The 72089-nt window shown below is 47.4% G+C and overlaps 1 protein-coding gene across 1 annotated transcript; it reads right to left on the bottom strand.

Annotated features, from left to right (window-relative positions):
- Nucleotides 1-16856: 16856 nt before the first annotated feature.
- On the bottom strand, nucleotides 16857-57039 carry LOC139230377 (allograft inflammatory factor 1-like). Its single transcript, XM_070862206.1, has 6 exons — nucleotides 56991-57039; nucleotides 51588-51649; nucleotides 40877-40943; nucleotides 35817-35858; nucleotides 21185-21347; nucleotides 16857-18623 (listed from the first exon to the last, which is right to left on the bottom strand). The coding sequence occupies exons 1-6, from the start codon at nucleotides 57004-57006 to the stop codon at nucleotides 18539-18541; spliced, it is 435 nt and encodes a 144-aa protein (XP_070718307.1). The 5' UTR covers nucleotides 57007-57039; the 3' UTR covers nucleotides 16857-18538.
- Nucleotides 57040-72089: the final 15050 nt, after the last annotated feature.

Genomic DNA, 72089 nt, shown 5'->3' with positions numbered 1-72089 from the left:
TCGTAAGACAACCCCTTCATCTCAGGAATCAACCTAGTGAACCTTCTCTCAACCGCCTCCGATGCAAATATGTTCCTCCTTAAATACGAAGAACAAAACTATATGCAGTACTCCAGGTGTGGCCTCACCAATACCCTGTACAGTTGTAGCAGGACTTCCCTGCTTTTATACTGTATCCCCCTTGCAATAAAGGCCAACATTCCATTTGCCTTCCTGATTACTTGCTGGACCTGCACACTCACTGTTTGTGTTTCATGTACAAGGATCCTCCAGGTCCCTCTGTACTGCAGCATTTTGTAATCTCTCCTCATTTAAAGAATGATTAGCTTTTTTATTTTTCTCACCAAAGTGGATAACCTCACATTTTCCCACATTATACTCCATCTGCCAAATTTTTGCCCACTCACTTAGCCTGTCTATATCCCTTTGCAGATTCTTTGCTCCTCACAACTTGCTTTCCCACCCATCTTTGTGTCCTTCCTCCTCTGTATGGCTCCATACTACACAATATGGTGCATTCATCCACTGAGCCATTTGGGCAGCTTTACAATAGCTTCACCAAAAAAAAATCTATTTTAATAATCCCATCTCTCTTGAGAATTGCCCTAGGGAGCTAGGAAAAAAGATTAAAAAGCAGGACCTCAAAGGTCGGAATCTCCGGATTACTCCCGGTGCCATGTGCTAGTGAGTATAGAAATAGGAGGATAGAGCAGATGAATACGTGGCTGGAGAGATGGAGCAGGAGGGAGGGCTTCAGATTCCTGATGCATTGGGACCGTTTCTGGGGGAGGTGGGACCTGTACAAGCCAGAAGGGTTGTACCTCAACAGAGCCGGGACTGTATCCTCGCAGGGTGGGGTTTGCTAGTGCTGTTGGGGAGGCTTTAAACTAGCTTGGCTAGGTAATGGGAACTTGAAAATAGATTCAGAGGGGAGAGAAGCAAAGCTGGAAATGGAAGGCAGAAAATTAGTAAGCACGTTTGGAAGGCAGAGGAAACAAAAGTGAGAAAATAAACAAGAGAGTTTGGCTGTGCTAAATGCAAAGAGTGTCATCATCATCATAGGCAGTCCCTCGGAATCGAGGAAGACTTGCTTCCACTCCTGAAGTGAGTTCTTTGGTGGCTGAACAGTCCAATATGAGAGCCACAGACTCTGTCACAGGTGGGACAGACAGATGTTGAGGGAAGGGGTGGGTGGGACTGGTTTGCCGCTCGCTCCTTCCGCTGTCTGCACTTGACCTCTTCATGCTCTCGGCGTTGAGACTCGCAGAGCTCAACGCCCTCCCGGATGCACTTTCTCCACTTAGGGCCGTCTTTGGCCAGAGACTCCCAGGTGTCAGTGGTGATGTCGCGTTTTATCAGGGAGGCTTTGAGGGCGTCCTTGTAACGTTTCCGCTGCCCATCTTTGGCTCGTTTGCCGTGAAGAGTGTAGGGAATAAGGCACCGATAGACATGTAGGAGAATTATATTTTAGCTATGACTGAGACATGGCTGAAAGAAGGGCAGGAATTACAGCTCAACATTCCTGGTTACAGGGGTTTCAGACGAGATAGAGAGGGGGTAAAAAGGGAGGGGAGTGGCAATTTTGATTAAGGAAACAATTACAGCTGTGAGGAGGGATGATATGTTGGAAGGATCATCAAATGAGGCCATATAGGTTAAACTGAAGAACAAAAAAGGAGCGATCACACAGCTGGGAATGTACTATAGACCCCCAAACAGTCAGAGGCAGATAGAAAAGCAAATATGTAAACACATTTCTGAGAAGTGCAAAAACAATAGGGCAGTAATAGGGGAATTAAACTACCTTAAAATGAACTGGGATAGAATTAGTGTGAAAGGTATAGAGGGAGCAGAATTCTTATAATGCATTCAGGAGAACTTTTTTATCCAGTATGTAGCAAACTCAGCTAGAGAGTAGGGCAGTTCTGGACTTAGTTTTAGGGAATGAAGCTGGACAGGTGGAAGGGGTATCAGTGGGAGAGCATTTTGGTGTTCGTGATTGTAATTCAGTTAGATTTAGGGTAGATATGGAAAAGGACAAACATAGACCAGGAATAAAAGTTCTCAATTGGGGAAAAGCTAATTTTACTAAGCTGAAATGTGGTTTAGCCAAAGTGGACTGGAAACAGTTACTTGAAGGTAAATCAGTGTCGAGAGCAGTGGGAGGCATTCAAGGAGGAGATTGTGAGGGTTCAGAGCAAGTATGTTCAAGTGGCAAAGTGGCAAATTGGATCCAAAATTGGCTCAGAGGCAGGAAGCAAAGGGTAATGGTCGATGGGTGTTTTTGTGACTGGAAGGTTGTTTCCAGTGGGGTTCCGCAGAGCTCAATGCTAGGTCACTTGCTTTTTGTGGTACGTATCAATGATTTAGACTTGAACGTAGAGGCATGATTAACAAGTTTGCAGATGACAAAAATTGGCCGTATGGTTGATAATGAAGAAGAAAGCTGTAGACTGCAGGAAGATATCAATGGACTCGTCAGATGGGCAGAACAGTGGCAAATGGAATACAATCCGGAGAAGTGTGAGGTAATGTATTTGGGGAGGGTTAACAAGGCATGGGAATAAATGGGTAGGACACTGAGAAGTGTAGAGGAACAGAGTGCATGTCCACAGGTCCCTGAAGGTAGCAGGACAGGTAGATAAGGTGGTTAAGAAAGCATACAGGATACTTGCCTTTATTAGCCGAGGCATAGAATATAAGAGCAGGGAGGTTAAGCTTGAACTGTATAAAACACTGGTTAGGCCATAGCTGGAGTACTGCATGCAGTTCTGGTCATCACATCACAGGAAAGATGTGATTGCACTCGCGAGGGTACAGAGGAGATTTATGAAGAAGTTGCCTGGACTGGAGAATTTTAGCGATGAAGAAAGATTGGATAGGCTGGTGTTGTTTTCTTTGGAACAGAGGAGACTGAGGGGAGACCTAATTGAGGTGTATAAAATTATAAGGAGCCGAGATAGAGTGGATAGGAAGGACATCTTCCCCTCAGTAGTCAATAACCAGGGGGCATAAATTTAAAATAAGCGGCAGAAAGTTTAGAGGGGATTCGAGGAGAAATGTTTTCACCCAGTGGGTGGTGTGTCTCTGGAACGCACTGCCTGAAAGGCTGGTAGAGGCAGAAGCTCTCACCACATTTAAAAATTACTTGGATGTGCACTTGAAGAACCGTAACCTGCAGGGCTACGGAGCAAGAGCTGGAAAGTGGGATTAGGCTGGATAGCTATTTGTCAGCCGGCATGGACATGATGGGCTGAATGGCCTCTTTCAGTGCTGTAAATTTCTATGATTCTATGAGTTCTTAGAATCGCATTATGCGACTAACACAGAAAGCACTGCAGAGGGAGCTTTACTCTGTATCTAACTCGTGCTGTACATGCCCTGGGAGCGTTTGATGGGACAGTGTAGATAGAGCTTTACTCTGTATCTAATCCATGCTGTACTTGCCCGAGGAGTGTTTGATGGGACAGTGTAGAGGGTGCTTTACTTTGTATCTAACCTGTGCTGTACCTGCCCTGGGAGTGTTTGATGGGACAGTGTAGAGGGAGCTTTACTCTATATCTAACCCATTTGATTTTATGCTTGATTGACAGCAATGGGGCATAAACATAGGCGGGGTGTAAAATTGACCTCTGACCTAACCCCAACCAGTATGCACCAGGTGTGTTATGTTAAGTTTGGTGTTTAAGTGCCTGAAATGGAAAGCATCTCTTTCCCCAGAAGTTACAATGCTCACTATGGTGGCCACAAAAATGTATGAGAGAAATAAATTTATGTCACTAATCTATCATCTATTGTGTGTTGCTTTACAGCGAGGCCCCATGTAAGTTAATTTTATTTATGATTTCAGTCTCCTGAATCTTTTGAAAACTGCCCCGGGGTAAAACGTGATCATTCATTTGTGAAATTCACCAATTGCAAGTTCCAACTACAAAAACCCATTTAACGGGGCTCTCATTTTCTCTTTGACAATGTTATGAAAACATGCAGCACAGAAGGAGGCCTTTGGGCCCATTTCGCCTGTGCCGGCTCTGTGAAATTGCTGTCCAATTAGGTCCACTTCTGCTGCTCTTTCCACATAGAATCAGCAACATTTTTCCTTGTCACATATGTGTATAATTCCCTGTAGCTCAGTGGGTAGTACCTTTGCCTCTGAGTCAGCAGGTTGTGGGTTCAAGTCCCACTCCAAAGACTTGAGCACAAAAATCTAGGTTGACACTCCCAGTGCAGGAGGGAGGGAGTGTTGCACTGTTGGTGTTAAGTTCAGAATAACTCCACGAAACTGTGTCGTAAGCTCAAACCATTGTGACCTTGGTCTCTTTAATATAACTCCAAAGTGAGGCTGCCTTTTATACCTGCTTGCTCCAGGGTACACAAGTGACCCATCGGTCTCCCACAGGTGTGCCCCGTAGTGGCAAGTCTTACACATAGGTGAGGTTCACATACACAACATCACCTCCCCCCAGAGTACAAGTTATTTACAGGTTGAGGCGATCTGGCGGTCTGCGTTCCCTGGTCGATCGCCTGAGTTGAAATCTGGACATGGGTGAGTTGGTCAGATCATTGCTGCATGGCAGCTGGGCTGGTCTGATCGGATTATCGGGCAAAGTGGGTTCATACTCGTGGTTGACAGCGAGGTCAATTGCTGGTTGGTGTGTGTTGGTCTGATCATAGATGGTCGGGTCTTCTTCAAACTGTTCTTGGTTGTCTGTGAATCGCAGTTTGGTCTGATCCAGGTGCCTTCTGCACGATTGCCCATTCAACAATTTCACAACAAACACTCTATTCCTCTCCTTGGCTAAGACAGTGCCAGCAATCCACTTGGGACCATGACCATAATTTAGAACAAACACAGAGACTCAAGGTAGACAAGTCCCCTGGTCCTGATGAAATGCATCCCAGGATATTAAAAAAGATGGCGGAAGTTATAGCAGATGCATTCGTTATAATCTACCAAAATTCTCTGGACTCTGGTTAGGTACCAGTGGATTGGAGAGCAGCTAATGTAATGCCTCTGTTTAAAAAAGGGGGCAGACAGAAGGCTGGTAACTATAGGCCGGTTAGTTTAACATCCGTAGTGGGAAAAATGCTTGAAACTATCATTAAGGAAGAAATAGCGGGACATCTAGATAGGAATAGTGCAATCAAGCAGACGCAGCATGGATTCATGAAGGGGAAATCATGTTTAACTAATTTACTGGAATTCTTTGAGGATATAACGAGCATGGTGGATAGAGGTGTACCGATGGATGTGGTGTATTTAGATTTCCAAAAGGCATTCGATAAGGTGCCACACAAAAGGTTACTGCAGAAGATAGAGGTACGCGGAGTCAGTGGAAATGTATTAGATGGATAGAGAATTGGCTGGCGAACAGAAAGCAGAGAGTCGGGATAAATGGGTCCTTTTCGGGTTGGAAATTGGTGGTTAGTGGTATGCCACAGGGATCGGTGCTGGGACCACAACTGTTTACAATATACATAGATGACCTGGAAGAGGGGACAGAGTGTAGTGCAACAAAATTTGCAGATGACACAAAGATTAGTGGGAAAGCGGGTTGTGTAGAGGACACAGAGAGGCTGCAAAGAGATTTGGATAGGTTAAGCGAATAGGCTAAGGTTTGGCAGATGGAATACAATGTCGGAAAGTGTGAGGTCATCCACCTTGGGAAAAAAAACAGTAAAAGGGAATATTATTTGAATGGGGAGAAATTATAACATGCTGAGGTGCAGAGGGACCTGGGGGTCATTGTGCATGAATCCCAAAAAGTTAGTTTGCAGGCGCAGCAGATAATCAGGAAGGCAAATGGAATGTTGGCCTTCATTGCGAGAGGGATGGAGTACAAAAGCAGGGAGGTCCTGCTGCAACTGTACAGGGTATTGGTGAGGCCGCACCTGGAGTACTGTGTGCAGTTTTGGTCACCTTACTTAAGGAAGGATATACTGGCTTTGGAGGGGGTACAGAGACGATTCCCTAGGCTGATTCCGGAGATGAGAGGGTTACCTTATGATGATAGATTGAGTAGACTGGGTCTTTACTCGTTGGAGTTCAGAAGGATGAGGGGTGATCTTATAGAAACATTTAAAATAATGAAAAGGATAGACAAGATAGAGGCAGAGAGGTTGTTTCCACTGGTAGGGGAGACTAGAACTAGGGGGCACAGCCTCAAAATATGGGGGAGCCAATTTAAAACCGAGTTGAGAAGGAATTTCTTCTCCCAGAGGGTTGTGAATCTGTGGAATTCTCTGCCCAAGGAAGCAGTTGAGGCTAGCTCATTGAATGTTTTCAAGTCACAGATAGATAGATAGATAGATTTTTAACCAATAAGGGAATTAAGGGTTACGGGGAGCTGGCGGGTAAGTGGAGCTGAGTCCATGGCCAGATCAGCCATGATCTTGTTGAATGGCGAGCAGGCTCGAGGGGCTAAATGGCCTACTCCTGTTCCTAATTCTTATGTTGTTATGTTCTTATGAATGTTGGAAAATGACCACCAATGCATCTACTATTTCTAGGGCCACTTCCTTAAGTACTCTGGGATGCAGACTATCAGGCCTTGGGGATTTATCGGCCTTCAGTCCCTTCAATTTCCCTAACACCATTTCCTGACTAATAAGGATATCCCTCAGTTTCCCCTTCTCGCTGGACCCTCGGTCCCCTAGTATTTTCAGGAGGTTATTCGTGTCTTCCTTAGTGAAGACAGAACCAAAGTATTTGTTCAATTGGTCTGCCATTTCCTTGTTCCCCATTATGAATTCCCCTGATTCTGACTGCAAGGGACCTACATTAGACTTCACTAATCTTTTTCTCTTCACATATCTGTACAAGTTTTTGCAGTCAGTTTTTATGTTTCCTGCAAGCTTCCTCTCATACTCTATTTCCCCCCTCCCAATTAAACCCTTAATCCTCCTCTGCTGAATTCTAAATTTCTCCCAGTCCTCAGGTTTGCTGCTTTTTCTGGCCAATTTATATGCCTCTTCCTTGGATTTAACACTTTCTCTAATTTCCCTTGTTAGCCACGATTGAGCCACCTTCCTTTTTTTATTCTTACGCCGCACAGGGATGTACAATTGTTGTCGTTCATCCATGTGATCTTTAAATGTCTGCCATTGCCTATCCATCGTCAACCCTTTAAGTATCATTCGCCAGGCTCTGTGACTGCCCCCGCAGCGCTGGCATGGTGTTAATGGATTCACATTAGCACTCCCCAGCGGCGTCTGAGTCACCCTAGGCCAGGCCTCTCCGGTCGTGTGGGCCCTACCTTGTACAGTTCTGCCTGCTGAGTGCATTATTTTATGCACAGCAATTGCCAGTGAGCTTCGATTCTGTGAAGGTATCTGTTTCGTGTTGTCACTCGTGGATATGAAGGCCTGGGCTATTGTAATGGTCTTGCTAAGGATTCGGTAGACAGTAGTTTGTGGAGGATGGCCTCGTAGCCAATCCGAGCATGAAAATGTCCTGCAACATTTCCCCCAAAGATCCTGCAAATTTGCACAGTCCCGCAAGGCGTCTTAGGTCGGCGACAAAGTTCGCCATGTTCTGGCCCTCGGAGCGATGGTGCGTGCAAAAGCGATACCTGGCTATTAAGATGTTCTCCTTTGGCTGAAGGTGTTCCCTAGCCAGCGCACAGATCTCCTTGTAAGTCTTGTCCATTGGTTTGTCTGGGACCAGTAGATCTTTGAGGAGGCCATATACCGACGACCCACATGCGGTGAGGAAAATCGCCCTGTGCTTGGTCTCCGTCTCAGCCATGACCAGCTCGTTTGCCATGGAGTACTGGAAGAGAAGGCTTCCCAATCATCAATCTCTCAAGAATACCAACGGCAGCCATTTCCGCGTGAAAGTTCATGATCTGTAACTCGTCGCCAGTTGTTAGGTCCAGAATAACTCCACGAGACTGTGTTGTAAGCTCAAACCTTTGTGACCTTGGTCTCTTTAATATAACTCCAAAGTGAGGCAGCCTTTTATACCTGCTTGCTCCAGGGTACACAGGTGACCCATAGGTCTCCCACAGGTGTGCCCCCTAGCGGCAAGTCTTACACATAGATGAGATTTACATACATAACAGTCGGAGGTGTGGCCTTTTGGATGAGAGGTTAAACCGAGGCCCCGTCTGCTCTCTCAGTTGGACGTAAAATGTCCGATGGCACTATTTCAAAGAAGAGCTGGGGAGTTATCCCTGGTGTCCTGGGCTAATATTTATCTCTCAATCAATATCACTGAAACAGATTATTTGGTCATTATCACATTGCTGTTTGTGGGAGCTTGCTGTGCGCAAATTGGCTGCCACGTTTCGACATTACAACAGTGACTACGCTCCAAAAAAAACTTAATTGGCTGTAAAGCGCTACGGGACCTCCAGTGGTTGTAAAAGGTGCTATATAAATGCAAGTTCTTTCTTTTCAAAGTTACTATTGGGTCTGCTTCCTCCGTCCTTTCAGGCAGTGCATTCCAGGTGACGACAGTGTCTCATCTTTGCACTTGCGTTATTTGAATGGTCCAGATAGGAGATTCAGGAAAATGCTTAGTCCAGCACAGGATAAGTTAAATGTGTTGGTAGAAAAGAGGGGGGCAGAAATTCGGCCGATTTGCACCTCTCGTTAGCACCTGGGGATGAGGCGCTAATGAGGAGCTAAGGGGTTCGCGACTGGGAGTGGCCAATTCAGCGACACTCACGGATGTCACTGTCGGTTTAGTGCTTGCGCTAACTTCTTCTTCTAAGGTAGTCGCTCAGATTCGAGGATGACTTGCTTCCACACTAACATGAGTTCTAAGGTGACTGATGAGCCCAATGTGGGACCTACGGTCTCTGTCACAGGTAGAGCAGACGGTGGTTGGAGGGACGGGTGGCTGGGGTGCTTGGGTTGTCGTGAGCTCCTTCCGCTGTTTGCGCTTGGCTTCTGCGCGCTCCCGGCGAAGAGACTCGAGATGTTCAGCACCTTCCCGGGTGCCTTTTCTCCACTTTGAGCGATCTTGGGCCAGGGATTCCCAAATGTCGGTGGGCAAGTTACATTTCTTCAAGGAGGCTTTGAGGGTGTCCTTGAAGCATTTTCTCTGCCCTCCTGGGGCTGGCTTGCCGTGTCGGAGCTCGGAGTAGAGCGCTTGCTTTGGGAGTCTTGTATCAGGCTTGCGGACAACGTGGCCCGTCCATCGGAGCTGATCGAGTGTGGTCAGTGCTCCGACGCTGGGGGATGGTGGCCTGAGAAAGAACACTGATTGTTGGTACGGCCAGGGGACTTGCAGAATTTGTGGAGGCAGCGTTGGTTGTACTTCTCCAGCCTGGGCCTCTAACGCCTCGCAGATTGTGACATCATACAGTGCGCAGTGTCCCGTTACCGCCCGTGATATGAAATGACCTCCCGCCCCCCCCTCCTCCCCTCCCTGCTGTATCGCCAGGGGGTCAACAACGGCAAGAAGTGGAGGCGTTGTCAACTCGGCTGGCCATTTGGGGAGCGTTAATTGAAGGGAATGGTTTTCGGGTAGGCCAACTGTTAATATTTGCAGCGGTCAGTTGCCCGCTGAAAGTTTTTCCTGTTTCATTGCTGGGTGATGTCCAAGCCTCCACTTTGTGGGAGTGATTGTGGCTATAAAGGCGGCCGTGCAGGTTGCCTTGCAAAACAGAAATGCCGAGAAGTAGGTTGTGCATCATCATTGGCCCTTTCCCTTTATGCGAGGGAAGCAGCCTCTGATGCCGGCAGCGCTGCACTGCTCATTGTTCAGCACTGCACTGCTCACTGCTCAGCGCTGCACTGCTCATTGCTCAGCGCTGCACTGCTCACTGCTCAGCGCTGCACTGCTCATTGTTCAGCACTGCACTGCTCATTGTTCAGCGCTGCACTGCTCATTGTTCAGCGCTGCACTGCTCACTGCTCAGCGCTGCACTGCTCATTGTTCAGCGCTGCACTGCTCATTGCTCAGCGCTGCACTGCTCATTGCTCAGCGCTGCACTGCTCATTGTTCAGCGCTGCACTGCTCATTGTTCAGCGCTGCACTGCTCATTGTTCAGCGCTGCACTGCTCATTGTTCAGCGCTGCACTGCTCATTGCTCAGCGCTGCACTGCTCATTGCTCAGCGCTGCACTGCTCATTGCTCAGCGCTGCACTGCTCATTGTTCAGCGCTGCACTGCTCATTGTTCAGCGCTGCACTGCTCATTGTTCAGCGCTGCACTGCTCATTGCTCAGCGCTGCACTGCTCATTGCTCAGCGCTGCACTGCTCATTGCTCAGCGCTGCACTGCTCATTGTTCAGCGCTGCACTGCTCATTGCTCAGCGCTGCACTGCTCATTGTTCAGCGCTGCACTGCTCATTGTTCAGCGCTGCACTGCTCACTGTTCAGCGCTGCACTGCTCATTGCTCAGCGCTGCACTGCTCATTGCTCAGCGCTGCACTGCTCATTGCTCAGCGCTGCACTGCTCATTGCTCAGCGCTGCACTGCTCATTGCTCAGCGCTGCACTGCTCATTGCTCAGCGCTGCACTGCTCATTGCTCAGCGCTGCACTGCTCATTGCTCAGCGCTGCACTGCTCATTGTTCAGCGCTGCACTGCTCATTGTTCAGCGCTGCACTGCTCACTGTTCAGCGCTGCACTGCTCACTGTTCAGCGCTGCACTGCTCATTGCTCAGCGCTGCACTGCTCATTGCTCAGCGCTGCACTGCTCACTGCTCAGCGCTGCACTGCTCACTGTTCAGCGCTGCACTGCTCATTGTTCAGCGCTGCACTGCTCATTGCTCAGCGCTGCACTGCTCATTGTTCAGCGCTGCACTGCTCATTGTTCAGCGCTGCACTGCTCATTGTTCAGCGCTGCACTGCTCATTGTTCAGCGCTGCACTGCTCATTGTTCAGCGCTGCACTGCTCACTGTTCAGCGCTGCACTGCTCATTGTTCAGCGCTGCACTGCTCATTGTTCAGCGCTGCACTGCTCATTGCTCAGCGCTGCACTGCTCATTGTTCAGCGCTGCACTGCTCATTGCTCAGCGCTGCACTGCTCACTGTTCAGCGCTGCACTGCTCATTGTTCAGCGCTGCACTGCTCATTGCTCAGCGCTGCACTGCTCATTGTTCAGCGCTGCACTGCTCACTGTTCAGCGCTGCACTGCTCATTGTTCAGCGCTGCACTGCTCATTGTTCAGCGCTGCACTGCTCACTGTTCAGCGCTGCACTGCTCATTGCTCAGCGCTGCACTGCTCATTGTTCAGCGCTGCACTGCTCATTGTTCAGCGCTGCACTGCTCATTGTTCAGCGCTGCACTGCTCATTGTTCAGCGCTGCACTGCTCATTGTTCAGCGCTGCACTGCTCATTGTTCAGCGCTGCACTGCTCATTGCTCAGCGCTGCACTGCTCATTGCTCAGCGCTGCACTGCTCACTGTTCAGCGCTGCACTGCTCACTGCTCAGCGCTGCACTGCTCACTGTTCAGCGCTGCACTGCTCACTGCTCAGCGCTGCACTGCTCATTGCTCAGCGCTGCACTGCTCATTGCTCAGCGCTGCACTGCTCATTGCTCAGCGCTGCACTGCTCATTGCTCAGCGCTGCACTGCTCATTGCTCAGCGCTGCACTGCTCATTGTTCAGCGCTGCACTGCTCATTGTTCAGCGCTGCACTGCTCATTGCTCAGCGCTGCACTGCTCATTGCTCAGCGCTGCACTGCTCATTGTTCAGCGCTGCACTGCTCATTGTTCAGCGCTGCACTGCTCATTGCTCAGCGCTGCACTGCTCATTGCTCAGCGCTGCACTGCTCATTGTTCAGCGCTGCACTGCTCATTGCTCAGCGCTGCACTGCTCATTGCTCAGCGCTGCACTGCTCATTGCTCAGCGCTGCACTGCTCATTGTTCAGCGCTGCACTGCTCATTGTTCAGCGCTGCACTGCTCAATGTTCAGCGCTGCACTGCTCATTGTTCAGCGCTGCACTGCTCATTGCTCAGCGCTGCACTGCTCACTGCTCAGCGCTGCACTGCTCACTGTTCAGCGCTGCACTGCTCACTGCTCAGCGCTGCACTGCTCACTGTTCAGCGCTGCACTGCTCACTGCTCAGCGCTGCACTGCTCATTGCTCAGCGCTGCACTGCTCATTGCTCAGCGCTGCACTGCTCATTGCTCAGCGCTGCACTGCTCATTGTTCAGCGCTGCACTGCTCATTGCTCAGCGCTGCACTGCTCATTGCTCAGCGCTGCACTGCTCATTGCTCAGCGCTGCACTGCTCATTGTTCAGCGCTGCACTGCTCATTGTTCAGCGCTGCACTGCTCATTGCTCAGCGCTGCACTGCTCATTGCTCAGCACTGCACTGCTCATTGTTCAGCGCTGCACTGCTCATTGTTCAGCGCTGCACTGCTCATTGCTCAGCGCTGCACTGCTCATTGCTCAGCGCTGCACTGCTCATTGTTCAGCGCTGCACTGCTCATTGCTCAGCGCTGCACTGCTCATTGCTCAGCGCTGCACTGCTCATTGCTCAGCGCTGCACTGCTCATTGTTCAGCGCTGCACTGCTCATTGCTCAGCGCTGCACTGCTCATTGCTCAGCGCTGCACTGCTCATTGTTCAGCGCTGCACTGCTCATTGCTCAGCGCTGCACTGCTCATTGTTCAGCGCTGCACTGCTCATTGTTCAGCGCTGCACTGCTCATTGTTCAGCGCTGCACTGCTCATTGCTCAGCGCTGCACTGCTCATTGCTCAGCGCTGCACTGCTCATTGTTCAGCGCTGCACTGCTCATTGTTCAGCGCTGCACTGCTCATTGCTCAGCGCTGCACTGCTCATTGCTCAGCGCTGCACTGCTCATTGTTCAGCGCTGCACTGCTCATTGCTCAGCGCTGCACTGCTCATTGTTCAGCGCTGCACTGCTCATTGTTCAGCGCTGCACTGCTCATTGTTCAGCGCTGCACTGCTCATTGTTCAGCGCTGCACTGCTCATTGCTCAGCGCTGCACTGCTCATTGCTCAGCGCTGCACTGCTCATTGCTCAGCGCTGCACTGCTCATTGTTCAGCGCTGCACTGCTCATTGCTCAGCGCTGCACTGCTCATTGTTCAGCGCTGCACTGCTCATTGCTCAGCGCTGCACTGCTCATTGTTCAGCGCTGCACTGCTCATTGTTCAGCGCTGCACTGCTCATTGTTCAGCGCTGCACTGCTCATTGCTCAGCGCTGCACTGCTCATTGCTCAGCGCTGCACTGCTCATTGTTCAGCGCTGCACTGCTCATTGTTCAGCGCTGCACTGCTCACTGTTCAGCGCTGCACTGCTCATTGTTCAGCGCTGCACTGCTCACTGTTCAGCGCTGCACTGCTCATTGTTCAGCACTGCACTGCTCACTGTTCAGCGCTGCACTGCTCATTGTTCAGCGCTGCACTGCTCATTGTTCAGCGCTGCACTGCTCATTGTTCAGCGCTGCACTGCTCATTGTTCAGCGCTGCACTGCTCATTGTTCAGCGCTGCACTGCTCATTGTTCAGCGCTGCACTGCTCATTGTTCAGCGCTGCACTGCTCATTGTTCAGCGCTCTGCCGCTAGCGCCCCGCTTTCGGCATGTAGCATCCCAAGAGAAGTGGTTAGTGCTTGATTTGGCGCTTCGCTTCCCTCTTGGAGTGCTAAAGGTGAGTTTCCCGGCAGGGTAGCATCATTAGCACCTGACGCTACTTTGACTAGTTTTCAAAAAGTTATCGCCCCATAAGGGCACTACAGAATTTCCAGTATTTCGAGATGTTTAGGTAGAATTTTCTTGTTACTCTATAATAGCAGGGTGACAGGCTTGTGGATCTGATTAACTGTGGAGTTTGGTGGAAACGGAAAGCCAGGGCAGGTTTTAAATAAGCGACTCGGCGGGGTCCTTGTGCATGAAACACAAAAAGTGAGTATGCAGGTAAAGTAAGTGATCAGGAAGGCAAATGGAATGTTGGCCTTTAGTGCAAGGGGGATAGAGTATAAAAGCAGAGAAGTCCTGCTACAACTGTACAGGGTATTGGTGAGGGCACACCTGGGGTACTACGTACAGTTTTGGTCTCCGTATTTAAGGAAGGATATACTTGCATTGGAGTCTGTCCAGGGAAGGGTCACTAGGTTGATTCCGGAGATGAGGGGGTTGACTTTTGAAGATAGATTGAGTAGATTGGGCCTACACTCATTGGAGTTCAGAAGAATGCGAGGTGATCTTATCAAAGCATAGAATGAGGGGGCTCGACAAGGTGGATCCAGAAAGGATATTTCCACATAGGGGAAACTAAAACTAGGGGACATCGCCTCAGAATAAGGGGCCGCCCATTTAAAACTGAGCTGAGGAGGAATTTCTTCTCTCAAAGGGTTGTAAATCTGTGGAATTCTCTGCCTCAGAGAGCTGTGGAAGCTGGGTCATTGAATATATTTAAGGTGGAGGTGGACAGATTTTTGATTGATAAGGGAGTGAAGGGTTATGTGGAGCGGGCAGGGAAGTAGAGTTGAGCCCATGATCAGATCAGCCATGATCTTATTGAATGGCGGAGCAGGCTCGAGGGGCCAGGTGGCCTACTCCTGCTCCTATTTCTTGTGTTCTTATGACTGGATGAATTCCAAACGGGTGAGACGAAGTAGGGTGGGAGGAGGCTTGTGTGGAGCATGAACACTGGCACGGACCAGTTGGGCCGAAGGGCCTGTTTCTGTGCTGTAACCGCTCTGTAATTCTATGTATAAAGGGACGCTGATTCTAGGGTTACCACAAGGAAACCGATGGGAGGTTTGAAAGGACAGGGTAGATGGTCTAACTATCTTCTGTCAGAAATATGACTTTTACTACGGACCATGGGCCCTAACTCAGCTCCCGAATAAGGCCCGTTACCGCCGGATTGCGACGGCCATGCGGCAGAGTCGAGCGGCTGCCGATTTCTGGTCGAATGGTCTCCGTAAGTTACGTTCAGCAGGAGGGTTTTTCTGGAGGCCCCCACTTCCGTCCCGCCACTGCCGAGCGGCCGTGAGTGCATCATCAATGGTCGCACCGCCGGGACCCCCCCCCACCTCCCTCGAAATTCAGCCCGAAAAATCTTATGCCCATCGAGCGGTGCCCCCGACAGCTTTTTCTGTTGGCGCGCCTTTCATTCCCTCTGTCAGCCCTGGCGGTGTGGCGGCCATTAAAGGCACGGGCCCAGTGCCGGCCAATTTCCATGTTGGTCGGACTATTGTGCCCCCCCCCTGCCACAGGCATCCTGGCACCCCCTCTTGGCCCGGCCCGGCTGAAACCCTCCCTGGTGGCCCGGTGGCCCGATGCTAAAGAATCTCCAATTCTCTCCCCCTTTAAAGGAGGGGAGTTACGTGGTGATGCAGACGCGCAATGACATCACCACCGCTCCGCTGCTGAGTGACAGCGGCGGAGAATCCTTCCCGCCTCCACTTCTGCCCCTCGCCAGCACTTTGCCCCCGCTATGATCGACCACCTGGCCGCTTCAAAAAAAAGGACACAGAGCTGAATTTCGGGAAAGAGGGGACCTCGTCCGAGACGGCGGTAGGAACACTTTGAAAAAGGTAGGTGCGCCAGGTTTCCGGCAGGGCCTGAATTTCGTCCCCCGTATTTCTGGTAGCAGTAATTGACTCTCAGTGTTTCCCACGGCTGTTTGATAAATAAAAGGATTTTATTGTGGCTGCATATAGTGACATCGCAAGTCCCGACCAGGAGGCAGATGATTGGGTAATTCTCCCCATAATTTACGCTGGGAAACCGCACTGCTGTAAGTGACTGGGATGGATGGCTAATAAATCCAAAAGGGAATTCAGGAGAAACTTCTGTACACAGGGAGTGTGAGAATCGCCACCACAGGAAGTAGTTCGAGGTGAACAGCATAGATGCATTTAAGGGGAAGCTAGATAAACACATGAGGGAGAAAGGAATAGCAGGGTATATTGATGGGGTGAGATTAAAAAGGGTGGGAGGAATCTTGGGTGGAGCATAAACCCCGGCACGGACTTGCTGGGCCAAATGGCCTGTTTCTGTGCTGTAAATATAGGTTGAACTTCCCTTATCCAGAACTCCCTTATCCAGAACCACCTCTTGTCCAGAACCATTCCCGGCCACCGGGTGGCACATGTGCAGAACTCCGACATGAACAAATTGAAGTCCTTCCTCGCTGCTGACTCCCGCAATCGCTGGCCTGACCCCCGATCCACTGCCCCATCCCCCCCTCCCCCCCGCGCCATGATCTCTCTGCAGCACCTCCAGCCCCAAGCCAGCCAGCCCTGATAGCCCCTTGCTCAGTAACTGTACCATCCAATTTAACGTGACCACCCCTCGTCCGGAAAAATCCCTTATCCAGAACAGGCCAGGTCCCGAGGATTCCGGATAAGGGAGGTTCAACCTGTGCATTTTAATTTTAACCACACAATTTGTATTATGTAACACTCACTCCATTTCGTTGGAGAGATAACCTGCTTTTATCGGGTGACTTTTCTGTAGTTTTCTTCATGAGTTCTGTTTGCTGTAGTTCATAAACACTCCATTTAAATAGACTCTGTAGACTGTTTGTCGTAAGTCCCGCCGTGTCTCCAGCTCACTGGATGATGTGATGGTGTCAATTCTCACTCTGATTTTTTAATGTACAGGATGACAAAGTTAGAAGAGAGATTTCAAAAACTTGTCTTATTGCGCCATCGGTCCTGCTGGTAATCTGTTCCACAATTCTATTACCCTCTTACTAAAAGAAAATGCATCGTACATTTCTTTTGACACCCCCTAGTGACCGGAGCCTGCAACGACATTGTCATAATCAACTGTTTACATAGAGGATTTCCATTCAATATCTTTGCATAGGCAGTCACAGTGTTGACATGAAGTGTAACCAATAAGTGTGACAACAGGAAGTTGAATAAGAATTTTAATAATGTATAAATATCTACAAACTGGATTACTTGGGGCCAAGTATATCTCCATTTATATTGTGGGGGCGGGGGCGGGGGGGGGTCACGGAATTAGGCAATAATGTGACATGACTTGTGTCCGCAATGTCACTCAGAAGTGTGGCTGGGGACCTTGACCTTGCCATGTGTTAGCCATAGCTCAATAGATAGCACTCTCGTCTCTGAGTCAGAAGGCCGTGGGTTCAATTCTCCACGGCAGAGCATTAAGCACAAAACTCAGGCTGACACTCCCACTGAGGGAGCACTGCACTTTGGACGTAATAGGTCCCTTACCACTAATTTGAAGAAGAGCAGGGGAGTTGTCCCCTGGCTTTCTGGCCGATATTTATCCCTCCACAAAAAAAAATCAGATAACCTGGTCATTGCCACGTTGCTGTTTGTGGGAGCTTGCTGTGCGCAAATTGGCTGCTGCATTTCCTGCATTACAACAGTGACTACACTTCAAACAAAAAAGTACTTCGCTGGCTTTGGACGTCCTGAGGTTGTGAAAGGCGCTATATAAATGCAGTTAATTTTTTTTCTTCCTTTCTGCTGTGCATGACCTTGAGGGAAGTGACATGCAGTTCAGCAATGGTGAACGTCCTTTGCTACAAGAGCAGGTTGTCAATTGCAGTGGATGTGTAGGGTGGGGAGGTATGCTGATCTTGACTGTGAATGGGTGGAAAATCTCGCCCAGCCTGAACTTATTAAATCACGCAGTGCCCACACGCCACTTACAATAGCAACTTGCATTTATATCATGCCTTTAACGTAGCAAAACATCCCAAGCTGCTTCACAGGAGCGAATATCAAGCCAAATTAGACAACGAGCCACGTAAGGAGATATTAGAACAGGTGGAGGTAGGTTTAAAGGAGCAGCTTAAAGCAGGCAGGAAGTTGAGGGAGGGAATTCCAGAGCTTGGGGCCTAGGCAGCTGAAGACACGGCCACCAACGGTGAAGTGATTAAAATCAGGGCTGCCAAGGGGCCAGAATTGGAGGAGTGCAGAGATCTCGTAGGGTTGTTGGACTGGAAGGGCGCCGGAGGGACTGGAGTGATCATCACCCCCGGCAACCAAATTTTAATTTGAACCATGTCCAAAGTTTAATTTGTCTATGTTTGTCGGTTTTAGTGTTCCCCTCCCCCCCTTTTAGCCAAGGGGCACTTGTATAATTTGTGTTTTTAGTGCTCTTAAAACACAAGGGGGCACTTGTTTGAAAGTGTTTGGCGTGTGCCCCCCGCCCCCCGCTTTAACCAGGGGGCACTTGATTAAAGTGCACAATCTAAGTAGTTGTGGTGCTGGAGGAGATTACAGAGATAGGGAGGGGGCGAGGCCATGGAGGGATTTGGAAACAAGGATGAGAATTTTAAAATCGAGGTGCTCCCGGACCGGGAGGCAAAGTGGGTCAGCGAGCGCAGGGGGGAGTGATTGGTGAACAGGACTCGGAGTGAGTTAGGACATTGGCAGCAGAGGTTTGGATGAACTCACGTTTATGGAGGGTGGGAGATGGGAATCTGGCCGGGAGCGCTTTGGAATAGTCGAGTCTCGGGATAACAAAGACACGGATGAGGATTACGGCAGCAGATGAGCTGAGGCATGGGCAGAAACAGGCAAGGTTTCGGAGGTGGGTGTAGACAGTCTTGATGATGGGGTCATAATCTCAGCGCAGGGTCAAATATGACACCAAGGTTGGCAGCGAGGGAGATCACGGGAGGTCCCTGAAGGTTTTTTTCGTCGGGGGTCCAGTGGGCTTCTCTGGTTCTTTCGATTTCTCTTCATACATCATAATTCTGTGCAAAGAGAGAAGAAGCCATAAGGTTAGTCATCATCTTACATAGAACTACATGGGATATACAGCACAGGAACAGGCCATTTGACCCAACCAGTCCACGTCGGCATTTATGCTCCACTCGAGCCTCCTCCCGTCTTTCCTCATCTAAATCTATCAGCACAACCCTCTATTCCCTTCTGCCGCATAGGCTTATCTTAGGTTCGCTCAGCACATCTTGAATCTCAAAAGCAGTCCTTCCTTTTTTCCTTCACAAATCATTCAGAGTAAAGCTCCCTCTACACTGCCCCATCAAACACTCCCAGGGCAGGTCCAGCATGGGTTAGATACAGAGTAAAGCTCCCTCTACACTCTCCCATCAAACACTCCCAGGGCAGGTACAGAACGGGGTTAGATACAGAGTAAAGCTCCCTCTACACTGTCCCATCAAACACTCCCAGGGCAGGTACAGAACGGGGTTAGATACAGAGTAAAGCTCACTCTACACTGTCCCATCAAACACTCCCAGGGCAGGTACAGCACGGGTTAGATACAGAGTAAAGCTCCCTCTACACTGTCCCATCAAACACTCCCAGGGCAGGTACAGCACAGGTTAGATACAGAGCAAAGCTCCCTCTACACTGTCCCATCAAACATTCCCAGGGCAGGTACAGAACGGGGTTAGATACAGAGTAAAGCTCCCTCTACACTGTCCCATCAAACACTCCCAGGGCAGGTACAGCACAGGTTAGATACAGAGTGAACTGAATTGCAAACTTTGGTCATTCTGCAGATTTAATACAGATTATTCCCAGGGAGTCACTATGACGGATTCCTGGGAGCAGCGTGTTTGACGAGCCGAGGCTGGCTGAAAGCTATCCAGTGAGATGAAGCACTGGGGCAATCTGGTTCTGCCGCTGTCACCCTGTAAATCACTGAGTGAAGGATGGAACCACCGTCAAACACAAGTGCAATAGTGCCGCCAGCTGGCGGCATAGCGGTACTCCACCTGAAATTGGAGGAGGAAGTGGGAAAAACTCTGGCACAGAGCTTGCGCTCCATTGTTTTTTGCGCTGCAATTCGCCCGATCGCGCCGGATCGCGGAATTTTAAACGCAATTTGCGTTCAATGCAACTCGGGTTTCCGCCATCTTTTGCGCTGGTTTTGAAAACATCGTGCTGGAAACAGGCTTGGTCGACAAATCACGCCATGCTCGCAGGGTGGGTTATTGGCCTCGAGATCCCGCTTTCTCTTTCCCGTGGGTGTTCGACTGGATTCTAGAAAAAATACACTACATATTTAACATTAATTTAAATTACAATTAGTGATGTATTATTAAAAAAAAAATCCCGATTTTTAAAAAAAGTTTTAAAAATTATGCTTTGAAATAAATTTAACGTAGTGGGCAGGGTTTTTAAACATAAAATGTGATTTTAAAATTTTATTTTTTATGTTTTAAGTGTGTTTTAAAACTCTTACGCCTGTAAAAGTAGTGCTATACGCCTGTTTTTATCAGGCGCAAGAGTTTTGAGGACATTTGCTGGGCAAGATATGGGTAAGTCCCGCAACCTTGCCCTTGCAAATGCCCTCGCTCCCGAGATGCGGAAGATCTGTCACGCTCCAGCTCGACAGATTGGACAAGCCGGTTTTCAGTGCATGCGCATTGTGCGCTGAAAACCGGCTTTTGCGATGCCTTCCCGGGTCCGTACACACTCCGCACGGACTCGGGGAGACCGGGATTTCCGGGCCATAAACCAGTGGGAGTTTCCACTAATTGTGCTCATTTGCAGCTATTGGAGGACACTCCAAAAATTGCACTGGTTCTTTTGGCTGCAAGGAAACTAACTAATAGGTACGTTCTTGAAAGGTTTGGAAAGAATTATTTTTAAAAATTTACTAATGAACTGACTACTGTAACCCCAATCTAACTGGAAAATAGTTTTATAGCGTTTTTAAATGTCAAATTCAGTCATTTTATAATCTAGTTACTCACAGGTGGTGGATTCACACTGTGATAAAAAATGCGTATGTTTTTCTGATAAACCCATTTTTAGCTGTATTGATCAAACGTTTAACAAGTTACCACTCTTTAATGTATCAAGGAATATTTTTAAAGCAAAATTTTCATTTTAAATTACAATTACATGTCCGATCTGCGCTGGTTCATGAGAATGTTACTTTTGGCGATATGCAAATGAGTGGAAACACGGATGGGGAGTAAAAACGCTTTTCTCCTCCAGCCCCACAACCCCCCCCACCCCGAGATGTCCGCGCTCTAATTCTGGCCTCTTGAGCATCCCCGATTTTAATCGCTCCAGCATTGGTGGCTGTGCCTTCAGCTGCCTGGGCCTTAAGCTTTGGAATTCCTTCCCTAAACCTCTCCACCTTTCTACCTCTCTTTCCTCCTTTAAGACGCTCCTTGAAACCTACCACTTTAACCAAATTTTTGGTCACCTAATATCTCCTTACGTGACTCGGTGTCATATTTTGTTTTAAATACTCCTGCGAAGCGCCTTGGGATCTTTTACTACGTTAAAGGCGCTATATAAATATACAAGTTGTTGTTGTTGAAGAGGGACTTACATTTTGGCGATAGCAGACTTATTTCCCAGCATCATCGTGATGAAGGCGCAGTACGAGATGGTCTCGCTCATGCCACCCGTCACCTCCTTTATCATTTGCTTCAGTTCCAGGTGGGTCTTGGCTGCTCCGAGCTTTTCCAACATTCTCTTCAGCCCCATGATATCTGAGAAAGAGAAGGGGTGTAAGATTTGACAGTGTTGGAAGGACACAAACCAACTCACATCCGACCCCTGACACCTCACGGATCTCGTCGGGCTCTAAGCTTTGCCTGCTCCCGATCCTTATCCAGCGACTTAACGTTGAAAAGTGCACCTTTGTGGGCATTGCCAGGGATAGAGTTCTGCCTCAGCTGCGCTGACCCACCGTGGTCAAAGTCACCCGGTGACACTTACGGCCCATTGTGGGATATGGTGACTCATCTCCTGACTCCCCAAAGCCTTTCCACCATCTACAAGGCACAAGTCAGGAGTGGGATGGAATACAATCCACTTGCCTGGATGAGTGCAGCTCCAACAACACGCAAGAGGCTTGGGACCATCCAGAACAAAGCAGCCCGCTTGATTGGCAACCCATCCTGGAAGGACAAGGGCAGCAGGTGCCTGGGAACACAGCCACCTCCAAGTCACGCAATAGTCTGACTTGGAAATATATCGGCTGTTCCTTCATCATCATTGGGTCAAAATCCTCGAACTCCCTCCCTAACAGCACTGTGGGAGAACCTTCACCACATGGACTGCAGCGGTTCAAGAAGGCGGCTCACCATCACCTTATCAGGGGCAACTGGGAATGGGTAATACATGGTGGCCTTGTCAGCGACGCTCACATATGAATATATGAACAATGATGGACAGGTAAAGACCATCTGGTCTATCCAGCCTGTCCCACACAATTGCAATGCCTTGTGTATCACAACATATTCACCCCATTCCACTCAAAACCATGTGATCTCCTGGGAAAGGCAAAAAAAAACATTAAAAACCTCGGCCAATTTGGGGAAAAAATAATTCCTCCGTCACGCACTTAGGCAATCGAAACTAGTGCAGGAGATCACTCTGGCCCTGAATTCCCTGTAGCACCTACCTCTGTAAGAGGTGATCTCCGCCCCAGCCAGAAACAAATCCAGCTCTCGCTTGAAGGAATTCAAAGTCCGCATCCACCACACGAAATGACAGCCTGTTCTCTGGGAAAAGAACCACTTCCTGACATCTAAACTAGATCTAGCTTTATACAACTGAAATTTGTGACCCCTGGTCCTGCCTAATCTATTTAATTGTAATAATCTGTCAATTGGAACACAATCTATTCCCATCATCATCTTATAAACCTCAATCAGATTCTCCCTAAGTCTACGTTTCTCTAAGGTATAGAGTTCCAATTCTTTTGGCCTATCTTGATAACTAAATGCTTTAGACTGGGAATTATTTTAGTGGCCCTCCTCTGCACCCTCTCCAAAGTCTCATTATCACCCACCATGTGAGGAGACAGAAACTGGACACAGTATTCAAATGCAGCCTGACTGAGGTCTTGTACAAGGACAAAACAGTCTGCCTCGCCATGTACTCAACTGTCCTATGGATACACCCCAACACCCTATTTGCTCCAGCTATCACTGCATGGCATTGCTTGTGTACCTTTAAGGATGTATGCACGAGCATGCCCAAATCTCTTTCTATCTCCACCATCTTTAATGCCTGTCCCTGAAGGATAGAAACATAGAAACATAGAAAATAGGTGCAGGAGTAGGCCATTCGGCCCTTCTAGCCTGCACCGCCATTCAATGAGTTCATGGCTGAACATTCAACTTCAGTACCCCATTCCTGCTTTCTCGCCATACCCCTTGATCCCCCTAGTAGTAAGGACCTCATCTAACTCCTTTTTGAATATATTTAGTGAATTGGCCTCAACAACTTTCTGTGGTAGAGAATTCCACAGGTTCACCACTGTCTGGGTGAAGAAGTTCCTCCGCATCTCGGTCCTAAATGGCTTACCCCTTATCCTTAGACTGTGACTTCTGGTTCTGGACTTCCCCAACATTGGGAACATTCTTCCTGCATCTAACTTGTCTAACCCCGTCAGAATTTTAAATGTTTCTATGAGGTCCCCTCTCATTCTTCTGAACTCCAGTGAATACAAGCCCAGTTGATCCAGTCTTTCTTGATAGGTCAGTCCCGCCATCCCGGGAATCAGTCTGGTGAACCTTCGCTGCACTCCCTCATATGTTGAGCATTTGCCCTGTCCATATACATAACACTGCACTTATCTAAGTTATACATCATTTCCCAGTCTTGAGCCCAATCTCCCAACACATTAAGATATATCTGAAGCAGATGAGCTTCATCTACAGCTCTAACACTCACACAAATCTTGGTATTGTCTGCAAATTTACATATTGTACCCTCAACACCTGTATCCAGATCATTAATAAAAACAGCAATGGTCCCAATCTTGGATGTCCCTAATATGTCCTGCTCTATCCAAGCAATCATATATTACATCCCTCATGATGCCCACATGCATCTTTCCTATTACTGATGTCAAACTGATGGGCCTGTAGTTACCCGGGTCTGTCTTGTCACCTTTTTTAAAGATGGGGACTACATTAGCCTTCTTCCAGTCTGTGGGACTCATCCCAGAGGGCAGTGTGCTATTAAAATATGGGCACGTGTCCCATCACCCTATGGACCCCCGGGTGGATATCAGCTGGCCCGGCTGCTCTATATATTTTCAGATTCTTAATTCTATCTAATACAATGGGCCCAAGTTTCCACACGATAAAAAACGGGCGCCCCTCCGAGCTGGGCGCCCGTTTTACGTGCCTAAAACGGCGCCTAAAAAAAACCTCCCGATTCTGGAGCATTCTGCAGCTCCTTGTCTGCCTGGCGCGGCGCCCAGGGGGGCGGAGCCTACACTCGCGCCGAGTTTGTAAGTGGGAGGGGGAGGGTACTATTTAAATTAGTTTTTTTCCTGCCGGCAACGCTGCGCGTGCGCGTTGGAGCGTTCGCGCACGCGCAGTGTGAAAAAAACATTGGCACTCGGCCATTTTTGTAGTTCTTTGTAGCTGTTTAATTTTTGAAATTTTAAAAAATAAAAGCACATTGCCATCAGCACATCAGCACTTGCAGCCTTCTCACTGTCTCCTTCCCCTCCTCCCCGCGGGAAGAACGGGCGCCTCCTCCCCCCCACCCCGCGGGAAAGAACGGGCACCTCCTCCTCCCCTCCCCCCCCTCCCTGACTAGAACTGCAGAAAAAAAAATGTGGAGAATTGCGATTTCTAAGATAGTCCGTTCTCCACCAGTTGCTCCTAAAAATCAGGCGCAAATCATGTGGAAACTTGGGCCCATAATGTTCATCTATGTTAATATTACTAATTTTATTATTAAAATCATTCAATTCTAATAGTCGAACATCATCTTCAGGGTTGAGGACCAATGCAAAGTACTTATTTAATATTTCTGCCATACGCAGTGAGTCCTTAATAACCTGTCCTTGAACATCCTTCAATGGCCCAGTACCGTCTTTGACAGTTCTCTGACTCTTCCCATAACCCAAAAAGCTTTCCCCATCACTTCCACAATTGTCTACCATCCTCTTTTCCATTATCCTTCCAGCTGATCTAATAGCAGCCTTCATTCTCTTTAGTTGTTCTTTATACTCAGCTCTGTTTAGCTGAGTATTAAATGTCTTTAATTTATAGAAACCTTTCTGTTTACATCTCATTTGTCTTTGTACATAACCAGCCAGCCTTGGCTTTACCACATTTCCTTCTTTTGACTTTGGGTATATGTTTGTTTTCCACATTTTTTATCGTGTTCTTAAAAACTTTCCATTTATATTCTACATCGATCTGATCACCACCCAGGAGGGTTAACCAATTTACCTGTTCCAAATTCTCTGCCATTTTGGTGAAGTTTGCTCTTCTGAAATCTGGTATGAGCTGCAGGTTCTCAGTACCTTGAGTTCTACTAGCCAATTGGAACCGTATAATGTTGTGGTCACTGATGGTCAGATGTTCCCCCGCATGGAGGCCCGATATCAGGTCAGGCTCAGTACTAAACACTAGATCCAATATATGGTTATCCCCAGTTACTTCATTAATCTGTTCAGTGAGGAAACAGTTTCATATATTTTCGACAAATGCACTTCCCACCATAACAGCGGGTAAACCATCGTGCCACTGAATGGCAGCAAATCACATCCTGTGAATGAATAGATAAAACAAAATGGCTGTGTGGTGGCCATGGTACTAGACTAGTAACCCAAAGGTCATGACCTTAAACTTCAAACCATAGCATGCTTGATCACATCTGATCAATCATTAGCCATAAAAGCTGCCGGATTGTTATAAATACCCAACTGGTTTATTGACGCCCTTCGGGGAAGAAAACATACCACCCCTGCCCAGCCTGACCTTGACCTACAAAATATGGTTGAGTGTTAATAGCAATGGCAAGGGGTACGGTAGCATAGTGGTTGTGTTACTGGTCTAGTAAACCAGAGGTTTGGACTAATGATCTGGAGACAGCAGCTGGGGGGAATTTAAATTCAGTTAATTAAATAAAATTGGAATTAAAAAGCAAGCAGTATCTGTAATGATAACCATGAAACTATTGGATTGTCAGGAAAAACCAATCTGATTCACTAATGTCCTTGAAGGAAGGAAACTTGTTGTCCTTACCTGGTCTGGCCTATATGTGACCCACAGCAATGTGGTTGACTCTTAACTACCCCCTGAAATGGCCACTCAGTTGTACCAAACCCCTACAACAAAGTCAGCACTGTGGGAGAACCTTCACCACACGGACTGCAATGGTTCAAGAAGGCAGCTCACCACCACCTTCTCATCGTAGGCAATCCCTCGAAGCGAGGATGACTTGCTTCCATGCTAAAAAGGGATGAGTTTACAGGTGTTTCAATGAAGGACCTAATATTCCAGATCCTGAACTACATCTTGAAGGTGCCTCTGTGCATGGATTTTTTTTAACATGGGGGCCATTGCACACCAGCCACCACACGGCCTTGACAGAGCTAGGTCTTGGTCCAGTGGCAAGGAATACCAAAGATGACTGGTGACCAGCTCTGCTGCACGGACCGAGCGCGCGCACATATAGCAGTGTGGGCTGGCCCGTGCTGCCCCTGGGCCCTCACCTCTTCTGGGCCTCAGACTCACGCCTCTCATGGACCCCGGTCACTTCCTTCGACAAACTCTTGCTTCTTCGCCTCTCCTGCTATGCCTCCCCGCACTGCATTGAGTGACCTGACTTCGCAGTGGTATGCCAAAGCCCGCTGCTCCCTCTGATGGCCCCGGCCCGCTGATGGTCTTGCATCCGACGTCACAGCGCTGCCCATTGTGCCGCTGCAGGGCAGGGAGCATGCGCGGCGGCCATCTTAGTGCAGGAAGGCCTTCTGGTACAGGATGGTGACCACACATGAGTAAAGCTGCAGCAGCTGTGCTGCGGTTGAAAGGTCGCATTAGAGGGAGCAGCTTGCGGTGGCCCGGCCCGGAACTCACCTTCTCAATGGCAATTAGGGATGGGCAATAAATGTTGGCCTTGCCAGCGATGCCCACATCCTGTGATTGAATAAATAATTGGAGAAAGTGGCCCATGCAAAACCACTGCTCTGTTAAGGGAGAAAGCTCAACACCTTCGTCAGGGAAACTAGAGATGGGCAGTAAAGGCGAGCGTACCCATCTCACCCACAACCCAAGAACAGATTAAAAAGTGACTCACAGATGAGGGGTTGTGATGGAGTAGACAGGGAGAAACTGGCAGGAGGGTCCGTAACCAGAGCACACAGATTTAATGGGATACAGGACCCATTACCACTCCCTTTTGCCTTGCACCATCGTCCCTTTCGTCTCTCTAATCTCTCCTGCCTTCCACCTGATCGCAGACCTTCCCCTTTGGTTCTTTCCTCCCCTCCACCCCACCTTTCCCTGCCTCGGCACTTGCTTAAAACCTGCCACAGCTCGAGCTTTTCCCAGCTCTGACGAAAGGTCAGCGACCTGAAACGTGAACTCTGCCACACTCTCCCCAGTCGCCACCTGGCCCGCTGAGCGTATTTCCAGCATTTTCAGTTTTAATTTCAGATTTCCAGCACCCGCAGTGTTTTGCTTCTGACACAGATTTAAGATAATTGGCAAAAGCACCAGGGGATGACGAGGAGAATTCTTTTTACACAGCGAGTTGTTGTGATCTGGAACGCGCTGCCTGAAAGTACGGTGGAAGCAGAGTCATAGTAATGTTCAAAAGGAAATGGGACAAATAATTGAAGGAGTAAAATTTGTAGGGCTAAGGGGAACGAGCGGTGGGGGGGGGGGGGGGGGGGCGGGGGGAGGGGCTAATTGGATAGCTCTTTCTACGAGCTGAATGTCCTCCTTCTGTGTTGTATCATTGTATGTTTCTATGTGAAGCCGGGTTGGAAAGATGAAAGTTGAATCAAGCGAGGTTCCAAAATGGAAAATGTAATGCATTTACTTCATGGGTTCTTTGCTTAAGAATTCATTGCTATTGAGAACTAGTTGGTTTATTAACAAAGGTTTAACAATCACACTACACATTACCAGTTCGGGAGTGGGAGGTCGAGGATCGAGGCCTATAAAAGGCCAGCAGCAGCAGTTTGGGAGCGGCAGATGGGAGCGGGAGGTCGTGGATCGAGGCCTATAAAAGGCCAGATGCAGCAGTCAGGAGCAGCAGTTCGGGAATGGCAGCTGGTGCAGGGACAAAAGTAAACAAAGAAGTAAAAAGAAATCGAAGTGTGACGTCACAGCCAAACGAATAAGTGATTGGCTGGTAGATTGGTGAGTATTTTATCGTTTTCGTTTTTTTCTTTTCTTATCAGTAAGAAACCTTTGGCATTGTTGCCAAATTAAGTTAATTTAAGGGTTAAGTCATGGCAGGAGAGCCCAGACCTGTGTCATGCTCCTTCCTGTGCTATATGGGAAATCAGGGACACTTCCACTGTCCCTGACTGCTATGTGTGTGGGAAGTGTGTCCAGCTGCAGCCCCTGTCAGACCGCATTGCGGCACTGCAGCTGCGCATGGATTCACTCTGGAGCATCCACGATGCTGAGGATGTCGTGAATAGCACGTTTAGTGAGTTGGTCACACCGCAGGTAAAGGTTACAAAGGCAGATAGGGAATGGGTGACTATCAGGCAAAGCAGGAGTAGGAAGGTAGTGCAGGAGTCTCCTGTGTTCATTTCCCTCCAAAACAGATACACCGCTTTGGATACTGTTGGGGGAGATGGTTCATCAGGGGAAGGCAGCAGCAGCCAAGTTCATGGCACCAGAGGTGGCTCTGCTGCACAGGAGGGCAGGAAAAAGAGTGGGAGAGCTATTGTGGTAGGGGATTCTATTATAAGGGGAATAGATAGGCGTTTCTGTGGCTGCAATCGAGATTCCAGGATGGTATGTTGCCTCTCTTGGTGCAAGGGTCAAGGATGTCTCGGAGCAGCTGCAGGGCATTCTGGAGGGGAAGGGTGAACAGCCAGTCATGGTGGTGCATATAGATACCAAATATATAGGTAAAAAATGGGATGAGATCTGACAGGCTGAATTTAGGGAGCTAGGAGTTAAATTAAAAAGTAGGACCTCAAAGATAGTAATATCAGGATTGCTACCAGTGCCACGTGCTAGTCAGAGGAGAAATAGCAGGATAGTTAAGATGAATACGTGGCTTGAGGAATGGTGCAAGATGGAGGAATTCAAATTCCTGGGACATTGAAACCGGTTCTGGGGGAGGTGGGACCAGTACATACCGGACGGTCTGCACCTGGGCAGGACCAAAACCGATGCCCGAGGGGGAGTGTTTGCTAATACTGTTGGGGAGGGTTTAAACTAATATGGCAGGGGGATGGGAATCTATGCAGGGAGACAGAGGGAAGTAAAATGGGGGCAGAAGCAAAAGGTAGAAAGGAGATAAGTAAAAGTGGAGGGCAGAGAAATCAAAGTCAAAAATCAAAAAAGGCCACATTACAACATAATTCTAAAAGGAAAAAGAATGTTAAAAAAACAAGCCTGAAGGCTCTGTGTCTCAATGCGAGGAGCATTCGGAATAAGGTGGATGAATTAACTGCGCAACAGCTGTTAACGGATGTGATGTAATTGGGATTACGGAGACATGGCTCCAGAGTGACTGAGGCTGGGAACTCAACATCCAGGGGTATTCAATATTCAGGAAGGATAGACAGAGAGGAAAAGGAGGTGGGGTAGCGTTGCTGGTTAAAGAGGAGATTAATGCAATAGTAAGGAAGTACATTAGCTTGGATGATGTGGAATCTGTGTGGGTAGAGCTGTGGAACACCAAAGGGCAGAAAACGCTAGTGGGAGTTGTGTACAGACCTCCAAACAGTAGTAGGGAGGTTGGGGATGGCATCAAACAGGAAATTCGGGTTGCATGCAATAAAGGTACAGCAGTTATCATGGGTGACTTTAATCTACATACTGATTGGGCTAACCAAACTGGTAGCAATACGGTGGAGGAGTATTTCCTGGAGTGTATAAGGGATGGTTTTCGAGACCAATACGTCGAGGAACCAACTAGAGAGCTGGCCATCCTAGACTGGGTGTTGTGTAATGAGAAAGGATTAATAGCAATCTTGCTGTGCGAGGCCTCTTGGGGAAGAATGACCATAATATGGTAGAATTCTTCATTAAGATGGAGAGTGACACAGTTAATACAGAGACTAGGGTCCTGAACTGAAAGAAAGGTAACTTCGATGGTATGAGATGTGAATTAGCTAGAATAGACTGGTGAATGATACTTAAAGGGTTGACGGTGGATAGGCAAAGGCAGACATTTAAAGATCACATGGATGAACTTCAACAATTGTACATCCCTGTCTGGTGTAAAAATAAAATGGGGAAGGTGGCTCAACTGTGGCTAACAAGGGAACTTAGGGAAAGTGTTAAATCCAAGGAAGAGGCATATAAATTGGCCAGAAAAAGCAGCAAACCTGAGGACTGGGAGAAATTTAGAATTCAGCAGAGGAGAACAAAGGATTTAATTAGGAGGGGGAGAATAAAGTATGAGAGTAAGCTTGCAGGGAACATCAAAACTGACTGCAAAAGCTTCTATGGATATGTGAAGAGAAAAAGATTAGTGAAGACAAATGTAGGTCCCTTGCAGTCAGAATCAGGGGAATTTATAATAGGGAACAATGAAATGGCAGGCCAATTGAACAAATACTTTGGTTCTGACTTCACTAAGGAAGACACAAATAACCTTCCGGAACTACTAGGGGACCGAGGGTCCAGCGAGAAAGAGGAACTGAAGGAAATCCTTATTAGTCAGGAAATTGTGTTAGGGAAATTGATGGGATTGAAGGCCGATAAATACCCAGGCCCTCATAGTCTGCATCCCAGAGTACTTAAGGAAGTGGCCCTAGAAATAGTGGATGCATTGGTAGTCATTTTCCAACATTCTATAGACTCTGGATCAATTCCTATGGATTGGAGGGTAGCTGAAGTAATCCCAGTTTTTAAAAATGGAGGGAGAGAGAAAACAGGGAATTATAGACTGGTTAGCCTGACATCGGTAGTGGAGAAAATGTTGGAATCAATTATTAAAGATGAAATAGCAGCGCATTTGGAAGGCAGTGACTGGATCGGTCCAAGTCAGCATGGATTTATAAAAGGGAAATCATGCTTGACAAATCTTCTAGAATTTTTTGAGGATGTAACTAATAGAGTGGACAAGGGAGAACCAGTGGATGTGGTGTATTTGGACTTTCAAAGGCTTTTGACACGGTCCCACACAAGTGATTAGTGTGCAAAATTAAGGCACATAGTATTGGGGGTATTGCACTGATGTGGATAGAGAACTGGTTGGCAGACAGAAAGCAAAGAGTCGGAATAAACGGGTCCTTTTCAGAATGGCAGGCATTGACTAGTGGGGTACCGCAAGGTTCAGTGCTGGGACCCCAGCTATTTACAATATAGATTAATGATTTAGACAAAGGAATTGAGTATAATATCTCCAAGCTTGCAGATGACACTAAGCTGGGTGGTGGTGTGAGCTGTGAGGAGGATGCTAAGAGGCTGCAGGGTGACTTTGACAGGTTACGTGAATGGGCAAATGCATGGCAGATGCAGTATAATGTAGATAAATATGAGATTATCCACTTTGGTCGCAAAAACAGGAAGGCAGAATATTATCCGAATGGTGAGAGATTAGGAAAAGGGGAGGTGCAACGAGACCTGGGTGTCATGGTGCATCAGTCATTGAAAGTTGGCATGCAGGTGCAGCAGGCGGTGAAGAAGGCAAATAGCATGTTGGCCTTTATTGCGAGAGGATTTGAGTATAGGAGCAGGGAGGTCTTACTGCAGTTGTACAGGGCCTTGATGAGGCCACACCTTGAATATTGTGCACAGTTTTGGTCCCCTAATCTGACGAAGGACATTCTTGCTATTGAAGGAGTGCAGTGACGGTTCACCTGCATGAATCCCGGGATGACAGGACTAACATATGAAGAAAGACTGGATCGACTAGGCTCATATTCACTGGAATTTAGAAGAATCAGAGGGAATCTCATGGAAACATGTCAAATTCTGATGGGATTGAACAGGTTAGATGCAGGAAGAATGTTCCTGATGCTGGGGACGTCCAGAACCAGGGGTCACAGTCTCAGGATAAGAGGTAAGTCATTTAGGACCTAGATGAGGAGAAACTTTTTCACTCAGAGAATTGTGAACCTGTGGAATTCTCTAGCACAGAAAGTTGTTGAGGCCAGTTCGTTAGATATATTCAAAAGGGAGTTAGATGTGGCCCTTACAGCTAAAGGGATCAAGGGGTATGGAGAGAAAGCAGGAAAGGGGTACTGAAGTGAATGATCAGCATGATCATATTGAATGGTGCAGCCTTGAGGGGGCGAATGGCCTACTCCTGCACCTCTTTTCTATGTTTCTATGTTTCTATGTTTACCAGTTCATCCTGGAGGCTCACAACCGCATGCCTCATTGTGAATGACCTAGACCCAACTGGCTGGGGTTTTATTGAGCCTGGTCAACATCGTGTGACTGACTAACCCACTCACAATGCAACAGCTCTACAACTATTTTAAGTTGAAACAATAATCAAGTGTCCCCTGATTAATGGGGGGCACTAAAACTGACACATTAAACCAATTAAACTTTTGACATTAAACTTAAATCAAATTAAAATTTGGTTGCCGAGGTTGATGATGCACTCCAGTCCCTCCGGCGCCCAACCCTGTGGAAGGCCGTGAGCGTACCGGTGGACACCGTGTGCTCCAACTCCAGGGACACCTTGGCTCGGATGTAACTGCGGAAGAGAGGCAGGCAGTCGGGCTAAAGGACCCCCTCACCCGCCCGCTGTCTGGACCGGTTGATGGCCACCTTGGCCATGCCCAGGAGCAGTCCGATGAGGAGGCCTTCCGACCTGCCCATTCCCCTCCGCACAGGGTGCCCAAAGATCAGGAGCGTGGGACTGAAGTGCAACCAGAATTTGATGAGCAGCCCATTCAAATATTGGAAGAGGGGCTGCAACCTCACACATACAACATAAACATGGAACACGGCCTCCTCTAGAAATTACAGGTGGCCTGGGAGTCTGTGAACCGACTTAAAAACTTATTGCACGGGACTGCTCCGTGCAACACCCTCCAGGCCAAGTCCCCAATAAATAGTGGGAGGACTCCCGCATAGTGAGCACTCCATTGAGGACCCCTGCCTCCTCTGGACAGCTAGATGGTACGCCATGGCATGTCCGGAGGTCAGACAAGGATGGCAAAGTGGAGAGTGTGCAAGAGCAGCCTGTACAGGAATCCCCTTCGCGCAGAACTGAAAGACACGGAGGGGATTTCCCTGAGGAGGCTTAAGTTGTGAGGTGCTGGCTCCCGAGGGAGGTTTTGGGGCTTGGCGCTTGTCATGTATTCAACCAGCATTGTAATCCATTTATAATCTGACCTAAGTTGTACACTGTGAGAACAATGACCACTAGGTGGTGAACTTGTGGGAGATACTCCTAACCTGGACCTTCAGAGATAAAAGGGGAAGCTCCATCCACTTCGCTCACTTGAGCGCTATGGAATAAAGGACAAGTCACAGACTGACCTTCTCTCAAACCTGGGCCTCGTGTGCATTTATACTGCAAAGTAAGGACGTATCAATGGCAACGAGAAACTGGGATTTAAACCACGTGAGCATGGCCACGAGCAGAACAGACGAGAGTGCTGTGTTAAGGAATGGTTGGGACAGAGATTCAACATTGTTAAAGCAGCACACAGTTCTCCAGGCAGACAAGGGCAATCGGGCATGCCCCAACATGTAGTCGAACCCACAGGGGGAGTTCGACAGAGACAATGGCAATCTGAACGATGATTCACGCCATTGCAAGGGACAATGCGGCCAGTAATGGGGCCATCAACACCTGTTAATGGCACACTCAAGGACAATAACAGGAGCAGTCAGGGACACCCGACTGGCAAGGGACCTTTTGTTTCAAACAGCAGCTCATGTTGGAGGCATGGAGGCACACACTCAGCCGGAGTTTGCAGAGATGAGCAAAATACCTGCAGAAATTGCAGAAATGAAGGCTGGGGGAAATCGCTGGAAGCTGAAGTTCAGCGAGTTCATGTTTAGCACGTATAAGTAATCGCCACATATCCTGACCGACCCATCCGCCTATAGCACCGGCAGAATCGGGCTCGCCCAGTCACTGAATTCGACTGGCGAGATGATGCCTTCCCTCAGCAGGCGGTCCAATTCGCCTTCTATCTTTTCCCGCATCACGTACGGCACTGCTCTGACCTTGTGGTGTACTGGCCTGGCGTCCGGGTTTATGTGAATCACTACCTTGGCCCCCATGAAAGTGCCAATGCCGGATTGAAATAATGAGTCAAATTTGTCCAGGATCTGTGAGCATGATACTCGCTCCACAGAGGAAATTGCATTGACATCGCCCCATTTCCAGTTCATGACAGGCAATGGAATTAACCATGTCAGAACGGCACCGTTCAAGCAGGCAGGCAGAACGAGCAGTGCAGATAATCAAACAGGGGATGCTCAGAATCCAAGGGGGTTCCCTACAATGCCACTTATCACGCTTCCTGTTGGCCGACAGATCCCGACCACACTCGCTCACAGGGGTTCCATCCGCAGAGCTGCTAATGAAAAGGATGCTCAAAACCCAGTTATCCCTTATACACCCCGCCATGAAAGAAATTGTCGAGAGCAGGCGCCAGTCACAATATGACTATCATGATAGGAATGCGAGGGCGCGATGTATTGATGTAAATGACCCTGTTTTTGTCCTCAACTACGCTGCAGGGCCCAAATGGCTCGCAGGCACTGTGGTTGCCAAAGAGGGAAATAGGATTCTGGTAGTTAAACTTACCAATGGACAAATCTGCTGCAAACATGTGGATCAAACAAAAAGGAGGTTCAGCAACCCCATAGAAGAAGCAGAGGAAGAACATGATATAGAGTTCACTCCTCCACAGGTGACCGAACACCGGAACCAAAGGGAGGAGAACCCAGTCACTGTGGGCAGTCCGGACAGACCTGAGGCACCGCAAACAGCAGACACTCAAACCAGCGCCCAACAGACGGAGCCCCAACTCAGGCGCTCTACAAGAGAGCGTAAACCACCAGAGAGACTCAACCTGTGATCCCAATAAGACTTTGGGGGGAGAGGTGATGTCATGTATTCAACCAGCATTGTAACCCATGTATGATCTGACCTAAGTTGTACACTGTGTGAGAACAATGACCACTGTGTGGTGAACTTGTGGGAGACACTCCTAACCTGGACCTTCAGGTATAAAAGGGGAAGCACCACCCACTTCGATCACTTGAGTGCTATGGAATAAAGGACAGGTCACAGACTGACCTTCTCTCAAGCATGGGCCTCGTGTGCATTTATACTGTGTAGTAAGGACGTATCAGTGCTGATGAGGATTTCCGTCCGGACTGCGTCAGTTTGGACGGGCTCGCCCCACGTGCTTGAGCATCCTCGACACACCTAACGGAGTCAGGTCCGAGTACAGTTTTTAGCGACTCGATGGCATTGGCCGTGCGCCGGACGTTGGCCCAGGATAGGTGCCATGCCAGCTGCAACAGCTCTACAACTATTTTGTAGAAAACAATCAAATGCCCCCTGATTAAAGCGGGGGTCACACTCCAAAACTTTTTCAGGTGGCCCGGTTTTTTTTTCCTGAGGGCACCAAAACACAAATTATACAAGTGCCCCCTGGCTAAAAGTGGGTGGTGGGGGGGGGCACTAAAACCGACAAACTTAAACAAATTAAACTTTTGACGTGGTTCAAATAAAAATTTGATTCAACAGCTCTACAAACCTGTGAACATCCTCACATGTGCATACGTTACAGAAAGGAAAGAGGTTGAATTGGAACTGGAGTCGCCTGCAGTAACATCTGAGAGAGAGCCATGTCTGAAACTATCCAAGTTAATTTTCAGATGGGACGGGGGGGGGGGGGGTGGAGGGCTGGGGGCGGTGGGGGCTGCTGGGGCGGGAGTGTTCGAGGGGCTGTTCTTGAAATAGAGATTCTCTGAATTTGAGAATGCAGATGTTTTGCAGGATGCCAGATAAAGAGAGAGGGAGCTCAAATGGCTTTCACCATGTCTGGTAATGAGTGCGAATATAAAACTTACCAATGTCTCCCTGGTTATTGAGGTCAAACTCCATATATTTCTCTGGAAAGCAATGAAAACAGAAGACCATTTATTGTGATTCAGGGATAATGAAATATTCGTCTCAACTTTTAATTTAACCTGCCTTGCTTCGAGATATATGCCCAATTTAGATCCTGCCCGATATTACATAGAGTTTAAAGCATTGAAATAGCCCATTTGGCCCAACTGGTCTATACCGGAGTTTATGTTTCACACGAGCCTCCTCCCCACCCTATCTCTATTACTATCTATTGGTAGGAAGAATCGAAAAGCAAATTATTATTTAAATGGAGAGAGTCTACAGAATGCTGCAGAATGGTACAGAGGGATCTGGCTGTCCTCGTACATGAAATACAAAAAGTTAGCATGCAGGTACAGCAAATAATTAGGAAGGCAAATGGAATGTTGATCTTTATTGCAAGGGGCACGGAGTATAAAAGTAGGGAAATCTTGATACAACTGTACAGGGTGTTGGTGAGACTACACCTAGAGTACTGCATACAGTTTTGGTCTCCTTATTTAAGGAGGGATATACTTGCATTGGAGGCAGTTCAGAGAAGGTTCACAAGGTTGATTCTTGAGATGAAGGGGTTGTCTTATAAGGAAAGGGTGAGCAGGTTGGGCCTGTGCTCAATGGAGTTTAGAAGAATGAGAGGTGATCTTATTGAAAAATATAAGATTCTAAGGGGGCTTGACAGTGTAGATGCTGCGAGGATGTTTCCCCTTGTGGGGGAGTCTAGAGTTGGGGGCATAGTTTCAGAATAAGGGATCGCCATTTAAGACGGCTATGAGGAGGAATTTCTTCTCTCAGAGGTTCGTGAATCTTTGGAATTCTCTACCCCAGAGAGCTGTGGAGGCTGGGTCATTGAATATATTCAAGGCTGTGATAGAGAAATTCTTGAACTATAGGGGAGTCAAGGGTTATGGAAAGTGGAGTTGAGGCCATAATCAGATCAGCCATGATCTCATTGAACGGCGGAGCAGGCTTGAAGTGTCGTATGGCCGACTCCTGCTCCTATTTCTTATGTTCTTATATTACTTTCTCCCTTATGTACTCATCAAGCTTCTCCTCTGCTTTCCATTGACTTCAATAGAGTGTAAAATCGAGATGGGCGTATAATGATCATCGGACCTGAACTCCAAAAGCTTGGTCAAAGAGGTAGGTTTTAAGGAGCGTCTTAAAGGAGGAGACAATTACTACAACCGTGATGAGCAAATAGGGATGTGGGACTTCAGTTGTGTGGATAGACTGGAGAAGCTGTGGCTGTTCTCCTTAGAGCAGAGAAGGTTGTGAGGAGATTTGATAGAGGTGTTCAAAATCATGAGGGATCTAGATAGAGTAGATAGAGAGAAACTGTTCCCATTGGTGGAAGGGTCGAGAACCAGAGGATACAGATTCAAGGTGATTGGCAGAAGAACCAAAGGCGACATGAGGAAAATCTTTTTTACGCAGAAAGTGGTTAGGATCGGGAATGCACTGCCTGAAAGGGTGATGTAGGCGGATTGAATCATGGCTTTCAAATCGGAATTGCAGAAGTAGCTGAAAGAAAAGAAACTGAGGGCTATAAGAAAAGGGCGGGGAGTGGGACTAGCTGAGGTGCTCTTGCAGAGAGCCGGCATGGGCTCGATGGGCTGAATGGCCTCCTTCTGTGCTGTAACATTCTATGAGAGAGGTAGAGAGGCAGGGAGGTTTAAGGAGGGAATTCCAGAGCTTGGGGCCCAGGCAACTGAAGGCACGACCACCAATGGTGGAGCGATTATAATCGGGGAGGCGCCAGAGGCCAGAATTGGAGGAGCACAGAAAGCACAGAGGGTTGTGGGGCTGGAGGAGGTTACAGAGATAGGGAGGGGAGAGAACACTGAAGGGATTTGAAAACAAGGAGGAGAACTTTAAAATTGAGGCATTGTCGGACCGGGAGTCAATATAGGTCAGCGAGCAGAGCGAGGGTGAATGGGAATTGGCGCGAGTTAGGGCATGGCAGCAGAAGTATGGATGACCCTCTCAGACCTGTTATGAGGGAAATTACAACTATAAGAACATAGGAACATAAGAAATAGGAGCAGGAGTAGGCCATTTGGCCCCTCGAGCCTGCTCCGCCATTCAATAAGATCATGGATAATCTGATCATGGACTCAGCTCCACTTCCCTGCCTGCTCCCCATAACCCTTTACTCCCTTATCGCTCAACAATCTGTCTATCTCCGCCTTAAACATATTCAATGACCCAGCCTCCACAGCTCTCTGGGGCAGAGAAATCCATAGATTTACAACCCACTGAGAGAAGAAATTTCTCCTCATCTAAATTTTAAATGTGCGTCCCCTTATTCTAAGTCTATGTCCCCTCATTTTAGTTTCCCCTATGTGTGGAAATATCCTCTCTGCATCCACCTTGTCGAGCCCCCTCATTATCTTATAAGTTTCAATAAGATCACCTCGCATTCTTCTGAACTCCAATGTGTATAGGCCCAACCTACTCAATCTATCCTCATAAGCCAACCCCCTCATCTCCGGAATCAACTTAGTGAACCTTGTCTGAACAGCAACCAATGCAAGTATATCCTTCCTTAAATACGGAGACCAAGACTGTGCACAGTACTCCATGTGTGGCCTCACCAATACACTGTACAGTTGTAGCAGGACTTCTCCGCTTTTATACTCTATCCCCCTTGCAATAAAGGCCAACAATCCATTAGCCTTCCTGATTACTTGCTACAACTGCATACTAGCTTTTTGTGTTTCATGCACAAGGACCCCCAGGTGTCTCTTTCTGCAGCACTTTGCAATTTTTCTCCATTTAAATTATAATTTGCTTTTCTAATATTTCTGCCAAAGTGGATAACCTCATATTTTCCCACATTATGTTCCATCTGCCAAATTTTTGCCCACTCACTTCGCCTGTCTATATCCCTTTGCAGATTTTTTGTGTCCTCCGCACAATTTGCTTTCCCACTCATCCTTGTATCATCAGCAAACTTGGCTACATTACACTCGGTCCCTTCATCCAAGTCATTAATATAGATTGTAAATAGTTGAGGACCCAGCACCAATCCCTGCGGCACCTCACTAGTCAGTGTTTGCCAACCAGAAAATGACCCATTTATCCCAACTCTCCATTTTCTGTTAATTAGCCAATCCTCTATCCATGCTAATATATTATCCCAACCCCGTGAGCTTTTATCTTGTGCAGTAACCTCTTATGTGGCACCTTATCGAATGCCTTTTGGAAATCCAAATACACCACATCTACTGATTCCCCCACTAATCCACCCTGCTCGTTACATCCTCAAAGAACTCCAGCAAATTTGTCAAACATGATTTCCCTTTCATAAAACCATGCTGACTCTGCTTGATTGTATCATGCTTTTCCAAATGTCCCGCTACTGCTTCTTTAATAATGGACTCCAGCATTTTTCCAATGACAGGTGTTAGGCTAACTGGTCTATAGTTTCCTGCTTTTTGTCTGCCTCCTTTTTTAAATTTGCGGTTTTCAAATCTGCTGGGATTACCCCAGAATGCAGGGAATTTTGGTAGATTACAACCAATGCATCCACTATCTCTGCTGCCACTTCTCTTAAGACGCTAGGATGTAAGCCATCAGGTCCAGGGGACTAGTCCGCCTTTAGTCCCATTCATTTACCTAGTACTACTTCTTTAGTGATAGTGATAGTATTAAGTTTCTCCCTCCCTATAGTTCCTTGATTATCCACTTTTGGGATGTTTTTAGTGTCTTCTACTGTGAAGACCGATACAAAATGTTTGTTCAACGTCTCTGCCATTTCCCTCTTCTCCATTATTAATTCCCCAGTCTCATCCTCCAGGGGACCAACATTTACTTTAGCCACTCTTTTCCTTTATATGTACCTGTAGAAACTCTTACTCTCTATTTTTATATTTCGTACTAGTTTACTTTCATAATCTATCTTCCCTCTTTTAATCATATTTTTTGTCGTTCTCTGCTGGCTTTTAAATATTTCCCAATCCTCTGGCCTCCCACTAGTCTTGGCCACATTGTATGCCTTTGTTTTCAATTTGATACCGCCCTTATGTCCTTAGTTAGCCAAGGATGGTTATCCCTTCTCTTACAGTTTTTCCTTCTCATTGGGATATATTTTTGTTGCGAGTTATGAAATATCTCCTTAAATGTCTGCCACTGCTCATCAACCGTCCTATACTTTAGTCTATTTTCCCAGTCTACTTTAGCCAACTCTGCCTTCATACCTTTGTAGTCTCCTTTATTTAAGCTTAGGACACTGGTTTGAGAACCAACTTTCTCTCCCTCCAACTGAATTTGAAATTCAACCATTATATGGTCACTCATTCCTAAAGGATCCTTTACTACAAGATCATTTATTAATCCTGCCTCATTACTCATTACTAGATCTAAGAAAGCCTGCTCCCTGGTTGGTTCCGTAACATACTGTTCAAGGAAACTATCCCAGATACAGTCTATGAACTCCTCCTCAAGGCTACCCTGGCCAATTTGCTTTGTAAAATCAATGTGAAGGTTAAAATCTCCCATGATTATTGCCGTTCCTTTTTTACAAGCCTCCATTATTTCTTGATTTATACTCCGTCCAACTGTGTAGCTACTGTTTGGGGGCCTACAGACCACGCCCACCAGCAACTTTTTCCCTTTATTATTCCTTATCTCCACCCAAACTGATTCAACTTCTTGATCCTCTGAGCCATTTCTCACTAACCCACTGATCTCATCCTTTATTAACAGGGCTACACCACCACCTTTTCCTTTTGATCTGTCCTTCTGAATTGTAAAAATACCCCTGAATATTTAGCTCCCAGTCCTGGTCACCTTGCAACCACGTACCTTTGTAACTATATGTGAGGGTGGTGGTCATTCTTTCCCTGCACCTGTTGGTATGCAACCGAATGGGTCCCCCACACCCACCCACCCTCCCGCCCTCCCCTCCTCCATCCCACACAGGTTAAAATCCATCAACATCGTCCGCCAAGCCCCCAGGTTAAAAACTCATAACATTAGTCTGCAGCAGGCGGTGCACATCAATGAGCAGAAGAGTTACGTTTGAAAACTCTGAGCTTATCTTCCAGTTGTCTATCAGTGCTGTACTTTGGGTTCTCCAGGAAGTCCTACAAAAGGAAAAATACCTCAGTCATCATAGGAATCAGAGTTCGTGAGGAAAGCATAGGATTGTTGTACAGGTCGAACCGTTCTTATCTGGCACCATCGGGACCTGGCCTGTGCCAGACAAGGGGAGGTCATGTTAAATTGAATGGTATAGGTACTAAGCAAGGGGATATTGGGGCTGGCTGGCTTGGGGCTGGGAGTGCGGCAGAGAGATCATGGCGGGGTGGTGGGGGGTTGGGGGGCGAGGGTCGGGGAGGTGGATCGTGGGGTCAGGCCAGCGATTGCAGGAGTCGGCAGCGAGGAAGGACTTCAATTTGTTCAATTTGTTCATGTTGGAGGGCCGGGAATGGTCCCAGATGAGGGATGGTGCCAGATCAGGGAGTCCCGGATAAAGGAGGTTCAACCTGTACTATAAGAATATAAGAACATAAGAATTAGGAACAGGAGTAGGCCATCTAGCCCCTCGAGCCTTCTCCGCCATTCAACAAGATCATAGCTGATCTCCGTGGACTCAGCTCCACTTACCCGCCCGCTCCCCGTAACCCTTAATTCCCTTATTGGTTGAAAATCTATCTATCTGTGATTTGAATACATTCAATGAGCTGCTCCCTTGGGCAGAGAATTCCACAGATTCACAACCCTCTGGGAGAAGAAATTCCTTCTCAACTCGGTTTTAAATTGGCTCCCCCGTATTTTGAGGCTGTGCCCCCTAGTTCTAGTCTCCCCGACCAGTGGAAACAACCTCTCTGCCTCTAGCTTTACTTAAGTTATTAGATGACCTTTCCCCACCCCTTAAAGGTCAAGGCTGCCAGTCATGGGAAATAGGATGTTGCATTTCAGACAAACATTCTGACCAACAACAACTTTCATTTATCTAGCGCCTTTAATGTAGTAATGCAGTAAAACCACCATCTGCCAAAGCACAGGCCAGGAGTGTGATGGAATACTCTCCAACAACACTCAAGAAGCTCGACACCACCCAGGACAAAGCAGCCCACTTGATCCACTACCTTCAACATTCACTCCCTCCACTCCTGGCGCACCGTGGCTGCAGTGTGTACCATCGACAAGATGCACTGCAGCAACTCGCCAAGGCTTCTTTGGCAGCATCTTCCAAACCCGCCACCTCTACCACCTAGAAGGACAAAGGCAGCGGGCACAGAGGAACACCACCACTTGCAAGTTGTCCTCTAGGTCACACACCATCCTGACTTGGGACTATATCGGCCGTTCCTTCATCGTCGCTGGGTCACAATCCTGGAACTCCCTCCCTAACAGCACTGTGGGAGCACCTTCACCACACGGACTGCAGCGGTTCAAGAAGGCGGCTTACCACCACCTTCTCAAGGGCAATTAGGGATGGGCAGTAAACGCTGGCCTTGCCAGCAACCCCCACATCCCATGAATGAATAAAACAAATGTCCCGAGGCCTTTCACAGATGAGATTATCAGACAAAATTTGATGGGCGGTCAATGCAACATCGCTAGTTTTGAGTTACCACCTACGACAGATTTAAACTCCCGTGACTCGTTGCACCGTTTCCTTCTCGAACCCATTCTTTCCCATCATTTCCAAACTGTGCAGCTCGTCACTTCCCTCAGACATAATTTCTTTCGACAATCTCCAGGCTCTTGAAACCAAAGGTCTCACCTCATCTAACCACAGCTCCTTGATTTGTCTCACATCCATGGCCTCGCACCCCTCCGTATCTGTGGAACCTTTTTCAGTCCTACACACCTCGGCTGCCCGTGTCATACCCCACCCACACCAAGGCCCACTCACCCATCACTCCTGTGCTCGCTGACCTACATTGGCTCCCGGTTAAGCAACACCTGGATTTGGAAATTCTCATCCTTGTTTTCAAATCCCTCCATGGCCTCGCCCCTCCCTGTCTCTGTAATCTCCTCCAGCCACAGAACCCCACCCCCCCACCCCGAGATGTCTGCGCTCTTCTAATTCTGCCCCTTTGAGCACCCCTGATTATAATTGCTCAACCATTGGTGGCGGCCTTCCGTTATGTATGCAAACCTCACCAATGTGTAAAACTTGCCACCGGGGGCACACCTGTGGGAGACCTAAGGGTCACCTGTGTACCCTGGGCAAGCAGGTATGAAAGGCAATCCACCATGCTGCTTCCTCACTTTGGAGTTACATTAAGAGACCAAGGTCACAATGGTTTGAGCTTACAACACAGTCTTGTGGAGTTACTCAGAACATAACACCTTCTGTTTGTGTAGGCCCCAAACTCTGGAACTCCCTGTCTAAGCCTCTCCACCTCTCCACCTCTCTTTCCTCCTTCAAAACGCTCCTTAAAAGCTAACTCTTTGGCCAAGCTTTCGGCCACCTGCCCTAATTTCTCCTTAGGCTGCTTGGTGTCAAATTTCATGACTCATAATACTCCTGTCAAACGCCTTGTTAAAGATGCTATCTAAATACAAGTTGTTGTTGTTGTTGTTGCGATATCTCTGCACTCCTCCAATTCTGCCCTCTTGAGTACACCCTGCTTTCCATCGCCCCACCATTGGTGGCCATGCCTTCAGCTGCCTAGGTTCCGAGCCCGGGAATTCCCTCCGCCTCTCTCGCCTCCGTTCAGACGTTTCTTAAAACTTACCTCTTTGACTAAGCTTTTGGGTCACCTGGACTAATATCTCTTAATTGGATGTCGGCGTCAAACTTTGTTTGATAAGCGCTCCTGTGAAGCGTCCTGGGATGTTGTTTTTACAGCAACAGCAACTTGTATTTATATAGCGCCTTTAACATAGTAAACCGTCCCAAGGCGCTTCACAGGAGTATTATGGGACAAAAAAATTTGGCACCGAGCCAGATAAGAAGATATTAGCGCAGGTGACCAAATGCTTGGTCAAAGAGGGAGGTTTGAAGGAGCACCTTGAAGGAGGAAAGAGAGGTAGAGAGGCGGAGAGGCTTAGGTAGGGAGTTCCAGAGCTTGGGGCCCAGGCAGCTGAAGGCACGACCACCAATGGTTGGGCGATTATAGTCAGGGAAGCTCAAGAGGGCAGAATTAGAGGAGTGCAGATATCTCGGCGGGGGGGCGGGGGGGGGGGGGGGTAGTGGGGCTGTGCTTAAGGCGCTATATAAATGTCAATTGTTGTTGTGCTACCTTGTTCAGCCTTGATGTTGCCCCTCCTCTGCACTTAGGGGTTTTCCCCATCCAAAAAGGTCTACATCTGTCAGTCAGTAACACAAACATTTACTCTCTCTCTCTCTCTCTCTATTATAAGCTGTGACATTCTGCTCCGTTTTTAAAGCTTTAATTCCTTCCTCCTCCATGCAGCCGACCGCCACTCTCCCTACATTTAGCAGCAAGCACAAGGGCTTGTCAGATCCACTACGCACCCGCGCAGTGACCACACAGGAAATTGAAGTGCTTGGTCAGTGCGGCAGCAGAGACCGCGGCTGCCTGAGACATGGGCCTGGCAACCAGGCAAGAGAGCGCATGACCTCGACAGGAGAGGTCAAGTCCGTGTGGTCGGAGTCTGGTACTGTATTTGCAGCAACTCACCCGTGGCTCAGCGGGAGTAGCATTCTCGCCTCTAGGTCAGAAGGTTGTGCGGTCAAGTCCTACTCCAGAGAATGTGGGGCATATAATCTAGGCCAACACTCCCACTGCGGTTGAGGGAGCGCTGTACTGTCTGAGCCTCTGTCGCTCGTATGGGATGTTTAAACAGCGGCCCCCTTTGCCCTCCGAGATGGATTTAAAAGATCCCCCACCCACTATTTTAGAACCATAGACTAGTACAGCATAGAAGGAGGCCATTCGGCCCATCGAGTCTGCGCCGGCTCTTTCAAAGAGCAATCCAGTTAGTCCCATTCCCCTGCTCGTTCCCCATATCCCTGCAGTTTCTTCTCCTTCACGTACTTATCCAATTCCCTTTTGAAGGCTACTATTGAATCTGCCTCCACCGCCCCATCAGGCAGTGCATTCCAAATCCGAACCACTCGATGTGCAAAAACATTTTCCCTCATGTCACCTTTGGTTGTTTCACCAATCACCTTAAACCTGCGCCCTCTGGTGTTCGACCCTTCATAGAAAGGTCACAGCACGGGAGAAGGCCATTCGGCCTGTCGAGCCCGTGCCGGCTCTCTGCAAGAGCACATCAGCTAGTTCCCCCTCCCCCGCTCTTTTCCCCATGGCCCTGCACATTTTTTCTTCAGATACTTATCCAACTCCCTTTTGAAAGCCGTGATTGAGTCTGCCTCCACCACACTTTTGGGCAGTGCATTCCAGATCCTAACCACTCGCTGCGGGAAAAAGTTTTTCTTCAACTTTGGATCTTTTGCCAATCACCTTAAATCTGTGTCCTCTGGTTCTCGACCTTTCTGCCAATGGGAACAGTTTCTCGCTATCTCCTCTGTCCAGATCCCCATGATTTTGAACACCTCCATCAAATCTCCTCTCGATTCTCTCTGCTCCAAGGAGAACCACCTCAGTTTCTCCAGTCTATCCATGTAACTGAAGTCCCTCATCCGTAAAAACATTCTGGTAAATCTTTTCTCCGCCCTCTCTAAGACCTTCACATCCTTCCTAAAGTGCAGTGCCCAGAATTTGACACAATACTCCAGTTGAAGTCGAACCAGTGTTTTATACAGGTTCAGATTAATTTCCATGTTTTTGTGCTCTAAACCTCTATTCATGATGCCCAGGATCCTGTAAGCTTTATTAATTGCTTTCTTAACCTGCCCTGCAATCACTGGAAACAGTTTCTCTATTTAAACCCATCGTGATTTTAAACAACTCTATTAAATCCCCTTTTTGCCTTCCTGAGGAGAACAATTTTGTAGAAGAGCTGGGGAGTTTTCCCTGGTGTCCTGTCCAAAAATTATCCTTCAACCAACATCACTAAAACAGATTATCTGCTGTTTGTGGGAGTAGATCGAAAGAAATAAAGACAGAGAGAGAGAGAAAGGAGAGGGAAAGAGATTGAGAGGCAAAGAAAGAACTAACATAGAAACATAGAAACATAGAAAATAGGTGCAGGAGTAGGCCATTCGGCCCTTCGAGCCTGCACCGCCATTCAATGAGTTCATGGCTGAACATGAAACTTCAGTACCCCATTCCTGCTTTCTCACCATACCCCTTGATCCCCTGGGTAGTAAGGACTACATCTAACTCCTTTTTGAATATATTTGGTGAATTGGCCTCAACAACTTTCTGTGGTAGAGAATTCCACAGGTTCACCACTCTCTGGGTGAAGAAGTTTCTCCTCATCTCGGTCCTAAATGGCTTACCCCTTATCCTTAGACTGTGACCCCTGGTTCTGGACTTCCCCAACATTGGGAACATTCTTCCTGCAACTAAGTTGCATTGATATAGTGTAGAAAATGTCTGATTTGTTTAAGCATAAATAATGTTCATCTCACCCTTGTGAAACATTAGGAAAGCTTCTCGTCCCCGCTCTACTACCCAGCCAGCCCCAGCTCCGGGGCAGCTTAGGGAACATGCTTCCTGCCTGGTCTTAGCTGCTGATCTGTGGCAGTAAGCCAGTCAACACCACAGTTCTACAGATTCTGAGCATTTCAGACACTGCAACTGAAAGATGTCACGGTTAAGGTGGACGATTTTGTACATCCTGCAGCTCAGAACTACCAAAATGTCTAGATCACCCGTAACTCCAAATGGGGAGAGGTGGGTGAGAGGGTTAATCCCCTCCGTTGGGAACAGGCTGCCCAGTGTCTGACTGTGAATGGGGGAGAGGTGGGTGAGAGGGTTAATCCCCTCTGCTGGGAACAGGCTGCCCGGTGTCTGACTGTGAATGGGGGAGAGGTGGGTGAGAGGGTTAATCCCCTCCGCTGGGAACAGGCTGCCCAGTGTCTGACCATGAATGGGGAGAGGTGGGTGAGAGGGTTAATCCCCTCCACTGGCAACAGGCTGCCCGGGGTCTGACTGTGAATGGGGGAGAGGTTCATGAGAGGGTTAATCCCTTCCGCTGAGAACAGGCTGCCCAGTGTCTGACTGTGAATGGGGGAGAGATTCGTGAGAGGGTTAATCCCCTCCGCTGGGAACAGGCTGCCCAGTGTCTGACCATGAATGGGGAGAGGTGGGTGAGAGGGTTAATCCCCTCCACTGGCAACAGGCTGCCCGGGGTCTGACTGTGAATGGGGGAGAGGTTCATGAGAGGGTTAATCCCTTCCGCTGGGAACAGGCTGCCCAGTGTCTGACTGTGAATGGGGGAGAGATTCGTGAGAGGGTTAATCCCCTCCGCTGGGAACAGGCTGCCCAGTGTCTGACTGTGAATGGGGGAGAGGTTCGTGAGAGGGTTAATCCCTTCCGCTGGGAACAGGCTGCCCAGTGTTTGACTGTGAATGGGGGAGAGATTCGTGAGAGGGTTAATCCCCTCCGCTGGGAACAGGCTGCCCCGGCGTCTGACTGTGAATGGGGGAGAGGTTCGTGAGAGGGTTAATCCCCTCCGCTGGGAACAGGCTGCCCGGGGTCTGACTGTGAATGGGGGAGAGATTCGTGAGAGGGTTAATCCCCTCCGCTGGGAACAGGCTGCCCAGTGTCTGACTGTGAATGGGGGAGAGATTCGTGAGAGGGTTAATCCCCTCCGCTGGGAACAGGCTGCCCAGTGTCTGACTGTGAATGGGGGAGAGGTTCGTGAGAGGGTTAATCCCCTCCACTGGGAACAGGCTGCCCCAGCGTCTGACTGTGAATGGGGGAGAGGTTCGTGAGAGGGTTAATCCCCTCCACTGGGAACAGGCTGCCCCGGCGTCTGACTGTGAATGGGGGAGAGGTGGGTGAGAGGTTGAAAGAGTTTATTTATACTGATTGAGTCACTGGGGGACTTCCTCAATTTAATAGTTCATAATATTCATTGTAACATTATATTAAAGCTGACATCTGGAACAAAACATTATCTTGGCAACTGACTCCTTGTTGCATGTTCCTCCCATTCAATCACTGCTGACCTTTGTATTATTGTGCTGCCTTTCACATCCTCTGAACTTCCAAAGTGCTTTGCAGTCATTGTTTGGCTTTGTAGGCAAATGTGGAAGTTGTATTGTGCATAGCGAGAGCCCACACACATCACTGAGATGTACATGACCGGTTAATCTGTTTTCTTATTTTGTTTGGTGAAGCAGTTTAAGAGATAAATGTTGTCCAGGACACACTGGGAGAAATCCCCTGCTCTGAACTTTCGAGTCCACCTGAGAGGACAGATTTAGTATTACTGCTCACCTGAGGGACAATGGAGAGGCCCCATAGCACCTCACTGGGAGTGCTGGCCTGAAATGTTGTGCTCAAGTCTCTGGAATCGGGCTTGAGCCCAATGACCATCTGACTCACACGCAGTTACACTCTCTCCAAATGGGTGTTGAACGTGTCACAATTAAAAACAAATAATGGGGCTGAAATTGCGGTCGGAGGCTTCCCGCGGGCACCTGCCTCCGACCTGAAACTTTTCTCCGAATCTACCTGGCGGTCAGGGAGGAGGGTGGGATTCCGGTGGGGAGGCCTTCTCTTCCCGCGCTGCGAAGCGCGCTCCTGTCCTCCAGGTTCCCACGCAGAAAATGCAGCCATGTGTGACTGCTCAACCAATCAGGTACAGTATTTCACAGCTTTCTCGTTCATAGCAATGAGAACTCCGTAACTACGAGTTCTCATTGCTATTAATGAGGGAAAAAAAACAAACGCATAAAACACATATAATAAAAAATAAAAAACACACCTCACTCAATTGAAATTAATTTAAATTAAAGTTAATTTAGAGAAAAAACATTTTTTCGAGTTTTCAAAAAGTTTTTTTTAATTATAGTTAAAAATAAATGTAACATGGTGGGCAGAGTTTTTAAAACGAATAAGTGTTTTTTAAATTTAATGTAATTATATTTTTGTATGTTTTTAAGCTCTTACGCCTGCAAAAGTAGGCTATACGCCTGCTTTTATCAGGCGCAAGAATTTTGAGGACATTTGCTGTGCAAGATATGGGTAAGTACCGCAATCTTGCCCTTGCAAATGTTCTCGCTCCCGATATACGGATGATCTGTCATGACAGATTGGGAAAGCTTGTTTTCGGCGTTTGCGCATGGTGCACTGAAAACCGGCTTTTGCGATGCTTTCCCGGGTCCGTGGACACTCAGTATGGACCCGGGGAGGCTGGGATTTCAGCGCCATTTTCTTTTCCCAGTTTCCTCCTTCTCCTCTGAAGGCAGGGCACCATGTTGGAGTCTGTTTCTCTCTCTGGTACTTTGCACAAGTCACCATTTTAGATGTGCGCGCCTCAGCAATGAGAGGTTGCTTTCCCTCTGGGTTCACGACGCAGTGACGCTAGATGCTGGGTATGGGTTGTGGCGGGGGGGGGGGAGTGCAGGGGTCGGGGGGTGGGGGGCGATGGGGAATGCCGGGAAATATAGCTGCTGCCCAATAACCATGGGTCCAAGCCATTTTCACACCTGCCTTAATCTTCTGGGCCATATGGGGGCACACACATTATAGGCCTGCCCACAAATAACAACATAAGAAATAGAAGCAGGTGTGGGCCATTTGGCCTCTCGAGCCTGCTCCGCCATTCAATAAGATCATGGCTGATCTGATCTTGGACACAGCTCCACTTCCCTGCCCGCTCCCTATAACCCTTTACTCCCGTATTGCTCAAAAATCTGTCTATCTCTGCCTTAAATATATTCAATGATCCAGTCTCCACAGCTCTCTGAGGCTTGGAATTCCACAGATTTACAACCCTCAGAGAAGAAATTCCTCCTTATCTCAGTTTTAAATGGGTGGCCCCTTATTCTGAGACTATGTCCCCTAGTTCTAGATTCCCCATAAGTGGAAACATTCTCTCTGCATCTACCTTGTTGAGCCCCCTCATTATCTTATATGTTTCAATAAAGTCACCTCTCATTCTTTTAAACTCCAGTGAGTACAGGCCCAACCTGCTCAACCTTTCTTCATAAGTCAACCCCTTCATCCCTGGAATCAACCTCTTGAAGCTTTTCTGAACTGCCTCCATCCCTCCTTAAATAAGAAGACCAAAACTGTACGCAGTATTCTAGGTGTGGCCTCACCAATACACTGTACAGTTGTTGCAGGATTTCTCTGCTTTTATACTCTATCCCCCTTGCAATAAAGGTTAACATTCCATTTGCCTTCCCGATTAGTTGCTGTACCTGTATACTAACTTTTTGTGTTTCATGTACAAGGATCCCAGGTTCCTCTGTAATGCAGCATTTTGTAATTTTTCTCCATTTAAATAATAATTTGCTTTCATTTTTTTCTGCCAAAGTGGATAACCTCACACTTACCCACATTATACTCCATCTGCCAAATGTTTTCCCACTCACTTAGCCTGTCTATATGTCTTTGCAGATATTTCTGTCCTCCTCACAACTTGCTTTGTAGGGTGCTACATTCTAGCACTTCCCACAAATAGGCCCCCAGTATAGGCCTGCCCAGACATAGAAAGGCACGTGCAAATCCAAGAAAGGCATCAGAGGATGACATTCCCTCATTTGCTCTTTACTCTGAATCTAACATGTGCTGTACCTGTCCTGGGAGTGATTGATGGGACAGTGTAGAGGAAGCTTTACTCTGTATCTAACCTGTGCTGTACCTGCCCTGGGAGTGTTTGATGGGACAGCGTAGAGGAAGCTTTACTCTGTATCTACCCTGTGCTGTATTTAAACTGGGAATGTTTGATGGGACACTGTAGAGGGAGCTTTACTCTGTATCTAACCTGTGCTGTACCTGCCCTGGGAGTGTTTGATGGGGCAGTGTAGAGGGAGCTTTACTCTGTATCTAACCCGTGCTGTACCTGCCCTGGGAGTGTTTGATGGGACACTGTAGAGGGAGCTTTACTCTGTATCTAACCCGTGCTGTACCTGCCCTGGGAGTGTTTGATGGGGCAGTGTAGAGGGGGCTTTACTCTGTATCTAACCTGTGCTGTATTTGACCTGGGAGTGTTTGATGGGATAGTGCAGAAAGAGCTTTACTCTGCATCTAACCTGCGCTGTACCTGCCCTGGGAGTGTTTGATGGGACAGTGTAGAACATAAGAACATAAGAAATAGGAGCAGGAGTAGGCCATACGGCCCCTCGAGCCTGCTCCGCCATTTAATACGATCATGGCTGAACCGATCATGGACTCAGGCCCACTTCCCTGCCCGCTCTCCATAACCCTTATTCCCTTATTGTTTAAGAAACTGTCTATTTCTGTCTTAAATTTATTCCATGTCTCAGCTTCCACAGCTCTCTGAGGCAGTGAATTCCACAGATCCACAACCCTCTGAGAGAAGAAATTTCTCCTCATCTCAGTTTTAAATGGGCGGTCCCTTATTCTAAGATTATGCCCCCTAGTTCTGGGCTCTCCTTTTAGTGGAAACATCCTCGCTGCATCCATCTTGTCAAGCCCCCTCATAATCTTATACGTTTCGATAAGATCACCTCTCATTCTTCTGAATTCCAATGAGTAGAGGCCCAACCTACTCAACCTTTCCTCATAAGGAAGTTTAACTCTATATCTTACCCGTGCTGTATCTGTGACTAGGTCATGCTGATTCTCGGTGCCTAAAATGGGAGTACTTTCACTTACCAATATTAACAACCCTTACCTCGATGATCACAAAAATACACAGAATAAATATTTATCTCGCGCTCCAGTGTTTCTGAATATATTTCCCTTTCTCTGTACCTTATTGATTGATTCTAGGCGGTCATCCTGTTGCGCTTTAAGGATTCCGTAGGCTTTACCACCTGAAACATTCACAAAACGGAAGCTAATATTAAGAAGGAACTTCAACAAGACCCTGCAGAGGCATCTTTATTCTGTATCTAACCCATGCTGTATCAAAGCCTTCTTGAAAAAGTGCAACATCCCCACCGGCACCTGGGAATCTCTGGCTGAAGACCGTTCAAAGTGGAGGAGAAGCATCCGGGAAGGTGCCGAACACCTCGAGTCACATCGCCGGGAGCAAGCTGAAGCCAAGCAGAGACAGCAGAAGGAGTGGGCGGCAACCCATGCACCCCACCCCCGTTGCTGCAACCACTGTCTGCCCTACCTATGACAGAGACTGTAGGTCCCGCATTGGACTCTTCAGTCACCTGAGAACACATTTTTAGTGTCGACTCCGAGAAGAAGAAGAAGAGGGAGCTTTACTCTGTATCTAACCCATGCTTTACCTACCCTGGGAGTGTTTGATGCGGAGAATGTAGAGGGAGCTTTATTTGTATCGAACCCATGTTGTACCTACCCTGGGAGTGTTTGATGCAGAGAATGTAGAGGAAGCTTTACTCTGTATCTAACCCATGCTGTACCTGCCCTGGGAGTGTTTGATGGAACAGTGTAGAGGAAGCTTTACTCTGTATCTAACCCGTGCTGTACCTACCCTGGGAGTGTTTGATGGGACAGTGTAGAGGGAGCTTTACACTGTATCTAACCCATGCTGTACCTGCCCTGGGAGTGTTTGATGCAGAGATCGTAGAGGAAGCTTTACTCTGTATCTAACCCGTGCTGTACCTACCCTGGGAATGTTTGATGCGGAGAATGTAGAGGAAGCTTTACTCTGTATCTAACCCATGTTGTACCTACCCTGGGAGTGTTTGATGCAGAGATCGTAGAGGAAGCTTTACTCTGTATCTAACCCGTGCTGTACCTGCCCTGGGAGTGTTTGATGCGGAGATCGTAGAGGAAGCTTTACTCTGTATCTAACCTGGGCTTTACATGCTCTGGGAGTGTTTTATGCGACAATGAAGGAAGTGCTTTACTTTGTGTGCAATCCATGTTGTACATGACCTGGGTGTGTTTAGTGGGCACTGCAGGGACTGTTTTACTTTGACTCTAAGCTGTACAGGTTATGGTATTTGAATAGTATCCCAGAAAAACAACCGGAACAGCTTTGAGATTGTTGTAAAAACCAAACTATTTCACTAATGTGCTTCAGGGAAGCTGGATTGCCAAAGTTATCTGATGTGGCCTATGTGCAACTCCAGCCTCACCCTACGTGGTTGAAAGTAAATGCTCTCTGAAGAGGCCTAGAAGCCACTCGGTTGTAAACACAAAGTTCAAAAATAAGGGAAAATCAGATGCACCTAGGCATCATATCAGGACAAGACGTAGACAACCACTACCAAGATAACCATATACAGTTCTCCTCACTAACATCTGGGGACTGGGAGAGATGTCCCACAGACTGGTCAACAGTCTGGCATAGGCCTACTCATAGTATAATATAGATCGACAGCACCATCCCTGGAGACATCCTGAACACACCAGGAGGATCGACACACCAGAGCGGGCTATACATTCAGGTAGGAATGGCCTGGGAATCTCAACATTCAGCTCCAGACCCCATGAAGTCTCACGCCTTCAGGACAAGGAAAGGTCATGCTGGGAGTGTTTTATGCGACAATGAAGGAAGTGCTTTACTTTGTGTGCAATCCATGTTGTACATGCCCTGGGTGTGTTTAGTGGGCACTGCAGGGACTGTTTTACTTTGACTCTAAGCTATACAGGTTATGGTATTTGAATAGTATCCCAGAAAAACAACCGGAACAGCTTTGAGATTGTTGTAAAAACCAAACTATTTCACTAATTCCTCGCCCACAACTGATGGATCAGTACTCCTCCATGCTCTGTACCTCATCACTCTTATCAGCCCAGACATAGAGGCAAGAGCTGAATGCCAGGGGAGAAGCCAGAGTAACTGTCCTCAACATCGAGGCAGCCATGGTATCAAGAAGCTCTTCGAAAAAAAACCCGGAAGTTTAAATGGGGGTCAAAGCAGTCCAGTGGTTTGAGTTATATCTGAGACAAAGCGAGACAGTTGTGGTTGTTGGAGGTCAGTGTTCACTGCCCGCAGGATATCGCCACAGTATTTCCACAGGGGAAGTGGCCTTCACACAACCATCTTCAGCTGCTTCATCGAGGACCTTCCCTCAACGCTGTCAGTAGTGGGGCTGCTTGATACTGATTCCACAATGTGCATTTCCATCCCCAGTAATCATAGAATGGCTACACAGCACAGAAGGAGGCCATTCGGCCCGTCGAACCCATGAATGCTCACTGCAAGAGCGTCTCAGTTAGTCCCACTCCCCCAGCCCTTTCCCCGTAGCCCTGCAATCTTTTTTCTTTCAGGTACTTTTCCAGCTCCCTTTTGAAAGCCGTGATTGAGTCTGCCTCCCCCATCCTCTCAGGTAGTGCATTCCAGATCCTAACCACTTGCCACATTAAAAAAGTTTTTTCTTATGTCGCCTTTGGTTCTTCTGCCAAACCACCTTAAATCTGTGTCCTCTGGTTCTCGACCCTTCCGCCAATGGGAACAGTTTCTCTCTATCTACTCTGCCCAGACCCCTCATGATTTTGAACACCTCTATCAAATCTCCTCACAATCTTCTCTGCTCTAAGGAGAACAACCCCAGCTTCACCAGTCTATTCACATAACTGAAGTCTCTCATCCCTGGAATCATTCTCATAAATCTTTTCTGCACCCTCTCGAAGGGCTTCACATCCTTCCTAAAGAATTGGACACAGTACTCCAGTTGCGGCCGAACCAGTGTTTTTTTTACGTTCATCATAATATCCTTGCTTTTGTACTCTATACCTCTATTGATGAAGCCCAGGATCCCGTAAGCTTTTTTAACTGCTTTCTCAACCTGCCCTGCCACCTTCAACGATTTGTGCAGATATACCCCCAGGTCTCTCTCTTTTCATGCACCCACTTTAGAATTGTACCCTTTTTTAGTTCATATTTCCTCTCCTCATTCGTTCGACCAAAATATATCACTTTGCATTTTTTTGCATTAAACTTCATCTGCCACATGTCCGCCCATTCCCCCAGCCTTTCTATGTTCTCTTGATTTAGGCAGTGCCGGCGGATCTGCTCTCTCCAAACCCGCCCGCAGTTGGTGGCTTCACCGCCGGGCAGGTGGCACTTACATGTTGTTGTTAACCACTGATGTTCTGGACTTTGGGTTCGGAATGACAATGGGAGAGCGACAGAAAATCATGGGTTTGTGCAGCGTGTCAGACAAATATGAACATAAGAACATAAGAAATAGGAACAGGAGTAGGCCATTTGGGCCCCTCGAGCCTGCTCCGCCTTTCAATAAGATCATGGCTGATCCGATCATGGGCTCAGCTCCACTTCCCCGCCCACTCCCCATAACCCTTTATTCCCTTATCGCTCAAAAATCTGTCTATCGCCGCCTTAAATATATTCAATGACCCAGCCTCCACAGCTCTCTGGTTGGCAATGAGGAAAAGAAGCAATCTTTTGGAAATGTTGCAAATCTCTCGAGTTGTTTTCCCTACGACAATAATTTTGAGTATATTTCCTTCTGCGAAGTTGCCAGTAGCTTTGGAGCTTGAATAAAAATAAATCTGTAACGCCCTGTCCTTCAAAGGTTTACACAATGTGGCAAAAACAATCGCAACCAGCATGGCAGATTCTTCTGTTAAACACGGAGTGGAAGTCTACTTAATGTAAATTTTCCACCGTTAACATTTCTATTTCACTTGCGGTAGGCATCATTTGTGCAAGGCATCATCAATAGTCAAAAGCACAGATATGTTTAGTTATGTAGTATCAGCCACAGCTCAATGGCTAGCACTTTCTCGCCTCTGAGTCAGCAGGCTGTGGGTTGGAGTCCCACTCCAGAGACTTGAGCACATAAATCTCGGCTGACACTCCCAGCGCAGTACTGAGGGGAGTGCTGCACTGTCGGAGGTGCCATCATTCGGATGTGATGTTAAACCGAGGACCCGTCTGCCCTCTCAGATGGACGTAAAATATTCCATGCCACTATTTCAAAAAAGAGCAGGGGAGTTCTCCCCGGTGTCCTGGTGCCAATATTTATTCCTCAACCAACATCACTGAAACAGATGATCTGGTCATTATCACACTGCTGATTGTGGGAACTTGCTGTGCGCAAATTACAACACTTCAAAAGTACTTCATTGGCTGTACAGCGCATTTGGGGTCGTGAAAGGAGCTAACTAAATGCAGTTATTTTTTTATTTTCTTGACGCTGTTGTATTCAGCCAATGCACCACAGGGACGGCACAGATTATAAAGGTGGCTGCAGAGGTAGTTATTTTGATGACTTGATTTTTTTATGGCATTGCTGTTTGCGGGAGCTTGCTGTGTGCAAAGTGGCTGCCATGTTTCCTGCCTTCCAGCAGTGACTATTGGCTGTAAAGCGCTTTGGGACGTACTGAGGCCGTGAAAGGCGCTATATAAATGCAAGTCTTTCTTTTTGTTTGCAGATTTCCAGATTACAATTCACCTAATATCATCGAAACAATCCCATTCATTGGACTGGGAGTCTCACTGTAGTGGTTGTTCAGCAACACTGGGGGATCAGGGTAGTGAGGGCAGAAACAGCAGATGGATGCACCTGTCGGATTAGACGTGGCTCAATGGGTAGTATGCTCGCCTCTGAGTCAGAGAGTTGTGGGTTCAAGTCCAGTCCAGAGACTTGAACGCATAAACTCGGCTGACATGCCCAGTGCAGTCCTGAAGGAGAACTGCACTGTCGGAGATGACGTCTTTCGGATGAGATGTTAAACCGAGGCCCTGCCTGTCCTCTTCGGTGGAAGTAATAAATCCCACGGCACTAGTTCAAACAAATGCGGTGGGAGTTCTCCCTGGTGTCCTGGGACCAATATTTATCCCTCAACCAACATCACTAAAAAATAGATTATCTGATCATTGTCACATTGCTGTTTGTGGGACTTTGCTGTGTGCAAGTTGGCTGCTGCGTTTTCCTACATTGCAACAGTGACTGCACTCCAAAAGTACGTCATTGGCGGTGAAGCGCTTTGGGACGTCCTCAGGTTGTGAAAGACGCTGTATAAATGCAAGTTCTTTCTTTCTTTCGAGCTAGCAACCTGCAGCAGTAACTGTGCCTTTCCTTTACTTAAAGGATTGTTCAGAGGCGCGATTAGGGCAAGCGACAGGATTACAAATAAATATCGGTAGAATCAATTGATCAAGAAAATGCTGGAAATCCGCAGTAAAAGCAGAAACTGCTGAAAATGCACAACAGACCTGTCAGCATCTGAAAAGGACAGAGGGAGAGCATTGATTTTTCCTACCTTGAGGATCCATCATCAGGCTTTTTTCCTCTCACGCTTTCTCTATCTCTCTTGGGACAGTAACTGTGTTTTTTTTAAAACAATCAGGAAACACTGAGTCCAGAGAGAAAGTTTAACTTCCTTCTGGTGATGTCACTGATAATTGCTTACACTTCAATTTTTTTTCTCGCCTTAAAAAGGCAATGTTCCTCTCTTGAATTTTGACAAGGACGTTGGTTGAAGTGAATCACGCAGCCTGGGAGTGCTTTAAGCCACAGTGACACAAATATAATGATCCAGATTTGATCCCGTGGTGTGTGCCGAGTCAGCTGATCTCAAGCGACGGGGAAGGAGGAGGGGAGAAGAGGGGGAGGGTGGATTTCGGGGGCGAAATTGGACTTGGCCAGGGAAGCAATAGCGCCGGAATTGCTTTTGCCGCCCGTTATGCCAGCCGTGGCTCCGTGGGTCGCGCCCGTGCTGACTGAGCCAGAAGGTTGTGGGTTCAAGTCCCACTCCAGAGACTCGAGCACAAAATCTAGGCTGACACTCCCAGCGCAGTGCTGAGGGAGTGCTGCACTGTCGGAGGTGCCGTCCTTCGGATGAAACATTGAACCAAAACCCCGTCTGCTCTCTCAGGTGGACGGCACTATTTCGAAGAAGAGCAGGGGAATTCTCCCCGGTGTCCTGGACCAATATTTATCCCTCAATCAACACCTCTGGTCATTCTCACATTGTGGGAGCTTGCTGTGTGCAAATTGGCTGCAGGGTTTCTTTCCTACATTACAGCAGTGCATTTCATTAAAAAGTTCTGAATTGGCTGTAAAGTGCTTTGAGGCATCCGGAGGTTGTGAAAGGTGCTATATAAATGCAAGTCTTTATTGGATATTTTTATACCACATGCTGGATATTCAGATCGAAATATAATGGGAAACCGAGGAGATATTGCATGTTTCGCGTCTTCGCCCGTCTCCGATTTCTCCCCGTCCTTGCCCAATTCTCTCTTCTTTGTTCTTTTGGCGACATCGGTAATCATGCTCTTTTGGAATGTGCTCTCTAGCAACAGCAGTTGGAGATCGTCCTTCACAATGGATGGGATGTCCTGAGACCCCCTCCCCAACCAACCCCCTCCCCCCTCCCCTACACATCCCTGCAAGAACCCATTGATGGGGCCTTATGGGAAGCCAATCGTAGAAACCGTGGGCATAATGCCCATAACGTTCAGCTCCATGAATGTCAATTAGTGGAAGATGACGGGTAATGCCCCTGCATTTTTTTGACAGAATTCCAGCTGCAATGGTGTGTGTTGGCAGGGCGGGGGACGGGGGCAGGGAGGGGGGGTGTGGTTCGTGGGTGGGCAGGTAGCCTTGATATCACTCACCAGGGATAGAATTTCAAGTGGCCACCAACGGGCAAAAGCTGGCATTGCGGTTCGGATTCCCATTATCGACACCACCCTATTTTAAAATCTGCTTTGAAGGCAAACTGCAAATGTAACGCCCATATTTAAAATAGGCAGACAAAAAGCAGGAAACTATAGACCAGTTAACCTAACATCTGTGATTGGGAAAATGTTGGACTCCATTATTAAAGAAGCAGTAGCAGGACATTTGGAAAAGCAAAATTCGATCAGGCAGAGTCAGCATGCATTTATGAAGGGAAAGTCATGTTTGACAAATTTGCTGTAATTCTTTGAGGATGTAACAAACAGGGTGGATAAAGGGGAACTAGTGGATGTGGTGTGTTTGGACTTCCAAAAGGCATTTGACAAGGTGCCACATAAATGGTTACTGCACAAGATAAAAGTTCACGGGTTTGGGGGTAATATATTAGCATGGATAGAGGATTGGCAAACTAAAAGAAAACAGAGAGTCGGGATAAATGGTTCATTCTCTGGTTGGCAATCAGTAACTAGTGGCATGACGCAGGGATCAGTGCTGGGACCCCAACTATTTACAATCTATATTAACGACTTGGAAGAAGGGACTAAGTGTAACATAGCCAAGTTTGCTGAGGATACAAAGATGGGAGGAAAAGCAATGTTTGAGGAGACAAAAATCTGCAAAAGGACATAGACAGGCTAAGTGAGTTGGCAAAAATTTGGCAGATGGAGTATAATGTTGGAAAGTGTGAGGTCATGCACTTTGGCAAAAAAAAAATCAAAGAGCAAGTTGTTATTTAAATGGAGAAAGATTGCAAAGTGCTGCAGTATAGCGGGACCTGGGGTACTTGTGTATGAAACACAAAAGGATAGTATGCAGGTACAGCAAGTGATCAGGAAGGCCAATGGAATCTTGGCCTTTATTGCAAAGGGGATGGAGTATAAAAGCAGGGAAGTCTTGCTACAGCTATACAGGGTATTGGTGAGGCCACACCTGGAATACTGCGTGCAGTTTTGGTTTCCGTATTTACGATACTTGCTTTGGAGGCAGTTCAGAGAAGGTTCACTGGGTTGATTCCGGAGATGAGTGGATTGACTTATGAGGAAAGGTTAAGTAGGTAGGCCTCTACTCATTGAAATTCAGAAGAAACATATAAGATTATGAGGGGGTTTGACAAGGTGGATGTAGAGAGGATGTTTCCACTGATGGGGGAACTAGAGGGCATGATCTTAGAATAAGGGATCGCCCATTTAAAACTGAGATGAGGAGAAATTTCTTCTCTCAGAGGGTTGTAAATCTGTGGAATTCGCTGCCTCAGAGAGCTGTGGAAGCTGGTACATTGAATAAATTTAAGACAGAAATAGACAGTTTCTTAAACGATAAGTGGATAAGGGGTTATGGGGAGAGGGCAGGGAAGTGGAGCTGAGTCCATGATCAGATCAGCCATGATCTTATTAAATGGCGGAGCAGGCTCGAGGGGCCGTATGGCCCACTCCTGTTCCTATTTCTTATGTTCTAACAGAAATAAAAATGCAGTAGCGGGGTCTATAACGGGCAGTGGATCCTCAACAGCACATTTATGCCTGGCCGGGAAATTCTACCCTACTGTGCTTATAATGTCATAGAATCATAGGATGGTTGCAGCACAGAAGGAGGCCATTCGGCCCATCAAGCCTGCACTGGCTCTCTGCAAGAGCACTTCAGCTAGTCCCACTCCCCTGTCCTTTCCCCATAACCCTGCAAATTGTTTTATTTAAGGCACTTATCCAATTCGCTTTTGAAAGCTGTGATTGAGTCTGCCTCCACCACCCTCTCAGGCAGTGCATTCCAGATCCTAACCACTCGCTGCGTAAAAAGGTTTTTCCTCATGTCGCCTTTGGTTCTTTTGCCAATCACCTTAAATCTGTGTTCTCTGGTTCTCGACTCTTCCACCAATGGGAACAGTTTATCTCTATCTACTCTGTCCAGACCCCTCATGATTTTGAATGCTTCTATCGAATCTCCTCTCAGCCTTCTCTGCTCTAAGGAGAACAACCCCAGCTTCTCCAGTCTGTCCAAGTAACTGAAGTTGCTCATCGCTGGAACCATTCTTGTAAATCTTTTCTGCACCCTCTCCAAGGGCTTCACATCCTTCCTAAAGCACGGTGCTCAGAATTGGACACAATACTATAATTGCGGCTGAATCAGTATTTTATATAGGTTCTTCATAATTTCCACTTTTGAACTCTATACCTCTATTCGTGAAGCCCAGGATCCCGTAAGCTTTTTTTTAACTAGCTCGCACATGTGGGCCACATTTTGCTCCCCCCCCCAATGAGTCCTGCTAATCATGACCCTCAAGCACAAAGCAATTCATTCCAATTTGTACTTCCAACCAGATCAGACATTAATTGGTTGATAGGCCGAACGGCTCAAGGCGCTCCTCTTATTCCTGGTGCAGACAGTTAAGGGTGTGGGCACTCCCCCCCGCCCTGCCACAATCTGTTTTCGTCGCTGATAGTCTGGGTTTTTCTCATTGAGTGGCCTGTTTGCAAATTCCCAGAATGAGAGGCCGATGCCAGCTAATACAATTCTTCAAACCAAAGATCCATTTTTTAATACTTCCTTCTGTGTCTCATGGGGGTTGAGTTTCCCTTATTTGTGATCTATTTCTGGCACTCTGGTTAATGCCTGCGGCATTGTGATGCAAACACCACGGAGGTTGAGAAGGACCGATGGTTGAGATCTATCAGGAAGTATTTGTCAGCCACACTCGCCAACCTAGAAAACCAGCGAAAACTGTCTGACTGCTTCAAAATAAACACAACTCAGGTTGGAATTTTCCAAGGCAACACACCGTCGTTGGGCCCATGTTGGAAAATTGCAGTTGTATCAAAAGTATGCACTATAAAAAGCTCCTATTTCTTACATTCTTGTTGGCTGCAACTTTCTGTTCCTTAAATCTGCCCCATAGTGTGTATGGATTCTCAGACAATGTTATGCTAAAGAAGTAAGTTAAGCTAAACCTTTAGAACATACTGGTTAGGCTCCAGCTGGAATATTGTGTTCACTTCTGAGCACTGCATTTTAGGAAGAATGTCAAGACCTTGGAGAGGGTGCTGAGGGGGTTCACTAGAATGGTTCCAGGGATGAGGGACTTCAGTTATGTAGACAGGCTGGAGAAGCTGGGGTTGTTCTCCTTCGAGCAGAGAAGGCTAAGAGGAGATTTGATAGAGGTGGCCAAAAATCATGAAGAGTAAATAAAGAGCAACTATTTCCAATAGCAGAAGGGTGGGTAATGAGACACAGCTTTAAAGTGATTGGTAAAAGAACCAGAGGTGACACGAGGAAACATTTTTAAACACAGTGAGTTGTTGTGGTCTGGAATGCACTGCCTGAAAGGGTAGTGGAAGCAGATTCAATAGTAACTTTCAAAAGGGAATTGGATAAATACTTGCAGGGGAATAAAATACAGGGCTGTGGGGAAGAGCAGGGGCATGGGATTAATGGATAGCTCTATCAAAGAACCGGCACAGATGGGCTGAATGGCCTCCTTCTGTGATGTATGATTATGTCCTCACAGGAGAATTGTATAAGAGGAAGGATAGCAATATAGATAGAAAGTTGATTGGTAAGGAACAAATTGGAACAATTTTAACCTAACCACCCATCCCTATCTGGAAACTGATGGGTTTGGGTTTGACGTTGGTTTCACACCCCACCTGATTTTACTCTCCATTGAGGTCAGTGAGTAATAGTGGGAGGTGTATAACAGTTGGATTCCACCCGATCCTGTTAGGTTACAATTGCCCCGACGGTTAATGGGTGGTTCTTGGATTGACAGAAGGTTGTAAGTGATGTAACCCCAGGGGTCAATGTTGAGTCCAAGTTTTTTTTATGAACTTGGACATAGGAAGCACAATATTGAAATTTGGAGGCAACTCAAAAGAAGAGCTTTGGCAAAGGGGCTCAGGAAGGCACAGACAGATTAATGGAATGGGCAGGCAAGTGGCAGATGCAGTATAATGAGGAGAAGTACAAGGTAATGCATTAAGCAAGGAAAAAGAAGGAAAATATCATAGAATTATACAGCATAGAAGAACGCCATTCAGCCCATTGTGCCTGTCAAAGAGCTATCCAATTAGTCCCACTCCCCTGCCAAATTTTCCTTTTTAAGTATATATTGAATTCCCTTTTGAAACTTACTATTGAATCTGTTTTTGCCATCCTTTCAGGCAGCGCATTCTAGATCATAACAACTCACTGTACTAAAACTAATTGTCACGATGGGCCGAATGGCCTCCTTCTGGGCTGTAATCTTTGCTTTTAAGTTAATTCTTCTTAAATGAGGAGAAACTTTGAAACTGCGTTTGCATCTCCAGATTAAGTAGTTTCTCTTGCTCTTCAAGATGGTAATTTGAACAAAAATGAAACAAAAAGAATTTAAAGTCTTTAATTGAGACAAGGAAGTATGCTGATTAGCACTTGCAGTGATGTCACAAAGGCATCCTTTATATTCACACCCCAACCCTGCACTCTCCGTAATTGTGAGCTCACCCAAACCTCAGCTGCCTGTATCCTAACACGCAAGAAGTATCGTTCACCCTTCATCATCATCATTATCATAGGCGGTCCCTCGAACGAGGATGACTTGCTTCTACACCAAAAGGAATGAGTTCACAGATGTTTCAATGAATAACTCGATATTCCAATCCTGAACTCCAGTTGAAGGGGTGCAAGATGCCTGTGCGTGGATTTTTTTAACGTGTGGTAACCATTGCACATCAGCCACCACACGGGCTTGACGGAGCGAAGCCTTGATCCAGTGGCATGGGTTAACCAGAATGACTGGAGACCTGCTCTACTGCATGGATCTAGTGCGCACACACATCGCAGTGTGGGCTGGCCCGTGCTGTCCCTGGGGCCCTCGAATCTTCTGGGCCCCGTCCACTCATTTGCCACATCTCCGCCACAATCTCTCGCCGCTCCTGCGTCACGATCTCTCGCCGCTCCTCCGCCACAATCTCTCGCCGCTCCTCCGCACCACAATCTCATGCCACATCTCAGCCACGATCTCTCACCGCTCCTCCGCCCCGATCATTTGCCGCACTTCTGCCACGATCTCTCGCCGTTCCTCCGCCTCAACCATTCGCCGCACCTCCACTGCACAAGATAAAAATTCATGGGGTTGGGGGTAATATATTAGCATGGATTGAGGATTGGCTAACTAACAGAAAAGAGAGAGTCGGGGTAAACGGGTCATTTTCCAGTTGGCAAACAGTAACTAGTGGGGTGCCGCAGGGATTGGTGCTGAGGCCTCAGCCATCTATATTAATGGCTTGGATGAAGGGACCGAGCATAATGTAGCCAAGTTTGCTGATGATACAAAGATGGTTGGGAAAGCAATTTATGAGGAGGACTCAAAAAATCTGCAAAGGGATAGAGACAGGCTACGTGAGTGGGCAAAAAATTGGCAGATGGAGTTTAATGTACAAAAATGTGAGGTTATCCACTTTGGCAGAAAAAATAGAAAAGCAAATTATAATTTAAATGGAGAAAAATTGCAAAGTACTTCAGTACAGAGGGATCTGGGGATCCTTGTGCATGAAACACAAAAAGTGAGTATGCAGGTACAGCAAGTAATCAGGAAGGCAAATGGAATGTTGACCTTTATTGCAAGAGGGATAGAATATAAAAGCAGAGAAATCCTGCTACAACTGTACAGGGTATTGGTGAGGCCACACCTGGAGTACTGCGTGCAGCTTTGGTCTCTGTATTTAAGGAAGGGTATACTCGCATTGGAGGCTGTTCGGAGAAGGTTCACTCAGTTGATTCTGGAGATGGGGTTGATTTATGAAGAAAGGTTTAGTAGGTTGGGATTATACTCATTGGAATTCAGAAGAATGAGAGGTGATCTTATTGAAACATATAAGATAATGAGAGGGCTTGACAAATTGGAAGCAGAGAGGATATTTCCACTCATAGGGAAAACTAAAACTAGGGGGCATAATCTCAGAATAAGGGGCCGCCCATTTAAAACGGAAATGAGGAGGAATTTCTTCTCTCAGATGGTTGTAAATCTATGGAATTCTCTGCCCCAGAGAGCTGTGGAGGCTGGGTGATTGAATATATTTAAGGTGGAGATAGCATTTTGAGCGATAAAGGAATAATGGGTTGTGGGAAGCAGGCGGGGAAATGGAACTGAGTCCATGATCAGATCAGCCATGATCTTATTGAATGGCGGAGCAGGCTCGAGGGGCCAAATGGCCTACTCCGGCTTCTATTTCTTATGTTCTTGCTTATTTTAGTCAATGTTATTTTAAACCTTCAATTGCCCCACAGGAGCCAGACATCACTAGCAGACCCTGTAATGTCACTGCACCACCCAGTCCTAGAGGGGGAAAGGACAGGGTATGACGCACTGCATCACCTAGTCCCAGAGGGGGGAAGGACAGGGTGTGACCCACTGCACCACCCAGTCCCAGAGGTGGAAAGGACAGTGTCTGACCCACTGCACCACCCAGTCCCAGAGGGGACTGCATCACCCAGTCACAGAGGGGGAAAGGACAGTGTGTGACCCACTGCACCACCCAGTCCCAGAGGGGGAAAGGACAGTGTGTGACCCACTGCACCACCCAGTCTAGAGGGGGAAAGGACAGTGTGTGACCCACTGTACCAACTAGTCCCAGAGGGGGAAAGGACAGTGTCTGACCCACTGCACCACACAGTCCCAGAGGGGGAAAGGACAGTGTGTGACCCACTGCACCACCCAGTCCCAGAGGGGGAAAGGACAGTGTGTGACCCACTGTACCTCTTAGCCCCAGAGGGGGAAAGGACAGTGTGTGACCCACTGCACCACCCAGTCCCAGAGGGGGGAAAGGACAGTGTCTGACCCACTGCACCACCCAGTCCCAGAGGGGGAAAGGACAGTGTGTGACCCACTGCACCACCCAGTCCCAGAGGAGGAAAGGACAGTGTGTGACCCACTGCACCACCCAGTCCCAGAGGGGGAAAGGATAGTGTGTGACCCACTACACCAGCACTTTGCAGAGATTGAACAACACTGATCCCATGTAAGCCGCACCCTTGAACTTTGTTAAACTCCACATCTTAACATCATTTGCTTTGAAATGCCCTCAGCACAGCTCAGAAAATGAAACAATTCCACTCATCCATTATGCAGATCACACTTGCGGTAACTGGACAGCTTCCAGTTTTTCTGCAGATGCTTGCAATTTCACTGATGCTCCGAGGTTCCTCTTCGTCGGCACAGAGAGGAAACTTGTGGTTCATCACAATGTTTTATTTCCCTTTTTGCCTTGTGCTGAACTAGACTGGATACATTCCCAGAAGTGGAAAGCTAGAGCTCTCTGGATGACTCAAGATACAGAGATTAAACTGAAACAGAAAAAGGAGGCTTCTGATAAAAATCAGTCTTGTAATTCAGGACAGAACTAAGCAGAATACAGTGAGGCCAAAATTGCCTCCCTCTTGAAAGGAACCATGCCAAACAAGCACACGACTACAACACAGGTGCTACAACACTTCTTACACTGCAGCAAGGAGAAACAGTGAGACTGAAAAAACATGAGAAAGCAAAGAGTGTTAAAAAGCTCAGGTTCAGAAACAAGTCGGCATTGGTTCATATCAGGTCATTACAGAAGATGGCCATGAGTATCGCAGAAATAGGAAACATCTGAGAAAGAGCGTTGAGACATTCATCGAAACTCCAGAGATATCAGTGACACCCACAGAAAAAGACTTCACGAATAATTGCAGATATTGTGGCAAAGGACATGAGCCGTCAAAAACGAAATGTCCAGCATATGAGAAGACCTGCACAAGTTACGGCAAACTAAATCACTTTTCTCAAAAGTGTAGGCAAAATGGATCGAGACAGAAGTCTAAACATAACCCTAAATATAAGGGCAAGCCAAAAGTTCATGCGCTATATGAAGAGAGTTATGATTCTGACTTTGAAGTCATGACTGTAAAGATGCTTGGTAAAGTTGCTCGCACAATCAAGGACGCAGCTGACAGAAAGTATCCGAACAAGATTATGGCTACCTTCTCCATTAAAGGTCAAATGATAAAAATACAAATAGATTGTGGGGCCACATGCAATGTGCTACCTCTTAGATACTTACAAAAAGGCTTAAAGATAAAAGAATCTAAGACAATACTGTCACTATATGACAACCATGCAACCATTCCAGTGGTAGGGTCTTGTAATGTGTCACTGGAAAATACAAAGAACAAGCAAAAGTACATTGTGCCCTTTGTGATCATGAGGGCCAAAGTGCAACACTGATTGGCTCATGCACTGCTCAACAGCTACAACTGATAAAAGTGCAGCATCAGAATATCGCGGTGATCAATGAAATTGCAAACTACGAACAAGGCAAACATCTTGCTAGTATCAAAAACTGATGTCAACAATGCATATCTGGATATGTTTAAGGGACTTGGACACATACCAGAGACAGTTCACCTTGAACTTAATCACCTTGAATCAGCGACACCAGCTGTAATGCCACCCAGATGGGTGTCATTAGCGATCATACAAACGCAAAAAGAGGAACTCGATCGTTTGGAAAATCGACAAATCATCACGAAAGTTGTTGAACCAATGAATTGGGTATCCAGTCTAGTGATTGTACAAAAACCAAATGGAATGATATGAGCATGTATCGACCCTCAACATCTGAACAATGCCTTGAAACATGGACACTATCCACTTGCCACAGATGTCAATTGTAAAGGTCTTCACTAAAGCAGACTGCAAGGAGGGTTTCTTGCAATGTGAACTAGACACAGAGTTCCCCCACCTCACGACCTTCCAGACTCCATGGGGACGATATTGATATAATAGAATGCCATTTGGCATCAGTCCTGCGCTGGAAATCTTCCAGCAGAAGCTAGACCAGAACCTCGAGGGTCTAGATGGACTCTCCAAGATTGCAGATGATATCTTGATCACCGAATGTGGTGAGACACTTGAAGAAGCCAATCACAATCATGACGCAAACTTAGGCAAATTCATGCAGAGATGCAGAGAGTGAAACATCAAACTTAACTTCGCTAAGTTCGAATACAAGAGCTTCGAACTGAAATATATGGGACACATACTGTCTCGTGATGGACTCAAAGCCGACCCAAGCAAAGTGGTCGCAATCAGTAAAATGCAGAAACCGCAGAATGTCGCAGGTGTACAATGATTTGTCGGCATGATAAAGTACCTCGCAAAATTCGTGCCAGATCTTTTAGACCTCAGTGAGCTTCTGCGACGGCTTACTCATAAAGACACGGTCTGTAAATGGATTGAGTACAAGACAAAGCGTTTGAAGCTATCAAACAAGGCGTGACAGATTCTCCAGTGCTCAAGTACTTTGACCACAAACTTGGAACTGAAGCTCAAGGAGATGCTTCGAGCAAGGGTCTTGTGTTCGTCCTTCTACAATAGAGACAAACAATTGCATACGCGAGCCGAGTGCTCACTCCAGCAGAAACGCGATACTCTCAAATCGAAAAGGAGCTGTTTGCTCAAGTCTTCATATTGGAACGAAACCATCAATATGTATATGGTCGCAAGATCATGCTATGGACAGATCATAAGCCTTTGATTGCTATACGACACAAGCCGTTATCTGTAGCACCCAAGCGACTACAACGTCTGCTCATTCGGCTCAACCAATATGACGTCGAAATAAAGAATCAATCGGGAAAAGAAATGTATTTAGCAGACACCCTCTCGCGTGCATACCTCAAAAACGTGGAGAGATCACTGACAGATATTGCAATGGAATGCATCCACATGGTGGGACTTTCTCCCACTCTCCAAACAAGAACTGACTACCATACAATGTGCAATTGCAAGCGACTCCACACTACAACTGGTCATACAACAAATCACAATGGGATGGCCAGAAACGACACATGAATGCCCGCCTGAAACGCATTCATACTTCAAAGTTTGTGACGAACTCACAACATGCTCAAGAGGGAAGAATTAGAGTAGCATAGACATCTTGTGGTGGCGGGGGGTGAGGCGGGGGGGTGGTGGGGTGGTTTGGGGGGGTTGTGGGGCTGGAGGAGATTATAGAGATAGGGAAGGGCGAGGCCATGGAGGGATTTGAAAATAAGGATGAGAATTTTGAAATTGAGGCATTGCTTAACCAGAAGCCAATTTAGGTCAGCAAGCACAGGGGTAATGGGTGAGCGGGGACTTGGTGTGAGTTAGGATACGGACAGCCAAGTTTTGGATCATGTCTAGTTTATGTAGAACATAACAACATAAGAAATAGGAGTAGTATGCGATCTCGCTCCTCGGGCCTGCCCCGCCATTTAATATCATGGCTGATCTGATCTTGGTCTCAACTCCACTTCCCTGCCCGCTCCCCAATACCCTTGACTCCCTTATCTCCACCTTAAATATATTCAATGACCCAGCCTCCACAGCTCTCTGTAGAGAATTCCAAAGATTCATGAATCTCAGAGAAGAAATTCCTCCTCATTTCCGTTTTAAATGGGCAACTACTTATTCTGAAACGATGCCCCCTAGTTCTAGATTCCCCCATGAGGGGAAATGTTCTCTCTGCAACGACTATTTCAAGCCCCCTCAGAATCTTATATGTTTCAATATGATCACCTCTCATTCTTCTAAACCTCAATGAGTATAGGCCCAACCTGCTCAAACTTTCTTCATAAGACAACCCCTTTATCTCAGGAATCAACCTCGAGAACCTTCTCTGAACTGTCTCCTTAATATCCCTCCTTAAATAAGGAGACCAAAACTGTACGCAGTACTCCAGGTGTGGCCTCACCAATACGCTGTACAGTTGTAGCAGGACTTCTCTACTTTTGTACTCCATCCCCCTTGCAATAAAGACTAACATTCCATTTGCCTTCCCAATTACTTGCTGTACCTGAATGCTAACTTTTTGTGTTTCATGTGCACAGACCACCAGATCCCTCTGTACCTCAGCATTTTGTAATCTCTCTCCATTTAAATAATAATTTGCTTTTTTATTTTTCGTAACAAATCTGCCAAATTTTAGCCCAACTCACTTAGCCTATCTATATCCCTTTGCAGATGTAGGGTAGAATGTGGGAGGCCAGCCAGGAGTGTGCTGCAATAGTCAAGTCGAGAGGTAACAAAGGCTTTGATGAGGGTTTCAGGAATGGATGAGCTGAGGCAAGGCGGAGATGGGCGATGTTACTGAGGTGGAAATAAGCAGTCTTAGTTATGCTATGGATATGTGGTCGAAAGCTCATTTCAGGGTCAAATGTGACACCAAGGTTGCAAACAGCCTGGTTCAGCCTCAGACAGTAGTTAGGGAGAGGGATGGAGTCAGTGCCTAGGGAACGGAGTTTGTGGCGGGGTCCGAAAACAATGGCTTTGGTCTTCCCAATATTCAATTGGAGAAAATTTCTGCTCATCCAGAACTGGCAGTCCAACAATTTAGAGACCGTGGAGGGGGCGAGAGAAGTGGTATTGAGGTAAAGCTGCGTGTCATCAGCATGTGGAAACTGACGCTGTGTTTTCAGATGATGCTGCCAAAGGACAACATGTAGATGCGAAATAGGAGGGGACCAAGGATAGATCCTTGGTGGAAACCAGAGGTAACGATGCATGCGGGAAGAGAAGCCATTGCAGGAGATTCCCTAGCTACGGTTAGAATAGGTAAGAATGGAACCAGGCAAGTGCAGTCCCACCCATTGGGCCCAAGTTTCCACATGATTTGCGCCTGATTTTTAGGAGCAACTGGTGGAGAACGGACTATCTTAGAAATCGCAATTCTCCACATTTTTTTTTCTGCAGTTCTAGTCAGGTAGAACAGTTCTACTTTGGAACAGAATTTTTTCTTCAAAAGGGGGCGTGTCCGGCCACTGACGCCTGATTTCAAAGTTTCCACAGTGAAAACGTACTCCAAACTAATTTAGAATGGAGCAAGTGAAGATTTTTGTAGAACTGAAAAAACCTGTTATACACATTAAAAAATCAGGCGCAGGTTACAAATTAGGCGTCCAGAACGAGGTGGGGGGGGGGGGGGGGGGGGAAAGGGAAGTAATTAAATTCTACAATAAATCCTTATTTATACTTCTACAAATATTATACAAATAAATCCAGCCTGAATAAAAATTTATAAGCAAAGAAAAGATTAAATAAACCATCTTCCTACCTGTGTGAAAGTGCTTCAGCCAGCCTCAAAAGTTCGTTCGTTCGTTCCCGACGGCGGGCGGGCGGGAGGGAGGGAGTGCGGGCCCGATCGACCGAATGCAGCGGGGGGGGTGAGGAAGACATTCCAGACAGCGGGCAGGAAGGAGACAGTGAGAAGGCTGCAGGAAGCCTCAGTGCTGATGTGCTGATGGCAATGTGGTTTTATTAAAAAATGTTCAAAAATTAAACAGCTACAAAAATGGCCGAGTGCCAATGTTTCCTTCACACTGCGCGTGCGCGAACGCTCCAACGCGCACGCGCAGGGTTGCCGGCAGGAAAAAAACTAATTTAAATAGTACCCGCCCCCTCCCACTTACAAAATCAGCGCGAGTGTAGGCTCCGCCCCCCTGGGCGCAGCGCCAAGCAGACAAGGAGCTGCAGGGCTCTCCAGAATCGCGAGTTTTTTTTCCGGCGCCGTTTTAGGCGCAAATGACGGGCGCCCAGCTCGGAGGGGCGCCCGTTTTTTTATCGTGTGGAAACTTGGGCCCATTGTGTGGCACTACCACCATGCTAAATGGGATAGATTCAGAACAGATCTAGCAGCTCAAAACTGGGCATCCATGAGGCGCTGTGGGCCATTAGCAGCAGCAGAATTGTATTCCACCACAATCTGTAACCTCATGGACCAGCATATCCCTCAGTCTAGGGAATGTAGAAGCAGCACCAGGCATAATTGAAAATGAGGTGCCAACCTGGGAAGCTACACAGGACTACATGCATGCTAAAATGCGGAGGCAGCATGCTATAGACAAGGCTAAGCGATCCCACAACCAATGGATTAGATTAAAGCTCTGTAGTGCTGCCACATCCAGTTGCAAATGGTGGTGGGCCGTTAAACAATTAACACGAGGAGGAGGCTCCATGAATATCCCCATCCTCAATGATGGCAGAGGCCAGCACATGAGTGCAAAAGACAAGGTTGATGCATTTACAGCCATCTTCAGTCAGAAGTGCTAAGTAGATAATCCATATCGGCCTCCTCCGGAGGTCCCCACCATCATAGAAGCCAGTCTTCAGCCAATTCAATTCATTCCACACTGTCACGTATTCAACCAGCATTGTAACCCATGTATAATCTGACCTAAATTGTACACTGTGAGAACACTGACCACTAGGTGGTGAACTTGTGGGAGACACTCCTAACCTAGACGTTCAGATATAAAAGGGGAAGCTCCACCCACTTCCTGCACTTGAGTGCTATGGAATAAAGGACAGGTCACAGACTGACCTTCTCTCAAGCATGGGCCTCGTGTGCATTTATACTGTAGAGTAAGGACGTATTAATGGCGACAAGAAACTGGGATTTAAACCACGCGAGCATGGCCACTAGCAGAACAGACAAGAGGTACTGTGTTAAGGAATGGTTGGGACAGAGATTCAACATTGTTAAAGCAGCACACAGTTCTCCAGGCAGACAAGGGCAGTCGGGCATGCCCCAACATGTAGTCGAACCCAGAGGGGGAGTTCGACAGAGACAATGGCAAGCTGAACGGCGATTCACGCCATTGCAAGGGACAATGTGGCCAGTAATGGGGCCATCAA

Source organism: Pristiophorus japonicus, chromosome 19, assembly GCF_044704955.1.
Source record: "Pristiophorus japonicus isolate sPriJap1 chromosome 19, sPriJap1.hap1, whole genome shotgun sequence".
Classification (NCBI taxonomy): Eukaryota; Metazoa; Chordata; class Chondrichthyes; family Pristiophoridae; genus Pristiophorus; species Pristiophorus japonicus.
The sequence above is the reverse complement of the archived record's forward strand: the minus strand, read 5'-3'. Positions and strand labels throughout refer to the sequence as shown.

What these genes read in the sequence shown, in the direction of transcription:
- LOC139230377 (XM_070862206.1), bottom strand. An exon ending in GCCTAGAATCAATCAATAAG is followed by an intron (nt 40,944 to 51,587) that starts GTACAGAGAAAG and finishes TTCCTTTTGTAG; the next exon opens with GACTTCCTGGAGAACCCAAA. An exon ending in TAAGCTCAGAGTTTTCAAAC is followed by an intron (nt 35,859 to 40,876) that starts GTAACTCTTCTG and finishes ATTGCTTTCCAG; the next exon opens with AGAAATATATGGAGTTTGAC.